Genomic DNA, 60,948 nt, shown 5'->3' on the forward strand with positions numbered 1-60,948 from the left:
GCTATTACCAGCAGGACAGTGGGGTGGGAAGAGGTATTGTTTCATATTCTCTGTGTATATATAAAGTCTGCTGCAGTTTCCACGGTATGCATCCGATGAAGTGAGCTGTAGCTCACGAAAGCTCATGCTCAAATAAATTGGTTAGTCTCTAAGGTGCCACAAGTACTCCTTTTCTTTTTGCAGACACCACTTAGTTCTCCCGGAAAATGCTGATTGGAGTAATCGAAGTAAATTATCTAGCGAGACAAGACAGATGAGATCATATCTTTTGTTGAACCAACTTCTGTTGGTGAAAGAGGAAAGCTTTCTAATATCTTGGGTCCAACAGGGCTACACTGATGCTGCAAACAGCAATGGAAGTTAATTATCTAATCCGGTGAGGGAGCCACCTAACTGGCTACAGAGTCAATTAGCGCACCAGCTCAAAAGGGATAAGAAGGGAACTGGAAGGAAGTGAGGGAGGAGAGAAACAGGGCTAGCTGAGCCCAGTCTCCCAGAAGGGAGACCTCGGGACCCGGAGAGGGGCCAAAAGCAAAGGCGACACTGTAAACAGCATTGCTGCACAGGACTGTAAAGATATTGCTAGAGAGAGCATAAATAAAGGGTACAATGTGGATACCCAACCAGTGGAGTCAGAGCCGTTCCTGTGGTGGTAGAAGGCAGGAGTGGAACTCGCCCTGTTCCACATGGCAATAACGCCATAGAAAATTTTTTTAAATGTGTATACCGTTTTTCTTTTGATTTCAATTTTACACTGAAAATTTAAACAGTTAAGTAAAACATACTTCCTGTCTGCCCTCTTTCTTTGTGCAGAGGCTTGTAAAAGGAAAATCCCTTGCTTTGACTGTATCTTAGGGGGTATTAAATGCCCTGAGCAGGAAACAGAAAAAGGCACTTTTAGTTGCTGGATCTTGGGCTGCTAAAGTCCAATCCTATTTCTTGTTTAAACAAAAACAAAACAAAACACAGACCAATTGGGAGGAGGAAAGAACAGAAAAATAAGAAAATGCATCTTCTGTCTCACTGATACTAGCAATTTAGTTGTGGGAAAATATAGCGTATATGCTCAGCCAATCTGTTCTCAATCTCAGTGGCTTGGCTGACCCATTTTTCCTGCAAGAGGCTAGTCTGCGGGAGTTAAAAAAAACCTGCCAAACACAAGCTGTGTAAAACTGGGACATCCCCAGTCATTGGAGACAAATAGTAACCCCATGTCTGAATTAAACAAGGGTGAAGTGGTTTCAGGGTCACAAGATTTCTTCACCCTCATCAGAAGCTAAGTATCAGAGGGGGAGCCGTGTTAGTCTGTAGCCACAGAAACAATGAGGAGTACAGTGGCACCATAAGAATAACAGATTTATTTGACCATAAGCTTTCATGATAAAAAACCCACTTCTTCAGATGCATGGAGTGAAAAGTACAGATACAGGCATAAATATTCCAGCATATGAAGAGAAGGGAGTTACCTTGCAAGTGGAGAACCAGTGATCACAAGGGGCCAATTCAGTCAGGGTGGATGTGGTCCACTCCCAATAATTGATGAGGAGGTGTCAGTACTAAGAGAAGTTAAATGTTCTTGCTGATCCTCTAGCTGCTCAAGTTCAAGTGACTTTGTTCTTGAAGGAAGCAGCTTAGCATTTACCTCCATTATATATACCACCATACCAGCCCTCCTAGATACCCATGGTTTGGACCCTATTTGGACCATGGTTTGCACATTATAAATGGGATGAAGTCATGATCACTTGTACATAAGCTACCCTTAATTTTTAATTCTGTGATTAAAGACCTAAGACCTAAGATTAGGTCTAATGTAGCATTCCCCCAGGTTGGATGCAACACTTTTTGAGTTAGGAAACTGTCATCTATTATATTATAATAAGTTCCGATAACTGAACTTTATTTGATCTATCCACTGGTTAAAAATTATTATAATTTATCACATTCTTCTTCAGGGTCCTCTGCATGTGGACACCTCTCATAGTATGCTGGTGTCCCTGCACAGGACTTCAGAATTTTTTTTTCTCTAGCTGTATCCTCGGGAGGCCATGCATGCCTTTCTCAAGCTCCCCCTCCCAAGAGCATAAGAAGTGGAGAGATCCCAGTCACCAACCAGTTCCTTTACTCTGTATTTAACAGGCAAAGCATCTAGGAATGGAACTGGACAAGGCCTGCTTACCCAGCAGACACAGCCACTGGGTCACTTTTTCTGACAATGTAGTGACACACTCTTTCATAGCCTCCTGGAAAATAAATGGTTTTGATGGTGCTGTATTAATGGAATTCAGGAACTTTGAGATGTCATGATTTTCCAGAGGCACCCAGCACTGGTGTGCTATGGTACGAAAGGACTGTTCTACGCAGCAGGCAGGGGTGATTTTCCATTCATCGTGAGCCTCAAGATGCTAATCTCAGTGCAGATACCCAGGTCCTCCAACACTTTTGACTGTTCACAATGAGTGAGACCAAATTGCCCCATTTTACAAAGGCGGAATAGAATTTACTACTTTGTTCTATGCTGTGCAGAGAGCGCCATATCTAGGGAAATGGAGTTGATTATTCACAGCTGTGTAGGATTGCTATGGATGACTGTAGCTGCTTTATAATTTATAGCTTTAAAATGTGACGGTTCATGTCAGTCTCACAACTTAGCTGGGATAAAGCTGTATTTGGAAATATGGCCCTTTTACACTCAGGTTTCAGGCCAGGATATTGCTCAAAAACAGCTTTCAGGATTAGAAGGATGAACTGTTTATGGTCTTTGGGAGAGGCCAAATCTCCATGCCTTTTAGTGTTTAATGATAGCACTCCTTATGCAGTCAATATCCTTTGATATGGCCAACGATGAAAGGCTGCTGACCTACATAAAGAACCCAGCAGCACCAGGTAGACAGAACTCTGCTGGCTCCCACCAAACAGACCATGCAGTCATGATAAACATGGGAAAATGCCACGGTATTCTGATCACACTCTGTCCTGCTTCCTTCTCCACCAAAGCAGCCTTTGTCATTGCCAAGATGTCTCAGAGCCTAGAGGAAATAACGAAATGGATGAACAGCCATTGGCTCAGTCTTAATCCAGGGAAGACAGAATTGATGCTCTTAGAAAGAGAGGGAGAATCTGAGAAATTTGCCAAAACACTGACTTCATCCTTAGCTGAGGCCAGGCAAACACCAATCATCATGGTAGCCTCTAGGTTATGATGGTTTCCTCACTACTCCCGAACATGCAGCTTGCATCAGGGGAGAGCACTTTTTACCAGCTTCTACTGCCCAGGATACTACTACTCTGCCTCTCGGATAGGGACTTTGCTCCTTTGATCTATGCATTCATTGTCTTCATGTTAGACTACAACTAGCCTTGGAAGGATGTTTATCAGGAAATGTTGGTGACCGTTGATTTCACCGTACACACCATTTGATGCAAGGATGTTTGCTTAGGAGACTTTTATGTGCAATGTTGACATATTTTAACAGTTATAAAGTTAAATATTTTAACAGTTATAAAGCTTTAACTTTTGGAATCTACTGTCATTAAATAATTGTCTGACCCTCCCATGATTTCCTGCAACTGTGAAAATTTAAATGGATAAAGCTTTAAAAAATTGCTTACAAATAAACATTGACCTTTTGCATCAACTTTATTTTAAAAAAATTGAATTCTGCTGAGCCGAATTACCCCTCCTTCGGTCTGGATACAAAGATAAACATCACCAGCAAGCTGCAAATTGCTTAAAACACAGTAGTCTGCTCATTGAGCAACCGAGGCCTGCAGGAATGTTACACCAGCACCCCCACAGGCTCTGCTGGCTACCTGTTTATTTCCAAATTGCATTTAAATCTTTCATCAGAATGCACCAGACCCTTAACCCCAACAGATCCTGACTATCTCAGAAACTGTCTATCCAAATATGACCCTACAAGATAACTCCGCTGCAGAGCAGTATCACACCAAGACAGGCCCAGGAGCCAGAACTCTCTGAGCAGCAGAACCCTAGCGATGGGATACCAGAGGGGATCATATCGATGTGGAGCCTAACGTTATTCAGGTCAATTCTTCTCTGAGGTCTTTTCTTACTAGTGATTTCTTTCCCCTTAACTCCTTAGTCCCCATGACCAGTCCACAGTAATGAAGTTGAGTTGGGGAAAAACAGAAGAAAGGACAAAAGCACCATCATCCAGGAAAGAAGAGAAGGGGCAAGGCGGTGTTAACAATAGGGCTCGGGAGAATGAGATAACCTAGCCTCTTTGGGAATACTCAATATCCGTGTGGCCAGCTCTTAAGATTTTATCGCGTGTCTCATGATATCTGGCATTTTCCTTAAAGCCCCAGCCCCTGGGTGAGTATCTCAGCTTGCATTAAAAAAAGTAAGTTTCTAGGTCTCATGGCTATGGAGAAAAGCTTGAGAGCACAAACCAAGAGCACCCTGATGACTCAGACTGCAAATAAAACATGTAATTTTTTAAATGTATGGTTTTTAAGCCAAATCTCGGGATTGTGGGGGCCGGACTCATGATTTTGAATGGTTGGAGTTAGCAGCACTGAAGTACTCCCTTAAATTACTGCCCAGCACTTCAGTACCACGGTGAAAGGTATTTGCGGAATACCTGAGAGAAAGAGAGGAAATGAATTGGATTACAGTGGCTGCTAGTGACTGATGGGCAATCCAGGGCAGTGGGAGAGAGAAGCTGACATTTTACTGCAAGACTGTGTTCATACTATGAGCTAGGTGTATGATCCCCCTGCTCACATACTTGTGGGAGCTCGTTGGGAGACAATGCAAGTATAAATAGCAGTGTAGCCAGGATAGCATGGGCAGGAGCAGTGGTGACATGGCTGACCCAGGCTGAGGATATACTCACTGCTTCAAAATTATATGTAGGACCAGTCTATGGACAACTTCCCCTCACTGCACTTGCCTGCCCTGGAAACATACTTGTTTTTACGTTTCCCTTGAAAATAAGCTGTCCCTCTGCAGGAGTTTTAGGCTTCTTGATAACTTAAGAACTTCCATCTAACTTCGGATATAATGCTGTTTATACATTCCGAATGATGGGCCCAATTTTCCTGACTGAGAATGTCTAAAACCCCATGTGCCTGAAACCTATCTGGCTGCATGTATTGCGGAGCAGGCATTCAAGTTGAAGTGAAGCAGTTTTGCCCCAAGGGGAGAGGAGGATGCCAGACTTGGTATTTACTCTGTGAATACCTCTGGCCAATCAACAGAACACAATTAACATCAGACCAGCATTACTAAATGTCTGGGAGCTGATTACAATTAGTACACGCAATTACAAATAAGCAACATGGCTACAGAAGACAAGTATGCCTCGTTTGGGGAAGTGAAGCATGGCAGCAAAAGCATGAGGCTTAGGAAGTAAGATGTAATTGTCTCATTACAGAGAGAGAAACTGGCCTGGAGACGTTTGCACAATGTTGGCTTTGGGATCTTTCCATGCAATCCTAAACCCTTGCAGCTTTTCCTGTTTCTCTTCTGTGCCACTTCCCATTAGCTGCTGCTCCTTCTTGCCAGGGGAAGTTCGTCCACACAAATCCAGTTTCTTAGACTCTGGGACAGGCTCACACAGCCACAAAGACACTGGAAAATATCCCAGAGAAGCTCTGGTCCCAGTTATTCACAAGTTCTAGCCACAGAATTCTTATTAAAAGAGAGGTCTGGCTCTTTACACTGACACACACCATTCAGAACTTATTTTTTCCCAGCTGTCTCCCTATATCTTGGAAGCAAGTGGCAACAGCCCCACTGAAGCACACCCAGAATGCTCTGGGTACCCCGGAAACTGTCCTCTTGTGAGGCCTGGCAGCAAGGTAGCTGTGCCCTTAGAACAGAGAATGAGGAGGAGGGCCGTGACAGCAGCAGTGGGGAGCACACAGCTGTCAGGAAGGCAAGCATCCAGTAACAGCTGTGAAGAGCGGCCTGGCCCAACACTGGGGTAAGGAGAACGGAGCAGCTGTGGTGAAGAGAGACATGGAAAGAAATCTTGAGAAAGGGAATTCAGCTGACTAATCTGGGGAAATTTGATTTGATTGACAGGGGATTTGATTGACTCGGGGGTTGTTCTTATTGATTTTAGGGGGGAATTTGGTTTGGTAAGATTTTGTTTTACCTTTCATAAAAGAACTTCTTAGAGTCTTGGTTTCCTGATGGCTCGCACCAAGATTCATCATTTCTGCTGAGACAGAGTTCATCACTTTGGCAGGCTGTTTGCTAGAATGGCTACTTTGTTATGTTTCTATAACAATAGTTTTTCTGAGGATAAGTTTAGAGAAGTTTCCTTATTCTCTGCCCAGTTTTCTACTTCTATAGCTGAACAAAAAAAAATTCCAAATCTTGCCATGAGGGAGCCTGCAGGCCTTTTTTTCTTAAAAGCTGGACTGAGACCACTGATTCCTTTCATATTGTCCTCAGACTGCACGAATTCTGCATATAAGGCTTTTTTGTGTTTCCTGTTGTGATTCCCTTTATAGTAGTTTTATATCTGGTTGATTGGGTGAATGACTCCATTACCATGGCAAAAAGAAGAGGTGATAAAGGGCATCCTTGGCGTGGATCTCTGAAAAGGGTGAATTTTTCTGATGGAGATCCATTTACTCTAATAATAGCATATGGATTGGAATATAAAATGGAAATCCAATGGTGAAATTTAGGGCCTAAACCAAATTTAATTTTAAGAACTGCCACTTTCCTCTGTCAAAAGCTTTTTCTGCATCTGTTGATAAAACTAGATTGGGCTCACTGGCAGAGAAGAAGATCAGGTCTAAAACTCCGTGAACGCTAAATGAACTGCGTATTTAATACAAACCCATCTGGTCTTTGAAAAAAGTACCTAGATATATTAACAATCTATTTGTTAGGACTGAAGCATAAATTTTTGCGTCTTGATGTAATAAGGAGATGAGCCTGTAAAACACACTGTTGGATGAGTCCTTTACCGGATTTTGGGATGACTACAGCTGTGCTTCTTGCCAAGTATCTGAGATCTTTCTCTTATTTCACGGATGAGATATGTTAATTGTTATGTTAGCTGTGCCCTAAAAAAGTCAGAATTCTGGAGGAAGTCTGTCAGGGCCAGTGGATTTACCATTTTTAAGGGACTTAATAACTTCTAGGGCTTTTCCTTAATATCTTCCTCCCGGGCTTCTAGCTCTGGGTGTTCTAGTTTGAGTATGTTAGCTTTTAGCTAAAAATTCCTTTATCAATTTATGGTCCACTGACTTGAGGGAGTAAAGTCTCTTACAGCAGTATGCAAAAGCCTCCTGTCTACCTTTTGAGCCCCTTGCCATGTTCTTTGGGCTTTCCAGGCTGGAGGAATAATTGTACTTTCTTATTATTTTTTAGTCTATTAGTTAGTAATCTGTCATTTTTGTTACCCTTTTCATAATGGCCTTGTCTTGTGTCTCTGACTGCCTGATCAGCTTTTTCTGTTTGTAACAAATCTAACTTGCTTCTGGCCTCTATTTCTGATATATTTTCTGTGACTTTTTTTTCTGATGTAGTGGTTTTAAGTTTTGTAATCTTACTAAGTAATGTTTGCATTTCTACTAACATGAGTCCTCTCTCTCTCTCTCTCTCTCTCTCTCGTTTTAATCTAGTCACCATTGTTTTCCTTAAACTGTTGCTTCATTTCTTCTCTAATATCTTGAACTCTTTTCACAGAGAAGTGGGGTGTTTAATCTCCACCTTATTTTAAGTGTATCTTCCCAGTTACTAATAAGAACCCAGACTGATATATGATCTGATCAGGAGATGTAGCCTTGCTATGCTGACGTTGCTGTGTTAAGCAAAAATCTAGAGATTAGCATTATATCAATTCTTAAGTACATTCTGGGGGGCATTGAAAAAGAGTAGTCTCTTTCCTTTGGATTAAGACCCCTCCTGGAGTCAATCAAATCATGTTTATTCATTAGTGAGATTAGTTATTATACTGCTTTCTGACCTATCCAACATGGGGTTTTAAATACAATTATAATAAGCTCCAATAATAACTCCACCAAAACCACAAGATTTGAAAGAATGTTCTGAAAAAAAATGCATCTGACCTTGTTTAGAGGCATAAATACTTACTAACTTTAACATTTTACCACCAACTGTATCTCTAACAAGTAGATCTCTGCCTTTATCCTTTAATTGGAAAGGTATAATATATTTGGCAGTAATGATTGCTACTCCTCTCTTATTTGGGATTGGTCCTGCTCTGAGCAGGGGGTTGGACTAGATGACCTCCTGAGGTCCCTTCCAACCCTGATAGTCTAGGATTCTATGACGTTCCTGGAGAAAGGTAAGGAATGTAGGACCTTTGTATTTATTATTTTCCTCCTTTAGGTGTGTTTCTTGACAAAACATATCTCTGGGCTCTCAGCTTTAATAGCTTGAAAAGTTGTTTGTTTTTTGTTTTCTTTTTAAAATACTGTTAAGACTATTGTTCCACAGGGGAAAAACCATTTCATGTTGATGGGCCTTGATTGTTCTGTGCCAGGTTCCCAGACAAAGCCTCTATCCTACATGTGAAGTTCCAGTTACAGAATGAATGCTCAAAGGCCTCCTAAAGATCACATTCAAAACAGATGTTGAAAATACAACAGGCATTCACAACACAAAAAATGGAATTGATAAACTGATAGACAGACACATTCCCCAAACTATTGCACCTTCCTCATGCGAGTAGTAACATTGATGAGAATAGTGCCACTGAGTAGTGTGATGATCCAATGGCTCATGGAGGAATGGGAGTAGTGAGTTATAATCCAGACTTTGCCATTGACTCACTGTGTAGGTGTTGACAAGTCACTTAAGGTCCACATCTACAACTGAAGCCTGGTCTGCACCTAACACGTAGGTAGACTTTCCTACATCGCTCAGAGCTGTGTAAAATGTCATGTCCTGAGCCCCATAGTTAGGTTGACCTAACCCCAGGTATAGATACAACCAGAAGGATTTTTCTGTCATCCTAGCTACAGCTTCTGAGAAGTGGACTACCTACATTGATGGAAGCACCCCTTTCTCTTCTAACCTTTCTCTTCTATCGGTGTTGAAAGAATCTAGACTACAGCATCAGCTCTGTAGCTGTACCATTGTAGAAGCTGTACAACAAGACTATTGAATTTGGGTTTCATCATTTTTTTCAGTGCCTATCTTAAGATACCAAGAGTCTGATATTCCAAGGTACTGAGTGCCTGTAGCTCCTAGTGACTTCAATTGAATTTGGGTATTCAGCACCCCTAGAAATCAAGCCCTAGGTATAAGGTTTGGCACCCAAAAATTGGTGGAGACTTCTGAAATTGTAGACCTTAACCTCTACTCCAGTTTTCCCACTTGTGAAGTGGTATTAAGGATACCTTCACTTTTCTGTGAACTGTTTTGAGATCCTCGGATAAATGCACCATATGAATAGTATCATTCTTTTGCCAAATAGTTGCAGAACTGAGCATTCACTTTTCTGTGCTCAGCACCTACACTGCGTTCCTTCACAGGCCCCTGAAACAGCAAGTTTCTCAAACAAAGAAAAATAATACGTTGAATAATAAGGTAAAAATCACACTTTTTCTTTCTTTCATAGACATGTACGGGCTTTTAGACTTATTAGAACACTAGGTCAGGTTGGCATGTTGTACCACTCTGTATGGGAGTTCTAGGAAGTAAATCCAAGAGCAGAATTTGACTCTCTTATTATTTTTATACTAATTACTATAGGGGATTTGTTCCAAGCAGGCAGCCCCCTGCACCCATCTGGAACATGTAATATTTGTGCCTCTATTTTTTGGCACACTTGACCCATTTAAATTGCTCTCTGGCATATTAAGTAGTATCTAAACTCTAGTAATCAATTTCAGATCAGTTCAGTTGTTACTCTAGATTTACACTGGTGTAATTTCAAGCAGATTGTGGCCCATCATCCATTCTGTCATTCAGTTTGCTTCCGTGATAAGTGCCATTTAGTTGGACACTAGTAAGACAAGAATCCCCATGTGGTTTCACAGACACTAGGTAAAAGGTCAGAAAGAAAGAAAGAAAGAAAGAAAGAAAGAAAGAAAGAAAGAAAGAAAGAAAGAAAGAAAGAAAGAAAGAAAGAAAGAAAGAAAGAAAGAAAGAAACATGCCAACAATGCTTAAAAATGTAAGCCAAAGATTTTTCTTCAAAACTCCTGGGATCAGTTCATTGCTTTAGGCAGCATGCTGCTAAAACATATCACCCAGCAAGGAATTATGAAAGAGCCTCTTTCAATTTGAGCAAGTTGCTGCTAGCTGGTCAATCATGTGGGAAAGTTTGGACCTGTGGGGTGTTTTGTTGCAATTGCTGATCTTTCTCTCCCCTGACAAACCAGCTCATTGATTGGCATTTATGCCTGATTATATAGGGAGAATTGCGAAAGACCATAGTTATGCATAGTAGGGTAAATAAACACCACAGAGGTTAATTTCAGGAGGGCAGCGCCCGCTGTAAATCAACTACTAGCTACAGCTAATCTAGCTTCTAGCTGACCAGTGAGTTTGCCCCACGTCGCATTCAGCTGCAAAGTCCACCTTCATGTCTTCCAGCATGCAAATAATCAATGCTGTAGCTGTTCAGTAAGAGAGACAGAATGGCTGCACGCCAGCAAGTTGCAAGAGCAAATCCGCTCTATTCTACCAAGCTTAAAAATCGCAATGTGTCTTGTTCTGAAGAGTTTCAGAAGCTCCCCTTTCCTAACAGCCCCCTGACTCCTAACTAGAGCTGGTCCAGAATTTTCTGGCAAAACCGTTTTTTTGCTGGAAATACTGATTCATCAAAACCAAAATGTTACCCAGACATGCCCTGAGGTGGGGACTCCAGAGTCCATAGCTCCGGGGCAGCCAAATCGTGTGGACTTCCTGGGGCTGAGGTCCCCAGGGCTTCCAGACTTCCTGCCATGGAACCAAGAGCCTGGAAGCCCTAGAAGCTGGGGCTTTCAGGGCTTTTAGGCTCCCCACTCCAGGGAAGCCGGACAGCATGAAGAGTCCCCAGGAGTTGGGGCAATTGGAAGATCTATTTCAAAACAAAACAAATAAAACCAAACAAATTCAGTTTTTCCAAAATCAGGGGTTGTTGTTTTGTTTTGTTTTTTTCCAAAAATTCCTTTTCTTTTTTTCCTTTTCCTTTTTTTTCAGAACTTCCTTTCCTTGGGAAATTTCAAAATTTCTAGTTTTCATTCCAGTTTGCAACATAACTGTGTTCAAATTGTTGGAATTTTCTGAAGAACAAATTCTGGGTTACTATCAACTCTCACCCGTAACTCCTATTTCCCAAGGATTTTTTTCCTCTGTCTACTAATTGGATCCTTAGCTCCAAGCTATTCTTGTTGATTGACCGTAATCGGCAGGCCTTCCACTGATAATATTCCCATGATCAGGGGGTTCAAATTTGGTGGTTCTCCCTTCTGGGATCAGATCCACTGCTCTGTTTTAATTTTTTGAAAGCTACCAGGCCTCCATGAGACCCTCCTCTGAGAAAGGCCTGGAGCTTTCAGGATCTGAAGGCTTCAACTAGCGTACCAGAGACCTGCTGGGACACGAAAGATGGATATCAACTAGTCAGGGAAGCGTCCGGGGGATCAGAGACTTACTCGGATTTCTTTTAAGCTTGAAAAGATGTCTTATCTTCAAGTTTGAGATTAGGGTTTATAGCTGAACCAGTTTACCTATACCCAGAGCCAGTTTATGGGACCCACAAAACTAACTGACCACCCAGAGCCCCAGTTCTGAGGAGCAGAGGAGGAGCTATTTGGAAGACAGTTCTAAATGGAGCATGAGACTATTCAGTCTGCTGGGTGCTTTGATCAGCACTCTAGTACAGCGTTTTTCAAAGTTCGGGTCGTGACCCAGTAGTGGGTCGTGGCATGTCAGGCACTGGGTTGCTCTGGTCAGGACTGCCAACGGGATGTTAAAAGTCCCATGGGCGGTGCTGCCCAGCTAAGGCAGGCTAGTGTCTACCTGTTTCAACACCACGCTGCGCCCTGGAAACGCCCAGCAGCGGGTCCGGCTTCTAGGCAGGAGGGCCACAGGGCTCCGTGCGCTGCCCCCACCCTGAGCATTGGCTCCGCATTCCCATTGGCCGGTTCACGGCCAATGGGAGCTGGGAGGGGGGGCGGTGCCTGCGGGCGAAAGCTGCTTGCGTGCCTCCACCTAGGAGACAGACCTGCTGCTGGCTACTTCAGGCGCAGCATGGTCCACAGTGCCAGGACAGGCGGGAAGCCTGCCTCTGCACCCCGGCTGCGCCGCTGACCGGGAGCCACCGGAGGTAAGTCCACGCCCCAACCCCGCACCCCAATGCCCTGCCCCAGCCCTGAGCCCCCACCAAACCCAGAGCCCCTCCTGCACCCCAAATCCCTCATCCCCAGCCCCATCCCAGAGCCTGCACCCCCAGCCCAGAGCCATGACCCCCTCCTGCACCCCAACTCCCCCTGCCCCAGCCCAGAGCCCCCTCCCATGCCCTGAACCCCTCATTCCCGGCCCCACCCCGCAGCCCTCACCCCCACCCTCTGCCCCAGCCCTGAGCCCCTCCCACCCCTGAAACCCCTCATCCCCAGCTCCATTAGGTCGTGGGCATCAACAATTTTCTTCAACTGGGTCCCCAGAAAAAAAGTTTTAAAACCACCGCTTTATAGGATCTTGGATTGGGAGGTGTGTAGAGAGGAGGGAAAAATTAGCTCACTGCTAGCTCCGAACCACAATCAAACCAAGAACACTTGCATGTTATGAACGCTCTGAAAGAAGCACATTGTTAGAAAGGGTTTAGGAAAGGGATTTTTGTCTGGCTTTTTTTTTTTTCTTAGATTAATCTGCAAACTTCTGGTGCCAAATGATCATTAAAGGAATTAGCCTATGTATGTTCCATTTGTCAAATCCATATTACGGTGTTTAATAGGATTTATTTTCAGGGTCACAGAACAAAGCAAACTATTGCTTTCTGAAATTTTGAGGGCCTTTCCAAAAGAAGAAAGTATTGGCTTCCTCTTCCTGCCCTAATACTGTCTGGTGTTTCTTAAAGGGATGGTGTCAGGAATTAGGCATTCAATCAAATACAGGATTAGATTCCAATCTGGGTTTTACTGGTGCAAATCTGGAGTAAGTCCATTAAAATCAAAATAATTCAGGGTTACACCAGTGTAAAAGAGACCAGAATGTGGCTGCCATCTTTGTTTGGTTCCTGAGTACTTGAATGTGTATCTCACTGTCCTTCTGCTTTGCCTGCCCGCTCACTATCATGCAGCAAGCCAACAGAAAAGAGGGATAGCACTGTGACACATACTGACATAGGTTTGCTTAGTATTGTTGATCTCTTATAGGGTCTTACTAATCAGTCCCAGGCATGAGAGGTTTGCTAATTGCGTGTATTAAGGTCTTTGCATATTGAACCTTGTTCTTGCTTTTGCTGTCTGTAAACGGACACAGATTTGTCAGGTTCATCACAGCAAATGGAACTCTCCAAGAAGACCTGTACGTGAGAATTCTATTCTCATCATTTAGGATGAAATAAAAGATGATGATATTCTCCAAATGGCTGCAACCTGTACACCACATGGTAGTTTGCTTATAGAATCCATTTTTCAAAACGTGGCTTCCATTTACATGCATTCAGCATGCTTTTTCCACTACATGACAGGGTGATTGTCAATCATTCGAATCACACATATAGGTGAAAGAACTTTAGAGGTCTGATCCAAAGCTCAGTAAAGGCAATGGGAGTCTTTCCACTGACTTCAATACGCTTTGGATCCAGCCCTTACTGTGCAAAACCTATCATCCCCATGCAGTTAATAGTACACAAAATGCATCTGTGAAATTACCCAAGGTATAATCTGGACTGATGAACAACTGTGTTTCTCAGTTCTCCAACCTGGGGTGCGTTTTGCACTGATTTGCTGTGAGAGCAACCACTCCTGGTCTTCTCACACACAGCCTCCAGCATGTAAATTACTCCCAGAGACACAGTTTGAGTGCTATGGCCAGCCACTCATGTCTTACATGAGCAAACTCCCAATCCCAGACTTTCTCCGAGAAATACACGTTTTTTGGACTGCCCAGGCCTCTCCTAGCTTCTGCTAGAGCTAGAGAATTAAAGGCCCAGTCTTGCTCCTAATTGAAGTCAACAGGAGTTTTGCCACTGAGTTACATGAAAATGGAATCAGGCCCTTGATAATTATACAGAAGGACACTGTGAGATCATAGTGTCACTGAGACATGTTTCAAAGGGAAAATGTGAACTCAAGAGGAAACGAAATCAAGAAACACAAAAAGGTCATTTTAATCAGTTCTTGATTTATCCAGTTGTGACAGCAGTACTTCATGGAGAACACCTCAACTTGGCAAGAGCTTTTTTTTTTCCCTAAAGAGGTTTAATTTTAATCAGTGACCTGGATTGCCCATAGCAGGGCACCCTGCATGATGTAAAAAGCGAGTGCTACTTGTCATAAGAATTTTCCAATTTGTAACAGCTCTGGTCTGTGTCCAAAGGGTTTTTTCAGATCTGCTGACCACATATTATTTGATAATGTATAGTTGTTTCAAAATAATGCTTCTAAAGCAAAGCTCTCAAAAGAAGCAAACTGAAAAGGCAGAAAAGCTCACCCTCTTCTGATCATGCTTCTCCGTTTTCCCCTCCTTTTCTTCGAGAAAGTTTGTGACATTTTGCTACTGTGCGTGCAAGGGCAGACCACTATGCCTGTTGTGGGACCCATTAAAAACAAAAGGGCTGTACACATGTGCACGGTTCCACCCACATATATGTCACTACAGGATCAGGACTTTGCTGCGCATTTTGAACATACTTCCTGAGCCTATTTATAGTGCAGGTGTACAATGCAAAATGGCACCCTGTTACTCAAGTGGCTTGTATCCAGAGGCACATCGACTCTAGTGATGAACAAGTTTAACTTCTTTTTATTTCTAAAAGCTTGCACAACTGAGAAGGAGCTGGATTCTGTGACTGTTTTCACTGCAGTTATACTCCCATGAAGTCCTCTCGAGTCAGACTAACTTGAGTGAGAGCAGTCACGCTGCAAAATAATGCTGCAGAGTTATATTAGCAGCTGATGAGCTGCACTAACTTGAGTAGTAGCCTATGCCCCCCGACAGTGAGTTGAAGCATCACCACACTTAAGGGTTTTTGTGTGTGGACAGGACTCCAGTTATAACTAGTGTTTTGCCCCTAACTCATGTTAACTCAACTGTAAAGACAAGCCCTAAGTGTCAACCACAGAACTGTGTACTATGTTTCAATCATTCACACCTGTGTAAACTTGCTGAAAGCAATTTGGATGAACTGGTATAACTGAGGGGAGGATAATTTAGCCTGCAGAATGTTTATTGCTGATGATGATGTTCCAGAAAGAAACAGCTCAGCTTGACTGTTTGAACCCAGTTTGATTTTTGCAAGGGACTCAAAAATCTCTCGTAAAATAAGCAAATGTGATGTGCAGTCACTGAAAGACAATAACATGAAATTCCAGAATACCACTTTTCGTCATCTTTTGGTGTAGAATGGTATTTTAAAAGATGCTGTTAGGATAAGAATATATTTAAAATTTTCTATAACACCCGAGATTTTTAAAGTGGAAAGAATTTTACAATCTAATATGCCTTGCCTCATTTCTTTATTGTTTTACTTTTTGCACTGCATTCATTCTGGGGAAAACAGACTAGTTACTTAATTTTTATTGTCAATCTGCCTGCCTCACGTTCTGCACTTGCACAAAGCACTTGTGTTTGTGTTGCAAATGCTGCAGGGGAAGCTTAAACCCATACAAAACATAATCCAAATTTTCACTGACATTGAAAACGAAATTATGAAAACACTTCTGTTTAAATATCTAAACCTGTTTGCTGGCTTTGGGGGTTTTTTGGTTGGTTGGTTGGTTTATTTTACTCCAAATCCAAATTTTGGGCTTAATTTTAACAGGGTAAAAAAGCAAATCATAAAATAATACTTGACTATTCTTCCCAGTATTCCCTAGCATACTCAAACTGTAGACACATATGTGAGATAAATATCCACTGACTAGAGTAGTTCCATTGACATCAAAGGCAGGGCATGTACTGTAAATCACAGCTGAATTTAGCCTTTTGACTCAAATGCATGAATAATGTCAGCCAATGTTTTCATTTTTTTTTTACTTTTTTAAACACACACTTTTGTATCTATATCAATATACAGAGAGATTTATATATAAATATAATAAATTACATAAAAACTCCTCCTCCTTTGAATAAACTGTCATTTATTTTCCCTTAGTTTTTAGCACCGCCCCTGATTTCCGCACCAGGAGGTGGCTACATTTGTTACCAACCCAGAGACTGAGTCCTCCTTGTTCAAACCAGACACTAGGCCCTCTGTGTAATTTCTTTTTCCCCTCCCGAATTGTCAGATGGAGACGAAAATTGCAATACCAGGTGGCCTCCGACCACTCACTTTCTAAAAATATCGCTGTAATAACACAGAGGTGCTAAATGCTGCCAAGTGGCAAAAGAAGCTCTCTGAACTGCGTCTTGTTTCATATGCTTTTAGGTTAGGGCTGCCATCTCATTTTTAAAATCTAGACTGTACTTTCCCTCAGTTAGAAAGTTTAGATTTTCATCTCTCCCAAATAACCTCCCCGAAGCGTATTGTGTCGTATGATGGCCTACTTCATGTGAGGTAATCTGGCATTTAAGGATGAGGATTGTGAAGGTTTCTCTTTAAATTCTACATTCTTTCTGAGGGCACTTGTGGTCTAATGGACCAAGATGGGGGCGGAGATTCAGGACTGCTGCTTTCCGTTCCTGATAGCCCAGGCTTTATGATCTTGAGCAAGTCACACAGCCAACGTTTTCAGATGTGGGAGCCTCAAATTAGATATTAAATCCGCATGTAAGCACTTAAATACGGGTGGTCTTATTTTCAGAGGTGGTGAGCACTACGTTCCCATTGGCATCAGTCCACTTTTATGTGAAGGTAACATTGTCAAAAGCACAAAAGGGTATGTCTACACAGCCAACTGGAGCAAGCTTCCCAATCCAGATTGACAGACCGGGGCCTAGCAAGGCTAGGGCTAGTGCTCTAAAAATAGCTGTGTAGGCCTGCTTTGAAGTTGGAGTTGGAGCTGGAGCTTGGGCTTTGAAGCCCATCTCCTCCCTAGAGGGCATCGACCCTGGCTGGTTCACTCCACCATGCTGTGTAGACCTGCCCAGGGTGACTCAGGAGGCTAAATAAACCCCAATGGTTTTTCAGTGAGTTTGAGAGGGGGAGGGATAGCTCAGTGAGGGTTGTGAGTTCAATCCTTGAGGGGGCCATTTAGGGATCTGGGGCAAAAATTGGGGACTGGTCCTGCTTCGAGCAGGGGGTGGAACTAGATGACCTCCTGAGGTCCCTTCCAACCCGGATCTTCTATGATTCAAATCCTTTCAGTGCATTTGAAAAATCTAACCTAAGTACTTAAGTACAGATTTTTTTCAAACCAGCCCACTTCAAAAGTAATTCAAATTGACAGTGTTTGTTCCCTTAATAAATGTAAATCTGAAAGTGTCCCCTAACAGTTCAAAAATTCACTGCTCCAGATCAGTCATTTCCATTTTCTTTTTGACCACTAGATGGCTTCCCAGTATAACAGATAAAGAAAGATGAACTTCACATGAATTAGTTTGTGGACTTAGTGTGGTAAAGCCTTTACTTTTACCTTTTTCATCACTGGTTTACACAAAATTTGCAATCATACAAATGTCATTTTAAAAAGCAGCTTTTTCCAAAGTCGTTGAATCAAAGACACCATTGATAAAAATAGCAGGGTGGGAAATGTCATTCTTTGTTTTTAGCTCCGCATGAATGAGATGGCAAGTATCAGGGGGTAGCCGTGTTAGTCTGTATTATCCACAAAAACGAGAAGTCCGGTGGCACCTTAAAGACGAAAAGTTTTACTGGGCCATAAAAAACCCCACTAAGGGTTTTTTACCCACAAAAGCTTATGCCCAAATAAATCTGTTCGTCTTTAAGGTGCCACTGGACTGCTCGTTGTTCATGAATGAGATGAGCATTCCTAACTGTAACCACAATTATTTGCTGTGTATATTTAGCGAATGTGCAAACAGACCCTCCTCAAGAGCATTTACACCATGGAACTGAATATAAAACAACCAAACACTTGCTTGACCAATGCAAAACAACCAAGTCAAGAGACCTGATTACAACACATTTGCCCCTTCACCCAGTTACAACATGGCTTTATCTTATTGACCTGACCTAAATGTGTTGTAACCGTGCCCTGTAACTGGGCTAAAGCCTAGGACAAGCGAAGGGGAAATGAATGGGCAGAGTTTCAAAGGAGCTCCACTCCCCTTTAAGCACCTAAATGAAGTGGCCAAAAGCGACTCCCTTTGAGGGAAGCAGTCTCCCTGGCTCTTTCAATGCTTGGCTTCTCCCAGTTCTCATTGACTCCTGTGATGTGAACATGGTCCACTAGGAACTGGATTAAATCTTCCACATTAATTCCACACAGGCCATGCAGCAACCACCAAATGGTAACAGATTTCAGTCCCTAACGAGCGTGTGCTGCCTGGATTCAGACCAGGAGCCAAAGTGTGAAAGTGTCTATCCCCTTACCAACTTCCTAGCTTTGCCAGGGGATCCTCTACTCTTTGAGCCCACATTAAGCTGAAACTCTTAGGAACAGATGAGCCCCCTGGATTGACCCTTAACCCCAATTTCTCTTGCTTTTGTTGGACTCCAGTAAGATCCCTGCGCGTTATCCGAAATTTATTAACGTGGAGGAGGCGGTTAGCTGGCTCTCTCTGTTACAATGCTCTTCAATTACAGCGGCAAGCCCGACGTGGCATGCAGCAAGTCTTGGCTTGCAGGCTTGCAACCCAGAGAGTGTCTGTTTCAGTGTGTGTGAGAGTTTATGTGCAGTGGCTCAGAGATAGCTCTGGGGGGAGGGGAGAGCAAAGCCAGCCACTCAGAAACAGTAGTAAAATCTCCCCAACACTTTAACTGTCAATCAGGCTCAATGGGGTATAAACCCTCCCCGGCGCTGCAGCTGTGATAGGCAGAGAGCGCAATGGGGAGAAATGAATAAGACCCAGAGCTGAAACAGTGCACAGCCTAATTCCCTGTCTGTGATCACAGATCCTCCACGTGAAAGAAACAGGAGCGAGGCAGTTAATCAGCTCTGCCTTTTGCAACAGGCTCAGAAGAGACTGCCTATAGATATTTATGTAGATATTTAAGAAACCGACAGCCACCTTACACTGACTAGACCCTTTCTTAAAAAGAAAGTCCTGGCAAGCCTTAAGCAATTTCCTGAGTCTAAGAATAGTAATGGGCTGCCTGGAAGGCGCTGCAAGCTGAAATTTGGAGACTTGGGTTGCTTCATTATTATTACTTTTTTTAAATAAAACCCTGCAATTTGGAAACTGGATTTTAATTTTGCACTTTGAAAGTGTAGGGGTTGGTGGGTTTTATTTTTTTTTCTTCCACCCCCCCCCCCCTTCTCCCTCTCTCGCTCTTTTTAACTTAAACAAACTCTCTGTCCTCCAGTAGAAAAACATTTTACCTGCATGTGACAATCCCAAAGGGAGCTGAGCAGCGAGAGAGGGGAAGCAACTGTCTTCTGCACAATTTTACTCCGACCCCCCCCCTTTTTTTTTCTGGTGGGGGGGAAGAAGGATTTTTCCCTTCCAAGGTTTTCTCTCCCCAGGGTTTTTGGAAGGGGGTTGAAGCCTGTTCCCCCGATTGGGGGGGGGAAGGAAGAGGGCGTGCTGCCCTTAGACTCTCTTGCTTTGGTTTTGTGAAGGGCTGGAACAGTTTTTTTTGGGGGGTGGGGGGGTCGGGGGTCTTCCTACCCTGCCCTGCCTGCATCAAGAGGATGGTTTGGAAATGGCTGGGCGCGTTGCTGCTTTTCCCGGTGCAGATGGTCTATTTGGTGGTAAAAGCGGCCGTGTGCATCCTGCTGCCGGCCAGGCTCCGGGACTTGTCCGGGGAGAGCGTGCTGATCACCGGAGGGGGCAGAGGCATCGGTCGCCACCTGGCCAGGGAGTTTGCTAAACGAGGAGCCAGAAAGGTGAGGACTGAGCTGGGGGGCAGCCCCTTCCCCCGGCCGCCACCTGCTGCTACCAGGTCTCCCTGCGGGGTGGCTGGGAGAAATGGACCCGCAAAGGCCCCCCTCCCGCCGGGGGGTGGGTGGGTGTGGGGCTCAGCAGCAGGGGGGCGGGCGGCTGCTTTGCAAACCCCCCGTCATCCCAGCCTGCTGCCTTGGCTTGTGTGTCCTCAGCGCCTGCCCCGGCTGCAGAGGGGTCTGGCTGGACCCGGGTGCGGGATTTGCGCGGGGCAGGGACTGGAGCTGCGTTTTCTGTTTACACGGTTGTCGCCTCCGCTGGGGCTCCGAGCGCACGCGGAAGGGGTGGGCGTGGGGCCCGGTTCAGGGCTGGGCACGGGGGCACCCGCTGCCTGAGAGGCAGGGAATCAATGGGGCTGATCCCCCTCCCCTTGCAGCCGTTTAGACGGGATCCTGGTCCGATTCGTAAGCGCCTGGAAAGAGGGCAGAGCCCGGCTTTTGGGGGGCGGGGGGGGCAGCCCTAGGTGGCCAGGGTCAGTTCACCGTGGTGGCTTTCCACTGAAAGTCAGTCCTTAAACCCCCTTGTGCTGTTTGTTCCCCAGAATCATTGGAGCTGGGGGAAGTTAAGGGGGGGGAGGAAGAGGGTAAGAATCTAACCTATGATGAAGGGGTGTTGAGAGCCATTGAACCAAACTGTAAACCCTGCATCTGATGGAAACCAGTTCAAGCCAGGCGGTGCGGTAGCACCCCTAATTCCAGCACCTATGGTGGGATATGAAGCTGATTGTCTTTCTCCCCTTGAAAAGAGCTGGGGGTAAATCACATAGGAACCTCCGTTTTGGCCTTGGTGGGACTTGGGAAAGAAAACGCCACAACATGGCTTAGATAAAAAGAACAGAGGGACTTGTGGCACCTTACAGACTAACAAATTTATTTGAGCATAAGCTGTCATGAGCTACAGCTCACTTAGAATCATAGAATACCAGGGCTGGAAGGGACCTCAGGAGGTCATCTAGTCCCACCCCCTGCTCAAAGAAGGACCAATCCCCAATTTTTGCCCCAGATCCCTAAATGGCCTTCTCAAGGATTGAACTTGCCACCCTGGGTTTAGCAGACCACTGCTCAAACCACTGAGCTATCTCTCACTTGGATGCATACTGTAGGTCATGAAAGCTTATGCTCAAATAAATTTGTTGGTCACTAAGGTGCCACAAGTATGCCTTTTCTTTTTGCGGATACAGACTAACACGGCTGCTACTCTGAAACATGGCTTAGATAGGTTTACACTTCAGCTGCTGTGAAGGGGCTGGCGGGAATCCCCCACTGTCAGCTCCTAGGAGACAATTGCATAGTGCATGGAGCTGGAGTAAATACCTGTTCAAAGTAAATCCTATATGCAACTTGCAGGGTGTATGTGAAACCGTTTGCCAAGATTCACCTGTCTACAGATTAGACATCGTGTGTGCCATTGAGATTTACCTGCATCTAGCTTTGGAGGGGTATGTGGCTTGAGCTATGCCTGGCGTACAGCTTTGGGTTTTGTATGTGTTTGAGTTTAAACCCTGCATTGAGATTTACAATTCCTTGGAGGCTGAACACACAAGTCATTGAACTTTGGACCTAGACAATCTGCTGACAGTGTACTTTCATCATCTATTAAAATACCATGATTCCTGACTTATTTATTTTGTCAGACTGGGGCTGCGCTATGAAAGTATCACCATTTCTGTAACTAGTTTTATTAGCTATTTAGCTGCAGCCCTGTTAGAACAATGGTAATAAGCCCCAATAAAATAAGTGACATGGTGTGGAGGGAGAGGGAGCTGTTTTCACCAGGGGTGTAAAGCTGAAAACAAAATAATTGTCATCTGTTTCACAATACAGTTCATTTGTATATTATGTCATATAGAGAATCATAAAATGTCTCAGAGAGAGGGGTAAACCTAACTAGAAGGTGATAAAGTATTGGAGAGTTTAGTACTTTCTGTGAAAATATGCCCATGTTATCATTTATGTGGTGGTACATGGACAGAGAGTATGTTCTGTCTTTGCTCTCCATGTCTTCTGTCATCTTTTCTGGCTATCATCTGTCTCAGGAACTGTCTTCACTGAGAACCTTGGGCAAATGTCACCATTTCTATCCCATTAAGTCTGATGGAGTTGCACTGAGCACGATTTGGCCCCTTTGTGTAACAGATGGTGGTCTGTATATAAAGCAGGAATTCTTGGAGTGGAACTTGACTTATAAAACCCAACGGTATTCCTCCTCAGTATTTGTTTAGGGAAAGTTTTCATAACTTCCACTGTCTTGCCCTGAGATTTAACTGGTCTCCCTTTTACTTCAAAAGCTGACTTCCTCTGTGTGATGCAGTGTCTTCCTAAAGGAATCAACCCATCTCTAATGTAGCAGTCTCCTTAATTTTGTGTTTCAGTTGTAAACAACTGGAAAGAATTGCAAAAAAAAATTTAAAAAAAATTTAAATTCCATATTCTAGTATGTTGCCAAGAGACACACAGGAGTTAAATATTCTGTTGTCCTGCTGTTCCTCTCCCATTCGAGTTAATTACTTCAGATAATTATGTCTACTCTGGAACTACCTATTATAGTTGGTTTTCCACTGTTGATCCTGCTTGTCTGATAGCAAGTTTTACAAACTCAGGCTCTTATCCCTGGTGTGAAATTCTGAGGTCACAAACATTGCTGGGTGATGGGGAGAGGAAGCTGAGATTAAAAATTCGGTTCTATCGGTGGATGCACAGTACGCCTTGATAGCACGATGACAGCAGCCATCTCTGAGCCTGCGCACCCAGGCATAGTGGTGGAGTTTTGGAGGTAGGCGGCGATATACAACCGTGTATTTGAGATTAGAATCTTCCTACAGAGGGGTTAGTTGTTATTGCTAGTGTATGAAGTCACTCCTGATAATTAAATGGGGGTTGGCTTTCACCTGAGATCCTATCCCTCTTACCATGGCCTGCTGGTGGGTTTTTTTAAGCATATGCAAAATATGGCTAAACAGATTCTGTGAGACAGCAAGAGACTATCCCAAGTGCTGTATCTCACTGAGAATCAGTTTTAAAATATCTGAGATTTTGAAGATTCTTTAAACTCTAAAATACGGTGTAATTTTCAGTTAAGATTGCAAAGGTGTCAGCAAATAAGGGTGTGTGTGTGTGTGTGTGTGTATGTGTCTGTCAGTGAATGCTGTGCTTGCGAAAAGAGCTGGATTGACAGCCCTGGAGACTGAAGTCCTCTATTGACAGGACAGAAGCATCATGGCCAGCGGTAGCATGCAAGTTCCTTTCCCCACGCTGTCCTGCCAACATACTTCAAATCTGATCTGGATGTACCACCTCAAGGAGAGAGCGTTTCCTCTTCGAGGGGTACTTTGTTTTCCATCTTCATTCATTCATTCATTGGCCTTTTTGTTGAAATGGCCAACGGGGGGACAAGTTAAGTGCCAGTTGCAACATTGGTTTTAGTTGCGTGTTGGGAATACTTGTTAGCTAGGGTTTGGGACTGAGACCACCAGCAACCGTCAGAAAGTAAGAGATTTGGGTTATTACTAGACCCAGGATGAATTCGTGCCAGGGATATAACATAGAGATGAAAGGCTCTTTATCCCATTACTTGTGTCCTGAGACCTTTCAACTTCTCTGGAGAAAAGGTTTTCAAAACTTACATTTCAATAAGTAGCTGGGCAGGTGTAAAGGGATGTAGAATTGAAAGATGTTTAGCAGCACTTCTGGCAGAAGTGTACAAATCTAGTATATATAAAGAGAGTTATTTGCAGAAGAAACTGGATGTGTTCTTGTCTTATCTCGGGTGAACAGCAACCCACTGCATTTGAACATACTCTTGTGAATTTTCTCCGGAAGGATTCAAATGCTCTGGTTCAAAATAAACCACTATCCCCCTCAGTGATGTGTCCAGTTTCAGAACTGCTGATTGCGAAGGTCAGCTCAGTCATATTTGCGGTTTATATTACTACCGTTCAACTACTGAAAAAGGAGAGGGGGACCTTTTTTTCTTTACTTTTGGCTGATTATTGGTTGATTGAGTGATTAGAAAATCCCAAAGGCTTGGCATGATGTTGTCTGTAACTGTTACAACTTTTTACTCCAGGTTTATGTTAATTTGAGCATTAGCTCACAATGTGGCTTGTGGTCTTGTGCCATAATCTCACACATAGGTTGTGTAGTGGGACACACAGCTTGTCATCATGGGCCTTTAGCCAAAAGGAACAGCACAGATCTGCATTATTTAAAAACAAAAAAAAACCTTTATAAGTGATTTCAGTGTTGGGTCTGTGATGGTGTGTCTTTATGGGGCCGTACTATGAAAATAAGTTGCGATTGACCAGCACTCCTTTTCATAACTCTGTTTGTAAGAGACGTGTTATTGACTTAACGTTGGAAATTCTGGACCCTGGGCATCAGGAGTCCTGACCAAGAAAGTAGATTGAGTGAAATCAGTGAATGTATAAGGGGCTGAATGACTGAGTATGATTCATTCATTGATGGTTACATTTGGAGGGTACTGCTTGGATCGTCTAGTCTAACTCATTGCATCCTGCAGGATTTTCTGTTACACTAGTGTGGTCAAAAATCTGTCAAACCCCCCCCCTTTTTTTTAATATAATCCCCAATGATGGAGTCTTGGTTACCACATCAAGCCATCTGTTCCGTTGTCAAATCACCCTTTTAAGGCAGTTTTCTTGACATCTCACTTCTCCGTTACTAATTTTTATTTACTTTATTGATAGTTTTGTTTATTTAGACTGAGCCATGACTAAACGAAGAGTTGTTCTGACCGGACACATCCTGTAATGTTTGTCGTTGCCAGAATGTAATAAAGCTAACAAAAAAGCCTGTATAATTGCTGCATAGAGATCACCCTTTGCTCCGACCTCTGGACTGAATTTTGGGTTCCAAACATATCAATCTGAATTTTGCAGTGCATCTTGGGCTATCCTCTACTGGAAGCTGGACAAAATTGATTTTCATTGGGCACTGCATTGACGTGCATGAAATTTGGGCTCAGAAATGATCCAGGGGCATTCCCCCAAAGCATTCCTACAGGTGACCTTAATTATAGCAATGTTCTCCTGTTGCCTTTTTTTGTTCGTCCCATCGTTTTTTTTCTGAGTGAATCTGTTTTTAGTAGTATTCATAGTTTCTCTGGAAATCTTTGCAGGTCGGTTCTTATCTGTACTAGGTGTGCCCAGTTGGCAACAGTAGCTGATGTAGATTGGACCGGTGGTGGCTTCTAAGCTGTCAGTGTTGTTCTTGGTGCAAGAGAGCTGCACAAACTATCAGATAGTAACTCAGAGTGGCCTTGAGCTTGTGTTAATGCAAGCCTGATGCCTCAAGGTGCTGCACACCTCCCCAAAGATGTTGAACACCCTCAACTCCCATTAACTTAAGAACGGCCACACTGGGTCAGACCAAAGGTCCATCTAGCCCAGTATCCTGTCTTCCGACAGTGGCCAATGCCAGGTGCCACAGAGGGAATGAACAGAACAGGTAATCGTCAAGTGATCCATCCCCTGTTGCCCATTTCCAGCTTCTGGCAAACAGAGGCTCGGGACACCATCCCTGCCCATCCTGGCTAATCGCCATTGATGGACCTATTCTCCATAAACCTAACTAGTTCTTTTTTGAACCTTTTAATGGGTGTTATGGGAACTCTCCACTTTTGTAAGTTAAGGCCTCAAGTGTGCATTGGAATGTCTCCCCCTTGGCCTGTTACACCTTCTGGATGGCCACTTCCCTGCACTAGCAGAGACAAGATGATTAAAGGGAATTACTTGCTTGTGGTATGAAAATAAGGCAGGCAGACTGGACAGAAAGGAGCCAGTGCTTGATGGCGAGAATCTCCTATTGCCAATAAAAACGACAAAGAGAGAATTCCCCTGTCAGGCTGAATGTGTTGTTTTATGGCCATGACCTCACTCTGTCAGCACTTGAATCTAGACAGTTATGTCACAAAGTCTGCAAAATACTATTAACCAGGATGACGACATGGTGGGCAGCTGTAAAAGGCCGCCCTGATAATAACACAGTAATTATTTTGGGATGGTGAACAAAATTCTCTGCAAGTATTACTTGAGAAGTTTTGCTTTGAAAACTGAACACGGCTTTTGGGTTGGCTCATATTTCCTCCACCTAAAGGCTTGCTGGGTTTTTTTCCCCCTCCCCCCAGCCTAAAACCAAAGAACAAAATCCCATGTGGCTTTATTCAAGCAAAATGTCCAGGGTCAAATCCTAAAGTCCTTCCTAATGTAGACAAACTCCCATTGGGTCAAATCCTGTTTGGTGATGAGTATATGCAACTTCCATCTACATCAGTGCTGCAAATCCTGAACTCCTTACTCTGTTCCAGCTAAGATCTTACTCAGTCCTTATTCAAACAAGGCCCTCCAGGGAAGTCAGTGAGAATAAGGATGGAGGAAGGACTCAGGTTTCGCCCCAAGTTGCAGACCTTGAGTACTTCTCATGATCCCTCCACAGTAATCATGTGGATTGTATCTATGGGCCCTTGAATGTTTGACTCTGGCCTTTGTTAATCATGTTTAGATGTTGTTTTCCCTTTTGTATATATGTGTGTAGATAGTTGCATACATTTTTGAGGTGTTTTTGCCCAGTTCTATATATTAAAAGATCAACTGCATTATGGCAACTGATGGACTTACAAATGAAACTGAGGCCTTGAAGTGCTGACATACTACCGAGTCTGAAATTCAAAGAAAGACTTATCCACTGCTCTGATGTGCCCTTTTTAGAAAGAGACTCAATAATCCATTTCGGAATGCACTGCTGAAGACTCTGAATACCCTGCTATTTTGTGTTTGAAAACTCTCTTCTGTGTAAAGCACCTGCCATCGGATACTTAATTTATAGGAATTTAAATCTGCCACATAAGTCCAAACAAGACACACCTCTAGGGCAGAAACATTCTTCAGAGGAAGACATTTCTAATACCCACAAGATGACAAAGGAGTGAAATCTGTGATATGGTGGATTTTGACTTTCATCCTGAATGGGTATGATCCTGTATTGGCAGGGCTGACCTAGCATACCCAAAGTAAATTCATTTTATTGCCTTTTGTTTCAAATTAGATTTTAAGATCTTCAGAATAGGGTTCATGTCTACCTATGTGTTTGTAAAGCCAGGGCAATTTGATCCTGGTCATCACTGGGGCCATCGAATACAATCACAATACAAATAACAAACCAGACTCTGACATGTAGTTTGATTATAAATGTACCGTGGCTTCTAGTCTACGTTGACTTCAAAACAATGAAAGTGCCAGACTTAACCTCCTCAAGAGCAGGTGAATTCCAGTGTAAGGATAAAAGGTGGTTTCCTATCCAAGGACCTTCAGAACAGAGGAGTTGATCTTACTTGCACCATAATTCACCACTGAATTTGTTTTAGGTCATGTGATCTGGCACGATGAAATCATAAATCCTTTCAGAACATGGTTTACAAAAGAAACTGACACTCCCAATCTCCTTTTTCCAGGGCCAGCTGTGGTAGGCAAGAAGTATTGTGCAAATAAGCATTCAGTTGGCTTTATGTACAATGTTTTGAACTCTCAGTATAAAACTAGCACGTTATAAGGTTTGGATTTTGGATCAAAATGTATGAATACATGCACTGAAGCTCCTTGGTACTGTGTAGAGACATCAAAATGACAGCAGGTCAGAGACTATCTACCCATAGGTCGTCATCTGAGGTTTCCGAAATGAGTGGTTTAGTTACCTAACAATACTGAAGCCAGACATACTGAAGCTACGATTTGACCTGTCGCAAAAAGGGAAGCAGATGTGCATGTTTGAGGGGACTTTTTGCACAGAAGGAAGTTATTTAACACGGTGTAGATATCTGGGTACATTGAGGACATTTGTCTCTGCTGGATAAATATCACTTTGTAGCTCGTGAAACTCCTGTTCTGTGAACGCTTAGAGCTTGCATACACTGTATTGGAGGCATGATATACCCACCCTAGCTTTAATTTAGCTAGTACGAATACCAGTAGCAGCGAAGTCGGGGATTGAGCGAGGGCTGTACAAGCCCACCAGAGATTTAGTTGGGTGGCTAGCCTGTGCTGAAGGCAGTGCTTCCCCAGGGCTTCGCTGCTGTTAGCACTTACAGAATCATAGAATATCAGGGTTGGAAGGGACCTCAGGAGGTCATCTAGTCCCACCCCCCGCTCAAAGCAGGACCAAGCCCCAATTTTTGCCCCAAATCCCTAAATGGCTCCCTCAAGGATTGAACTGACAGCCCTGGGTTTAACAGGCCAATGCTCAAACCACTGAGCTATCCCTCCCCCATTGTTAAAGTTAAAGCTAAAGCTAGCTCCAGGATGTCAGCACATGCTGCAGTCACACCTCCAGTCGCAGTGTAGACTTATCTTTAGATACTACAGCACTGGAACTGGATGGTTTCAGGGCTGTTTTAAGGGGTTATGTGTGACGGAATTGCACCCCTGTATTCACACCCTACAAACTATTATAATAATCTTTTGTACAAAATATGCCTTGCAAGGTATCATTTAAAAACTAATAACTCACCGGTCAATAATATCATGATGAAAGGCATGTAGCAACATCATGTTTAAAGTTATGAACATAAACTGAAATCATGACTGAAGTGTGTTTGCCAGGCAAGTCTAGGGTGTGGGTAAATCTGATTCTTAAAGACAAAGAACAAGCTGATGCCTCTTGCCAGGTGTCATCAAAGCCTGATGGGCAATCACCTATCAAGGGCTATTCTTTGACAAGGAAGGGGAGTAGAAACAAACAGATCTGCATCTTAGCAGACAACAGCAGGAACCTCTTTCACCCTCAGACTCTTTGTCTTCATCCTTGCAGTGGGAATGAACTTTATCTAGGGGTAACCCTCAGGAAAATGCAATTTCAAAGAGTGACTGAACTATAAAAAAGAGGGGCAAAAACGCCCCAATTGATCTCTCTCCCAGTCCATCTCTCTCTTTTCCACCTAAGACAAAAGAAACAGACTGTGGAATTTGGGAACAGAGCCTGACCTGAAATTTGGTCAGCCCTGTACCTTGGAAAATGTGGTAAGAATTTCACCTTGAACCAAGTCTAGTTTAAGTTTAGAAAGCGTTTTATCTTTATTTCTCTTGTAACTATTTCTGACTTTAATGCCTTATACTTGTACTCAAAATGTCTCTCTTTGTAGTTCAATAAACTTGTTTTATTCTTTAATAAAAATAATCCAATGCTGTCTTTAAACTGAATTGTGTGGGAAACTCCATTTATGGTAGCAAACTGTTGTATATAGATCCCCTTAGGGCCATAATGTATGTGGGCTGTCCAGGAGAGGGCTGGACAGTGCAGAACATATGTTTTTTTTGAGGGAAATCCAGGACTGGGGAAGTGTTGGGGTCACCCTGTAAGTCGTAACCAATGCTGCCGGAAGCCAGAGTGTAACTGGTGTTTGCTAACAGGCTGCTGGGGTCAGAGTTGCTGGACCAGGGCTGTGGCTATACACAGACACTCAGGATGTGACCTGCATGCTGTTTGGCTGTTTGTGAGGTGATCAGGTTGAGTGCTACAGCAGCAAAGACATTGTGAGGCCCCCCAGGTTGTACAACCCCTCACCAGTGTGGATTATGCCCTGAAATGTCATAGGGGGTTAAAGCCTTTGACCTTGTGAGTAGCTGTTAGGTCTAGGTTAATAGTGACCAGAAATCCATTACTCAGTGGCCTATGTGAGATGAGTTGGTAGGTCTCAGTCCAATTCTTAGTGGACATTTGTCCTCATTGTACAAAATACCCCATCAATTTGGAACTCTTGCTGAGAGCCTAACCTGTGAGAATGAGGTGTGATTGGGCCATGGTGTCTGATGTCCCTTGTCTGGGTCGATTGTCACAGTTAATGCACGTTCTCAGGGTAGTAGTGGGGAAGACTGCTTAGGCTGTACATATTCTAGGGCTAAGGACAGAACTTTGCTTCCCCCCGCTGTTGTTCGGGCATGTTTCAGTGGCAATAAATGAAGTCTCGTTCATAGCAGCCGTGGCAACCAAACTGGATTTGAAATGGTGATCGGAGAACACTGAAGAATTGGCAATAATCCGTATTCCTATGGGTTAAAGGAGAAGAGTAGCCAGCATTGGTTCTAGAGACGGATTTCTAGGAGTTGTCCAGACACGTGTTGTTTTACATTTCTTTCGTACCATTCTAAAGTGATGAATAAACTTAATTATCATCAGCCAACAAGGCATTTAATAAATAGACAATTACATTTATTTTTTGTCTCTCTCTTTCCATCCCCTTCTGTCCATTGTGCCTGCATTTTGTGTACCTGTTCCCATGATGACCGTGCAACCTATCTGCAAGCTGCAGGAGCTGAGGAGAGAGGGCTGGGGAAAACGTTCTGCATTTTGAATTTTCTACGAGCATTTTCATGAAAAAGATTTTTGACAGCAACAAAAGTGAAAAACATCATCAAAAATGTTCAGGATTTTTCCATGAGCTCGTGTCGGGGTGCTCAGCACCTTACAAGAGATACTGAGCGCACTGTAATAGCCAATCAAGAATTTCCTCTTTTGTGTTGTACATGGAGGTTTGAGTGATTATTTGCCCCCTCAATCACCTCTCAATGATTTCATCAAACAATTAACCTTCCTTGCTGGCTTTGTTGACCTACAGCTTCTCAGAGTGAATCTACCCCTTTATACAGACTCTTGAAAGGCGTCCTCTCTGTAAGGATTATGTAATCACAGCAATGTTATTTAACTGCTTCCTGCTGGCAGCTAACTTTCCTGTTGATTAAATATGGGCCAGAACCCTTGATCCAAATCCCAGGAATGGATGGTATTTATTCTTCTGACCTGGACTGAGGCCATGGCCAGCAGCTTGAATAAAATGCGAAAAGACACCATCTCTAGCTGGCAAGTACAGCCAGAAATGTCAGATAGCCGACCTTGGGGTATCTGCGAAGCAGCGTTATGGCTGCTGCCTTTTTCAGTTTGTCCTTAAGGACAGACCTGGCATTTGCAACCCCACATGATGATGTAAGGCGATAAATAGCGATGTCATGGTGGAGAAAATCACATCGCAACATGGCAGTGTCTTGCAACCATATCCTATCGTGGCGTCGTAAAGATGTCAAAGGTTAGTCCATTACAGCAGCGCTGTAGTGAGGGGAAATCACGAGTTTCAGAAGTTTCAGTGAGCTGCAGATCAGCGCTGTACAGTTTGGAGAGCTTCACGCTGCTATCGGAGACCTTAGGTAGGTTTCAGCACAGATGAGGAATCTCATCGGGGTCGCAGCGAGGAAGAGGTGCTACACAGCCATGCTTTTTTTCAAACAGGAGAGGAGCTGGGTTTGATTTCAGTATTGGTCCCTTTTTTTTTTTACTGGTTTCATCCATCCCTGTTTCACCTGTGTGGTGCCATCCTCTATAAAGACTTGGAAACTTGCCTCAGTCTGTGTACATGGCACTCACATCTCGAGTCTGGCGCAGGCTAGGGAAAAGTTGACTCAGATTGGCAGAACTCTTTACCCCTGAAGCACTAAAATCTATACATGGCTTTTACTGCACTATAAAATGGTTGAACATGCTGTTGAGCTAGTGCCTAATTAGTCTGGCACAGCAATTTGCTTTAGGAGAGAAATGCATTCAGGGTGTCCGGTCAAAGGATTGCAACTGAAAAGTCCAGAAGGGATAAAGAGTTCAATATCCTTTTTGGTGGTTGTTTTTGTTCTTTTCTATGTGGATGCTGGCGAGCAGAAGATACAAGGACTGTTTTGTGCTGTACCCAAATGGCCTTTGTAGTGCTGCAGGGAAGGAAGGGGGGATGGGGTGATTTGGAAACACTAATGTAATTGTGGAAGGCGGGATTGAGGAAAGAGCCTTTCGAAATTATGAATAAAGCCAAGTGCTCGCCTTCATGGCCCTTGGCAATTCTGTTCCACCCGACGTCTTTGGTCTTGTTTCTGATCATGTCACCCCCTGCTGGACTTGCAGTGATGTTGCCTCTGAGCACCCATTCATCTGCTTCTTCCACAATCACTTTTATATTTTCTTCCACATACCCCTCACACATGAACTACCTCCCTGAATTAACCCATAAAGCCTCTGTGCTCTCCTTAAAATCCTTCCTTGGGATGTGCGTCTGCTGTGATACCTTCAACAAAATCAGCTCACAATGGCTAAGTCAGATAAGCAAACAAAACAAAACAAACCACCTGTGAAATGATTGAGAGCCAACAAGTTGTGCACGTGGCTGGCCTGTGATATATCACAATTCTATTACTGTTCCCTGCGTAGGTGCTGGAACCAGGGGTGCTGGGGGTGGGGGCTGCAGCACCCCCTGGCTGGAAGCCGTTTCCATCATATACAGGGTTTATAGTTTGATTCAATGGCTCTCAGCAGCACCCCCACGATACAAATTGTCCCAGCACCCCTGGTTCCCCGCCTTCTCCATCCCTTCTTCCCTCACTTGTTGTGACTTGTCCAAAACTAGCTTGTCAGTACATCAGGGCCAGGCAATGGGGTGAACATTTTAAATAATAGGAGCCTAAAGTTGGGCTCTTGAATTGATATTTAGGGATGTAAATAAGCAGCCTGGATTTTCAAAATGGCTGCACACCCCTCCGCTCCTCTTGCTCTTTCTTCCTATATGTTTGTTCAGCACCTACCACAATGGGACTCCAATCCTGAGCAGAGCATTTGGAGGACCCCACGATACAGCTAATAATAATGAACAGTAGTAACCACAGGCCTTAGTGAAGTCTGTGGATAGACTCCGAACACAGTTCCTCAGAGGGTACCTAAAAAGAGAGCATATTCAAAGACAGCACATCAGAATTCAAAGGCAATTTGACATATTCATGACCAGAGAATTTAGCCTTTTACAATATCCCTGTGAGGCAGGAAAGTATTGTTATAGGATGAAGAAACTGAGGCACGGGGTCTGATGAAAGCCACAGAGGGACTCGTTTCCATTGCAGTGATTAAAGGAAGAACAAGAAATAGACAAGTGTTTATTACTAGCGCGCTCTCTCTTTGAATTTTGACACTTGAACGAAAAGTCTGCATCTTCTTAGGTCAACCCTTTGAAACTCTGGCTGTTGCTTCCTTTCAGAAGGTTGGTCGTGTTCTAGTTTTCTAAAATCTAGTGACTAGTATCAAGTTGTCTTTATTGTACATCTTTTACTTGTGTTTCTAGACCAAATTAAACATACAAGTCTAGTCATTTTGGCTTTCAGTTTGGATGAAATGTTTAGGCCGAGGATGCCAAACTGATAGGGGTAAGTCCTGAAAGCCAAAGAACAGTGACAGCTTCAGAGCTGACCCCCGGGAGAACAAATGTGGATTTGTACTCACGGGGTTTTATACCTTAGTGCTTGGCTGGAATATAAAGCAGAAGTTATTGGAGGGATGTTCTTAGTCTGGCTCGACCTCTCCTCTTCAAAGCATCGTGTCAGCACATTGAAGATTCGGACAAGTCAGACCCAGGCAGTGCCAGATCCATCGGCTGATAACGCTGACGCCAGCAGAGAAGGGTCAAATCCATGTAGTTTGACCTTTGTCCCAGCAGGGATTAAATTGATTCTAATTAATAGTCTTGAGAAGAGATGGCTTCCTTAGCAGAATTTGTAATGAATTTAAATTGCACCTTCTCATAGGTGAGCCGTGAATTGCACTTAATTAAGTAAGGGTCCTGCAGGCAACCACCCTAACGTTGCTACCTTCTTAATTATAATTTATTGATGGTATTGCAACAGTGTGCTAACCTGAGCGATTCACGCTTTTTAACTTTTCCTTGAGCAAATGCCTAAGAACTTCACTGATGGCAAGAAAAAGACATTTGAAAACCGAAATGCTCTCGGTTACACACACGAAGCGCTGCTAAGTCAGCTGAGTGGCACCTCTATAGCTAAAAGCAGAATTTGGTTTTCACTCTGTCACCCGTGGCCGTTGTACATTGAAGGAGGGGCTGTGTGTTGAGGGGGTGTTAATATTGTATTGTGCTTTGTGGTGGTATAAACCTACTGCTCAGAAATGGATCTGGACTGTGACAGCCCTGTCAGCGGAAGTGTAGGCAGGGCTTATGGCAAGCTTAATGTCGTACTGTTTCTGTTTCAACCTTGACCTGGATGAGACCACCTGTGTAGGGATGTGAAGGAGGTAGTTTAGGCTCCATGGCCCATTCAGTCCATGATATCTCCCTGGCCAACATGGGGGGCCAATTAGCACCATAGTATCAGTATCTAATTTTGTTATATGCACATTTTCCCATAAGGTACTGGACTGAAACCATTAATTTATTTTACACAGTCTACTGAATACCAGCATCAGATGGTAACAACTTTCAAATCCTAGCAAAATTGCATTTCAGAACTTATTGGGGTATCCTTCCTCAGCAGTAAAAAACAGTATTGCCAACCCCTGCTGTTCAGAAAACATGCATCAGTCCTCAAAACATCACGAGATTTAAAGTAAATTAATACAATTGGGCTCTTTTTATTAACCTTGTGGTTTCTGAACCTTTGGGGTAGAGTTGGGTCACATTTCATTGTTTTCTTCGCAGCTATGAGGGCTAGCAATGTACTTTTAATTTAAACAAAAGACAAGATTCTCAGGTAATCATTTGACTCCAGGAGCTGGGGCTTTAAGAAAAACACCAAATCATAGAAGTGCAGGGCAGGAAGAGACCTGGAGAAGTCATCAAGTCCAGCCCCCTGCACTTGGCCAGGACCAAACAAACCTAGATTATCCCTGAGAGGTGTTTGTCCAACGTGTTCTTAAAGAGCTTCAATAATGAGGATTCCACAATCTCCCTTGAAAACCTATTTCAGAGCTTAACTATCCTTACAGTGAGCAGATTTTTCTTAATATCTCATTTAAATTTCCCTTGCTGTAAGTTAAGCCCATGACTTCTTGTCCTACCTTCAGTGGACATAGAGAACAATTGATCACTGTCCTCTTTACAGCAGCCCTTCACATATTCCCTCTCGGTCTTCTTTTCTCAAGACTGAACATGCCCAGTTTTGCTTAACTGTTCCTCACAGGCCAGGTTTTCTAAACCTTTTATCATTTTTGTTGCTTTCCTCTGGCCTCTTTCTAATTTATCCAATCTTTCTTAAAGTGCGGAGCCCAGAATTGGACCCAATACCCTAGCTAGGGCCTCACCGTTGCTAACAGAGGGGGTCAATGACCTCCCATGTCTTACATAGACACTCCTGTTAATACAACCCAGAATGATATTAATCTCTTTCCCAACTGCATCACATTGTTGATTCATATTCAATTGGTGGTCCACTAGAATCCCCAGATCCTTTTCAGCAATATTATCATTTAGCCAGTTGTTCCCCATTTTACAGTTGTGCATTTGATGTTTTTTCCTTAATTGAAGTACTGTGAACTTGTCTCTACTGAATTTCAGCCTGTTGATTTCAGATCATTGCTCTAATTTGTTGAGGTCATTTTGAATTCTAATCCTGTCCTCTTAAGTGCTTGCAACCCCTCCCAGCTTGGTGTCATTTGCACATTTTATAAGCATACCCTCCACTCCATTATCAAAGTCTTTCATGAAAATATTGAATATTACCAGACCCAGGACTGACCCCTGCAGACTGCCACTATAAAGGACTTCCCAGTTTGACAGCAAACCATTGATAACTTTTCTGAGTCTTTCAACCAGCTGTGCACACATCTTGTAGTAATTTCATCTAGGCCACATTTCCGTAGCTTGCTTATGAGAATGTCATGAGAGACTGTGTCAGAAACCTTAGCAAAATCAAGATAAATCATGTCTACTGCTTCTCCTATATCCGTGAGGCCAGAATTCCCATCAAAGAAGGAAATTAGGTTGGTTTGGCATGATTTGTTTTTGACAAATCCATGCTTGCTGTTCCTTATAATCTAGTATCCTCTAAGTGCTTACAAACTGATTGTTTAATAATTTGTTCCAGTATCTTTCCGGGTATCAATGTTAGGCTGACTAGTCTATAAATTCCTGGGTCCTCTCTGTTCCTCTTTTTAAAGATAGGTACTATGTTTACCCTTCTCCAGACGTCTGGGACCTCACCTGTCCCCCATGAGTTCTCAAAGAGAATTGCTAACTGTTCTGAGATTACTTCATCTAGTTCTGTAAGTACCCTAGAATCAATTTCATCAGGCCCTGCTGATTTAAATACACCTAACTTAGTTAAATATTCGTTTAAAGTGTTCTTTCCTATTTTGGCTTGTGTTGCTTGTCATTAATATTAATTGTGTTGAGTGTCTGGTCACATTCACCTTTTTAATGAAGACTGACATGAAATAGGCATTACATACCTAAGCCTGAAGGCAGAGCACTCTCCGGTCGACCCCGGTACTCCAGATCTCCGAGAAGAGTAAGGGAAGTCGACCTGAGAGCATCTCCTGTCGTCGCAGCGCAGTGAAGACACCGCAGTAAGTCGACCTAAGCTATGTCAACTCCAGCTACATGAATAACATAGCTGGAGTAGCGTAATGTAGATCAGTTTACCCCCCTAGTGAAGACAAGCCCTTAGACATCCTGATTTTTGTCCCTACATGCTTGTACTAGTCTTTTGTGTTCTTCCTTAGCAATTTGTCTATATTTCCACTTTTTGTAGATTTTCTTCTTCATTTTCAGGTCCTTAAACAGCTCCTGATGGAGCTATCTTGGCCTCTTACCTATTCATGTTATCTTTCTTTTTCATCAGGATAGTTTGCAGTTGTGCCTTTAGTACTGACTCCAGGAGAAACTGTCAGCTCTCCTGAACTCTGTTTTCCCTTAGATTTTCTTCCAGTGAGACCTTACCTACCCGTTCTCTGAGTCTGCTAACGTCTGCTTTTTTGAAGGTGCCACAAGTACTCCTGTTCTTCTTACCACACAAGGTAAAATCATGAGATTTGGCAACATTAAGCATGAAGAGGGTGCACTATTCACCTTTTCCTCCTCTTGTCAGGAACGGGCAGTTTTGTCACTAAAGCTCAATAACAAAAACCAGACGGTTCAACCTTTCCAGCTTGAAGATTAAATAAGTGTTTTTCTTGGATCTGTGATTTTTAACCTCCTTGCTACTAGTAAACAGACACACCAACCCCTGTGATTAGAATATTCACTGAGTGAGATTTGGCTCTCTTAAACTTTGGGGAGGGACCGGGAAATGCTCAGATCCAGTTTTAACAACTTGAAACTATGTTGAATACGAACTCACTAATTTCCCTGCTACCAACAAAAAAATCATTTAATGCAAAACTCCAGGTTGTTGCCCGAAATGAAGAATTCGTGCTTCCAAATGAAATGTTAAAAGGAGTCCCCTCCATTACAAGGCAAAGAAACATTCAATATTTCACTGCAGCTCACTTGGTATAAATATTTCTTTCCCTAGGCCGCAGGAGTATACGACTAGCTCCTGCCACACTGAAGCAAGAGCATTTCCAAGAACCTTGTGAAACTGGGGATGCCAGCATCTCTGAGTCAGGTTGCTCAATTTTAGGTTGCAGGATGTGATGACTGTGCAAAATTGCACAACCCTCTTCTCTTGCTCTCGTATTTTAGTCCAAACACATCAGAGATTATCCTGTGTTTGCTTGAATGTGTGGTTTATGGGGAGAGGAAGTTTGAAACTAAGGGGCTGAATATCAAAGAGGCTCTGCAGGGTTTCAGTTCCTTGGGTTATATATGTAACAGTTGCAGATTGGTGTTTGACACCTTTGGCTCTCTGTGTGTGGGGGGGAGGCCGAGGGCGAGTTGGCACCTTGCATCTCATTTACAGCCCAGGGTTCATCAGCGGGTCAGCCAGCTCTTAATGACATCATTACACTTGTTTACCACTCAAACAGAGGAAGTGCTGTACTGGTGATGGGCTTTGACCACCGTCAGCATCATTTTTTTTTTTTTCAACCCCAGCAATTTTTTGCAGAACGAGAAGCGTAGTAAGGAAGTAAGTGTCTTAACACTAAAGGGATTTAAGTCTCTGTTCCTGATCAGGAGTTCAGCGGAAAAACAAGAGTCAGAACATTCCTAGCATTCGGACTGTAATATTTCAAGAGCAGTACTTCATATTGCCATTAAAACCCCAGGTGTCAGATCCCCATGCCAGCTATGCAGTGTAAATCCACAGTAACTTCACTGAAGACAACCGATTTACTCTGGATTAGTCGCTAAGGTGCCACAAGTCCTCCTTTTCGTTTTGCGGATACAGACTAACACGGCTGCTACTCTGAAACCTGAGATCTTCGAGTGGTTAAAATCAGAGTAGGTGCAGTTAACAAAGTTTAAAATAAGATTTTGTGTTCTTAATTCACAGATTTAGGCCAATTTAGGCTGCTAAATCCATAGTTAGGCTCCTGATGGTCTGACTGTCAAAGGTGATGAGCATCCAGAATTTCCCACTGAAGTCAATGGGAACAGCTGCTGCTCAGGGCTTGTCTACACTACCCACCAGATCGGCGGGCAGCGATCGATCCAGTGGGGGTCGATTTATCACGTCTAGTATAGACGCGATAAATCAACTGCTGAGCGCTCTCCCGTCAACTCAACAGCAATTTAATACATGCCCACCTCGTGCGTGCGCACACCCTCAGTCGCGGACAGATAGCACCTCTGAAAATCTTTCTGCAAATGCCTCAACTGGTGAAGAGAAATGAATTGTTCTGATCTTGTTTCTCTCCAATGTAAATCCGAAGTAATGCTAACTTCATTCACTCTTAATTTAAATGGGTGTAACAGAGAGCAAACTCTGACCATGTCTGTGGACGTGACCTCTTCCAAGGGATGCTGATAGTTTTAGGTCCAACTTTTTTTTTTTTTTTCTTTAATCAGCCTAAGGCTGTCTGGCTTTCCACACTTCTGCAGGAAGGAACTACCCCCACATACTTTTAAGGTGGATCCTGACCGCCATCATGGCCAGTGGGAGATCCTGGCAGCGGGGCTTCTATGGAGCTGCTCTCTGACAGGGTGTTATGGGGGGAGGGCAAATCACACACACACACACCCCGCTTCCAATAAACAGATCACAACTTCATTTCACCGGGGGTTCCTTATGGACTATTCCTTCCCTCTTAATCCCCTCCTGTGGGCTTTGCTGTGGGAAAGAGCAGACCAGCCCCTCTGGCTTCTACCTCTTTCACCTATTATGTTAATTGCAATGGAATAAGTGAGCCCAGAGAATCAAAGGCATCAACATGATTTTGTCATGTACAAGACTAAACAGTTGAACATGGTTTGGGGTTTCAGATACCGAGAGATCAGCCTGCTTAGTCCCAAGGCCACAACTACCATTAAGAACCTTTTATTAAAGATACAGAAAAAGAGTTAAAGCATTTAAAAGATAAAGTATTAAAGCAGGTTTTTATTTTAACAATATCCCTTATTCCCTTTCACTTTAGCTGTTCAGAGATTTTTGCAAGGAAACCTGCCTCTTTGACAATCTTTATGGTGATGATAACTGCCCGTTTTGGGAAAAAGAGAAGTTAATTGTGTGGTCTGGAGCTGTGGCTAAAGTTTGATTCTGCTTCCTTGAAGACCGAACAAAACAAACTCACAAAAGGGGAGAGAAAGGAACAGCAGTGCTAGGAAATGCAGCTTTTGTCTTGGGTGTTGACTTTTACTGCAGCCTCACTGCTGGGGAAACAAGGGCAAAACACCTGGTCTTATCAGTTGCTCTGTGACTAGCAAATGTGTGCCGGAGTTAGGGCATTGCTGTTAGCTGCCTCGCAGCTGGTGGGTTCACAGCAGCATTGCAAAAGATGCAATCTTGGACAGCTAAGCCAGACTCTTCTTAAACTAAAGGGAATAGAATGAATAAGGTGGGTAAGGAAGAGGCTAGGTTAGGGAGGGAGTGGGAGCTGGAACCCCATTGGCACATTCCAGGTGCTATTCAGGATTTAGCCAAAGGTGATGGAAGTGGTGATGTCATCCATTCCCTCTCTCTGGCCTAGTCTGGTGAGGGCATTTCTCAAGATCAGAGCTATGGGGGCCTAGCAGTGTCATGGTAGATCCTGGGGTCCCAATAGATGGTGGGGGTGGCAGCCATGATAGTAAAACTCACTCCTCCTAGTCCGCCCATCCCCCAGTGTTCTGATCCCCTCCATTGGGGGGGGGATTAAGGACCCCAGAAAGGTGTGATAGGCAAAATAGGGCATCGCTCATTAGTTTTTCCACAAATTAGGCCTACTTTCCAACACATCCATTTTGGTCCATTAATTTCCACTTGCAATCTCTTGTTCTTTGCCAGTCATGATTTCAAAAGAGTCCTTGGATAGTACTGGTAGACCATTTTGTTTGAACTAATCCAGTCTTTCTATCACCATTTATTGCATATTGTTATGAATTTACACCCACTTTTCAATAATTGATCTCACAGTTGCGATAGGCCTGCTAGATCACAATTATTACAACACACCCCACTAAAGTCAATGGACTAAATTCTGGTCCCAACTATACTAGTGTGAAATCAGAGTGTCTCCCATTATATCTGGAGTAACACCAGCACAAATCTAGAGTAAGTGAGAGTTTGGTCCCATGTGGTTGCATAGGGTGTAAATCAGGGCATAATTTGGCCCTACTCTTTGATTACCTCCCCCCAAAAAGTCTACTTTAAAATAACTCAGTGTTCCCTCAATAGTCTCATGGGTAAATATTCTCTTTGAGAAAGGACTCTCTTCCTGTGCGTGTGGACAGTGCCTACACATTGTGGACCCTAGTGGAAGGCAAGTAAACAATAATGAATAACTGATCTTAGTGTTAGAAATGTGTTCCTCCTAAAATTTTCTTTGTTTTGTTTCAGGCCATTGCTCCTAGTTATACTTTCCTCTCCTTTGAGACCTGAAATGTTCTCCTTTTTTTCCTTGTCATTCCCTCTCATGTATTTATAGATGGTTATCATATCCCCCCTTGTCTTTCTTCTCAGCTGTATAACTTCCTTTCGGCTCTCCTCATAGGTCAGAGCCTCTTACCCGTTTATTGTTTTGTCACCATTCTTTGGGTTCTCCCATTGTGGCAGTGCAATAAAATGCAAAATCCCCTGGATTGCAATGAAGCCAGAAGGATGCATCATGGCAGGACCTGGCGACAATGCTGTGCAAATCCCAGCTCCAGGTCACAGAACAGCATTCACAAGACCGGCTGTCCAAGTTTTTAGACTCATCCTAGTATCCGAGGGTTAATTCATCTGCCTTTTTTACTATATCACCTGGCTGGTGTACAGTTCATATTATAAAACTCTTCCCTGATTTCTCCATATTGTCCACAAAAAAATAAATAGAACACTGTTAAAATGTCAATAACATTTTAATTTAAAATTAAGAAAATTCTAAATTAAACCGAACATCCTCTTTTGCTCTGTATATTGCAGTCAACATAAATTTTGGGTGGAAAGCATTACAGCTTGAATTAGAGAGATGTTCTGAGCATTTCCTGAGAAGGGCTAAGTGTCCTCAACTCATCCCTCAAGTGTAACTTCGGTAGATGTTGAGAGCACTTAGCTCCTCTGTAGGATCAAGCCCAAAATCAGTAACAGAGTTGGGTGAATACTAGGGAAAAATGTTACACAAATGTGCAAGCAAATTCCTAAACAAATCACTCCAGTTTGTTTGTGCCCCCCCGCCCTTTTTAAATTCTTTCCACAGACATTGTTTGTTTTCTCTGCACCAATTTTATACCTTGCATGTTCAAATGCTCATTCCTTTTCCATTAGCAGTCACACCGGAAACCTGATTTTAAGAGTTATGCTCATCCAGTCAGGTGACGGAAATAATATCATGTGACTTATGTGACCAGTCATGACTAACCTTTGAATTTCATATTTCCCTTCACCCTAACAGTTGGCGCCATTACAGACTAAATGGGCAACCTAAACGCTGCCTTTTCTTGCTTTATAAAAATAAATGGTTTAATCCTTAATGTCCGTGTAACTTGTTGTTGTTGTTGCAGTTAATGCATAAGCCTGTTGCACCCATGTTTTAACCTGTGATATGTTATGTTCTGTGGGATCCAATTATCCTGGGAGATATGAGCAGTGCACAATCATAATAATAATTAATGCTGAATTCAGAAAACAAGTGTGCAAAAGGGCACTGTTCAATATGTTGATGTTGGATCAAATCATTTTCCCGAACCAGACCCAATAACTTTTAACACTCTTTTTAGATTTTTGTTCATTGGCTTTTCCCTGGTCCCTGTCTGCTACAGTAATGCTTTCTGCACCTGCGTGTTTTATCTCCACATGATTTCCTGAGCTCTCTGTGGAAATTTTTATATGAATGTGGGTTATGTGGGCTAGTGGGGCCTGTCTTGCAGAGTGGATGGAGAGGGCTGCAGTGTAGTAGTTTGATTATTTTTTTTAAAACTATTTATGGTGGAAGTTTTAACAGGTTTACAGATCTTTGCCATGAAAACATCAGAGTCAATACAATAATCATTACAACAGTGAGCTTTTGTTGAAAGGAACATTAGAGAGTAATATAATCATCAGATATGTCTATTTACCAGGGTGTTACAAATGTACAGAGTGAACATCTTTACATGACCCTTGACATGCCACTTCAAGTGATTTTATTAAATTGAGTGAAATCTCTGATTACGCATATTAGACATGCCAGGTTTGTTAAGCAAATATTAACAGTTAAAAAAAAAATTGGACAATATTTTCCCGAGATGGCACATTGTGTTTCTGTCACTAGACGTTTTCAAAGCAGTACTTAAAATTAACACATTTTTAAAAAGAATCCACACAAACGTGCTCCTCCCCTTTGCTTTTGACTAGTTGCAGGCAGAGAATTTTCTGACTGGATGTTGCTTTGGGTGCTTTAATGTCCCAGAACCGAGGCAAGTTCTAGCACATCGTGTGGCAGAAACTGACTGTTAAAAAGCTGGTTTCAGAGTAACAGCCGTGTTAGTCTGTATTCGCAAAAAGAAAAGGAGGACTTGTGGCACCTTAGAGACTAACCAATTTATTTGAGCATGAGCTTTGTAGCTCACGAAAGCTCATGCTCAAATAAATTGGTTAGTCTCTAAGGTGCCACAAGTCCTCCTTTTCTTTTTGTTAAAAAGCTATCACTTCTTTCCCCCCACAAATGCCTCCATGAACCTTTGCAGCCCTGACAGCTTGTGGCCACTTGGTGCTTTTGCTGGCACGGTGCACTCCAGTTGACCCTGTCCCCGCGTTAATAGGATTGTAAAGGCTGACTCCTGCGTGACCTCTTCTCGCAAACAACCCACCCTTCCTCTTCCTCAACTGTTCTATACAACAGATCCCCATGCAATCTGCAGTTGCAGTTTATGTTACAGACAAAAGCGACTGGCAAAACCACTGAAGAGAAATCAGCATGGGGCCACCTGTCCTCACATACTCCTGATAGGTGAACAATGCCCTCTGTACTCACAAAGTGGAGGGAAATGATCTTAAATTCCTGTATGCAGACAGAAAATCAAAGTGTTCTTTCCACTATACCGAGGAAGGCCTCCATTGATCCAGCTTTACTGGGAGCAGGTGTCTGCATATTACTCCTGGTTTTCAGTTGCTTCTCTCCATCCCCTTTCCTTCCTTGTGGGGAAAAGAGGGGTCCATTTGAGACCGGGAATCTGGTTCGCATTTAAATGAATAGCATAACAATGCCCACCAGTGATTTTTAACACAATCCTTTGGGTTTTGGGAAGTCAACATTTACAATAGAAAAGCCAGAGATTCACTTGGAGGAACAAAACTGAGCAAACCTTGTTTATTTAATTTACATGACTGAGAATTACTGGGGCTGATTCTCCGGTTTGGCCAGGCTGCACTGAGCACAGGACCCGAGGATGCTTTAGGCTATTTTTGAGGCACTGCCCGCTGATAAGACAGAGCAGCCTCAAAGGTCTGGTTACCAACCCAAAATATGCTCTGGCCTTTTCTCCCTTGCCACACTGCCTGTTACCAGGGATTTTCTGCATCCTCTGTGCCAGTGGAGTAGCACAAGGGGTCCTATTACAATAGGATGTGGACCCCATTATTTGCTATCTGTTAAATGCTGACAGTGTGTTTTGCTGGTTTACAAGGCCAGACACTAAGGACAGTCCCTGCTATGCAGAGTTTGCTGTCTAAAAGAACCTTTGGGGTCAGGTCCATAGGTGGTGTAAATCACCAGCGCTCCCCTGAAGTCAATGGAGAAATGCCAGTTTATTCCAGCTGAGGATCTGACCCCTGGCCTCCAGATGTGAAAGACTGCTTCGGAGAGGAGGAAAATTTCAAATATGTTTGATGTTCATACGCCACCTGGAGGAGAGGAACATTTGTGATGGAGGAAGAAAGAAGATGACTTTGGGTGGGCTCAGTGATGGATTGCCACTGTGCTGCAGGAGTGCACCTGGCTGCATCCTTTGGAGATGGAGAGCGCAGGGAACAGAAGGTTTTTGTTTCATTTTCTTCTTTCCTGTCTGAAAGGAGAGGAAACTGGGAAAGGGCAAAAGCAAGGACTTCAGAGAGGAGGAGCCTTAGAGTAACAGTCAGAGTCCTGGAGCAACATTAATTCAGCATTTTCTGAAGATACCAAGGACTGCTCTCCTACTCAACTGTCCATGAGCTCAATAGCTAAAACTGAACACTAGATTCTGATCTGACTTAGGGCCCGGCTGTGCTCGAACTGACGTCAATGGCAAAACGACCATTAATCTCAGTGGGAGTGAGATCAGATCCTTTACTCCACTATAAATCCAGCATATCTGTGCTCACATCAGTAGTTACTCTGCATTTACTCCGTTGTAAATGAAAGCACCTCCTGGCCTTGCAAGTACAGAAGGCCTCTCATTTTATGGCAGTCAGATGGATGCCTTTCATAGGCTTAATTGACCTTTATTCTTCATAGCTCAGTAAATGTTCCCACCTGACATGGTAACAATGCCTTGCTCTGTAGCCATCAGGGAAATGGTGCATGGTGGACTAGCTTCAGCGCTTTTGTGTAAAACATTTGTGCTAATTCTCTTTGTTTGTCCCCATGCCCCTCAAACAATAAATCTGTATTTTAGCTTTGCAGGTATGGCTCAATTTACTCCTTGTATGTCATAAAGCATTAGGGGCTGGGATTCCAAAGGAACCTAAGCGCTAGGGCACCCACATTCTGTTGAAATTCAATAGGAGTTTAACACCTTAGTCTCCTTTGAAAGACCCAGCCGTAAGCATTGCACCCTTATATAACTCCAACCCGTGTTTCATTTCATATATATTCTCTTCCATAACTCTGTCTCTAACATTTGTTAGTCTTTAAGGTTCCCCTGGACTCCTCGTTGTTTCTGTTTCTCATGGTTGTTTTTCTTCCTCAATTTAGCCTTCAACTCAAGACTTTGGACCTGACTCTGCTCACTCTGACCAGTGTAAATCCAGAGTAACTCCACTGATGTCTGTTGCGTTAGCCCAGTGTCAAAATATGTGTATGTGAGAGAGGAGTCAGGCCCTTTAATGGCAGGACGTCCTCATTACCCTTCACAGAGGTGTTCCCAGTAGAATCTAGCAGACCTCTGTGATATTTAAATTCAGCAATACTTACGTTCCCCCAGGCTTTAACATGACCAACGTAGCATGTTCTAACATACCACTTCCCTTCATAGAATCATAGAATATCAGGGTTGGAAGGGACCTCAGGAGGTCATCTAGTCCAAGCCCCTGCTCAAAGCAGGACCAATCCCCAATTTTTGCCCTGGCTTGACTGAAGTGATTGTTAGGTTGAGCTAGTTAATGTGATCCAATATCAGACCTTTAAAGCCTAGTCTAGAAAAGCCTATGTGTGAAATGGCTAATTGAGGGCTACCCTCTTACCCCTCTCGGTCCCCCATACCCATATTTGTCCCTTTCCACCCCACCCTCTGCACTTTTGATTGCTTGCCAATATAGGAACTGGCAGAATTTTGCCATTGCCCTGCTTTGCGGGGGTGCTGAGAGCCATTAAACAAAACTGTAAACCCTGTAAATGATGGAAATCACTTCAAACCAGGGGTACTCCCGCACCCCCAGCACCCCTCGTTCCAACAGCTATGCTTACAGTTCATACAGATTTCACCAAGGGGCTGGGTTGAGTATTTTGATCTACTCCGGGCATCAAAAGGTTCTTTTTTTCTTTTTAAAGCAAAGGTTGACTTTTCACTCTGCACAGCCACCCCTCCCACTCTGCCTGTAATCGGGTCTTTAGCATGCCTCTCCTGTGAAGTACTCCTGAACTAACTTGTCCGCATTTACCCAGAGGGCAAGGGAGTGGAAGGAGTGGGGGAGAAAAATCCATACAACATCAAAACCAAAATACAATCATGTTTTTCAGGCTGTGGGGCCTACGGCACCCTGAGTCCAAAATGCCGAAAACTCTCCCAGGATATAGAATATACTGAAATGTGCCTCTTTGAGGTGTGAGTGCCAGGGCTCTGCAGATAGACTGGGATGAGGCTGAAATACTTCTCTGGATTATCTGTACTTTGTCCTTCCAGAAACCATTCAGCAACTTTCAGGATTGGCAGCACAAAGGCTCTCTGTTTAAACATGGGTAATAGCCTGGGCAATGGCAAATGCCTGCTCAAACAGAGCGACTTTTGTTTCTCTGTGATAGCGGAAGGAGGTTGAGAGGGGCCAAAAAGTGTTATCCTACTCACCCGGAATATCTCTAGCAATCTGTGGCTGGGAGATGCTGTGGTTTCTTTTGATTTGTGAGGATAGCAGGAATGAGATCAAGCTGGGAAGGGCTCTGATATGTTTATATAAACACCTTTATCCCAGAGTGTCTTCAAACTGATCTACAAACAAGATTGCTTCATCCATTCTGAAATGCTACCCACTTTCGGGATGGAACTCTGCGGCTGCTAACCAGTGCATAGAATTGAGTTGCTGTGATCCATTAAAACATGCCCTTACTAATATAGAGTGAGTAGCATGGAGTGGGAGACGTTCTCTCTCAAAACTATTCCAGCTATCGACTCTTTTCCAGCCCTTATTTAGTGAACTGGTAGCTTCTCTGATGGTTAGCACAATATGTCAGATTTGTGGAATATTAGGGCCAAATTCATCACCGATGACATAATAAAAGGGGGGCCGTTCACTGGTGTTGTCCCAGTTTATGCTAGCAATGCTTCTGGGCCGCAGATTAAATGGCTTTTCCAGTGCTCTCCTGCATCTGATGAAGTGAGCTGTAGCTCACGAAAGCTTATGCTCAAATAAATTGGTTAGTCTCTAAGGTGCCACAAGTCCTCCTTTTCTTTTTGTAAAAACCCCTGTAATCGATATCTAAAGGTCTGGGGTTATAGATCTCACCTGCAGAAATTTATCTTTCTTGTGCTGTCTCTCTACTACTTTTTTAAAATACACCTTTTTCAGGCCCTCTTCTTCACTCCTGTAAAATCTCGTGCTGTTCTTGCTCTGCTTTTGGCTATGTGACCTCTCCCTGGAGGACACCTGAAAGCTGTGAATAAGCCATAGGACACCTTTATGACATCACTGGCCAAAGGGTCCTCCCCACTCCTGATGGACCAAATATAGCTCACATTGTTCTGCAGTGTGTAACAGCAATCTCCAGCTGCCTTTCTCTTTGATACAGAGATGCAATCAAAACCTGCTTGGAGCAGGTCATGCTGGGGCCTCCGTGGGCCTCCTATCTGTGTTCAGAAAGGGGCAGCTGATATCTGCACCAGTTTATACAAATCCCTCATGCTATGGAAGCCAACAGTATAACTCCCATTGGCTTGTTTGATGGGGGAAAGTTAGGATTTAAGCCTATGGGGCGGGAGGGGGGCATTAAGCGCCTGGCAAATAGCCAGCAGAGCCCTCGATGGGACATTCTTGCCTTAGGATAACAGCAGCTAGAGCCTGCTTGCATCCCGGGGGCATGTCTCGTTAGCACCCTAAAGTTCAGAGTTAAAGATTCCTAAGAGTCCAACACTGTCGTCTGAGCCTGCGGCTCTGGCTCGAATGATTCTCCTAAGGCCAGCTAAGGAGCTCGGTGATTTGCCAGAGAGGGGAAGATAAAGTGATAGGGCTTGTTTTGCAAACCAAACGTGAGAATCCATCCTGGGGAAATCTGCAGCGATCCGAGAGGTCGCAGTCACTAGCTACTTTTAAAGTTCCTGTGCCATCATAAATCTCCCGATATTTCTTGTGTCCACTAGCAGGAAGAATCCCTCCACCACCATCAGCTGGTAGCCTAAGCGATTGCTTTCACGTTCCACCTGACTGCCAACCACTGGGGTCACCCAGAGGTAACCACAGGGCAGGAAGCCTCTGTGAGCAGCCCTGCCGCAGCGGGGATTAACCGCCTCACTGGGCCGCTGCCCTCAACAATTTTCTGGTCAGTAACTTTTTGAAAGGAGAGCGTGTCTTGTGCCGTAGGGAGCGGGGGGCAGGAGTGGGTGGGGGAGAGAAGACACGGTGGCTGGATTCTTTCCAGGGTGGGAAACAATCTGTCCAATAACTTCTTCATGACAGAGATTAAATTTTCCTTCCCTTCCCTCCAAACCCATGAATGGATGGCTATGCAACATCCTGACATGCCATGTAATAAGGAACAGTGTCTCTCTGTCTCCTTCACCACTGCATCTCTCTTTGTAAAGCAGAAATTCCTAGCACCGTGAGGATTCCTCTTTCTAGCATTTAGCTGCGAACTTTGTAAGAAGTTTGGGACGAAAGGCTTAAATTTTAATACTGGTGTCCAAACTGGAATCCCAGATCCAAAAAACCTCAGAACTTTGGAGCATTCATAGTCCAAATCCCCCCTCTGCCTTTTGCAAATGCCTCCTATCTTTAGAATGGGCCATTCCCTGAACTCCAGATCCAGACACGTTTCAAGATTAGGGTGTTAATAAGCTACATATGTGCTCTTTGCAATAAGATAAAGCTGACTGAGCTCTCTTAAGGCTAACTTTAAGCATAAGGTACGATGACAGTTGCTTAGAGTGCCACGTCTGAAGGAGTGACAGCAGTGCACAGAGCACCATGTTTGCTCATCTACAGACCAGCAAGAGCCAACATCTGCAAAACACAGGCAGGGGTTCTGACACTGACCGTGAGAGCCCTGGAAAGGGCTTATTTGGAAAATAGTTGGGGCACCAAAGACCACCGGTGACTCTGAATCCCTCTGTGGCTAGTCGTGGTATGATCTGATGCAACCTCACCAGGGTGGCCAACAGAAAATGTCAAGCTGCAAATGCGTTAAGGCGGCTTGAATTCAGAAGAGTCCGGCACCTATGAGCAGGGTGGTGCAAACACTAGTTGGGAAAGGACAATGGAGAAGCCGCCAGGAAAAAGTCAAAAACGGGACTGAAACTATTGCACCATAGGAGAGGAGGAAAAAGAAGTAATGACTACAGGCATCTACTGGCCAAAACCCACGGTGGTGATGGAGTTCCGGAGCAATGGATAGTACTATAGGGCTCAGATTGCAACAGTGATTGAAAGTCTACTGGTGCTTTGGCTCGGGAAAAGGTTTCTGTCCCTTCTCAGCCCCTGTCCAAAACCCTGTCAGGATTTGAGCTCTAAAGAGGCAGAGACGCAAGACAAATAGGGATGTGCCAACTCAGCCTTCTGGCCAAACGTCAGACAGAGACCGAAAGCCTCACACGGGAGCCTGGTCTTGTGAGAGTATTCAGCCTGGTTTCTAGACCAAAGACGTTTTGACTAGACATAGAAGTGAAGCATTTTGAGTTTTGCCCATCACTAAAACCAGCAAAAATGGCAGTAGGAAGGTTGGTCTTGTAGCCATTACTTTTCTCCTCCACAAAGGCTAACACACTCTGAGTCTGGGCAGTGCCATGGGCTGGGAAAACTAAAGGAAGAAGAGCTGGAGCTGTGGCCAGGGTACCGCACCCCACCCAAAACAGCCCACATTTTGATGGAGTCATTTTGCAAGGCTAGCCCACAGGTTAGTCAAGGTCCCAAAATAGCCATTATTGGCTTACAAAATGTTACCATGTCCCACGCTTGCACCATAATGCGATGGCACACTCGTCCCCTGCTCGTACAGTTCTTCACAATGTATTTCCTGACATCATTATGTGTAAGTTTGTCCCCGTTTGACTCATACAGATGGCAATGCTGACAAGCAGAGTGGAAATGGAGAGAGAAATCTGTTTCCTGTTATCTATCGGTCGTGTGATAGCCCAGACAGCTGGGGAGGATAGGTCATTTTCTTGCCTTGTCTGGTTCCCCCGTCTGGCTCACTCTCTCTCTCTCTCCGCCTCTTCAGCTTGTTGATTTACGTTTTCACCAGTTGCATTGATGGGCATGAACCTGGTAGTCCCCTTGCAAACAACAGGCTAAACTCCCCATGAATGTAAATGCATAATTCCATAGATTTTTGCCTGATGCCTTCATAAGCAGCCATCAGTGTTGTATTTTGTTTCCCTCTTTATACATAAGTGAGAGAGGCCCAGAGAATTTTATATTATCCCTTTTGTATTTCATAACTCCCTCTGTGGTCACACTGTTCCTCCTCCTCCACCCTTTTAAAAATACTTCTTCAACAGTAAATTAAAATCTTGTGAAATTTCACACATTCTGTCTTTCTCTTCGAGTCTACAGAGCAGAAATTGGAAGTGGCTCCCAACCAAGCTATGAAAACAAGATGACACTGAACACAGGCTAACTTCAGTTTTGCAAGCTTGGTGGGGGTGGTGGGGATCATTGGGACAGGGTGAAGCATAGAGACCTGCAAGCACTGGCTTGTCAAGGCTACCTTTTAAAAGGGTGGCTTTTAAGCAGGGGGGCTGTTGGGTTGGCTAGGAGAGCATTCTACATTCTGCCATTTATTTATTCAGACTTTTGGCCGTAGTGGATCTTTTCTTGAAGCATTTTAAAGTTGAAGACCTATTTCTCCTTGCCCGCAACCTCCTCTGTGAGCCAAGGTTTCCAGCAAAATGGCTCTGGCTCAATCTCGCCTGCTCTAAAAGCTCTCTGCATCCTATCCCCCATGCATAGTACTGAAGTTCTGCTTCTTTTCTTTCCTCCCGAGTGTTGTCCTCATACAACCCCAGTGAAATGTGAGTGTCTGCCCACTTAGCTTTATCATTGCATATCACAGCAAGACCGTATGTAGTATGTTTCTTACAGCAGCTTTGCAAAAGGGTTAACTAGAGAGATTTGAATTTTTGTATCTTCTGGTTACGCCTTTGGAACAAATGGGTGTGAAAAAGAGGGACAGGCAGATTCAGAGCTGGTTCAAAGGCAGTTCAGGCACCTTGTTTGATTGTGAAGCCAAATGGAACACAGTCAACAAACCTCCAAAGACACAGTGGTCCCTTCAGAAGCTCCTTACATCTCTATATCTGTATGTATTTCTGGGTGTGTGTCTAAATAAAGATACATAAAGATCACAGGGGTTTAAAGAACAGCATTCGTTTTAAATTTAACCCATTAAGGAAGTTGGCTGGAACCCAGGTACAGTCAATTTTTATCCATGTTCGGCTGTACTTCAAGTGTCCTTTGTACTGCAGGAGCAGTGTAAATGAGAATCAGGCCCTGTGCTGATAATGAAGTGGCTCATCTTGTCCAGCGAGGAAACTTTCTTCAAGTGCTTTATTGTGGGCAGGGAATGCTGAATGCTCTGTCGTCTTGTGCTGTCATCCAGTTGACTCTAGGGGTTGCGTTACGGGCAGTTATGTAATTCAGTCTCTGGACCTTTTTGTCTTTCAGCACTTGGTCACCCAAAAGTCAAAGAGAGCTAAAATCCTAAAGATGCAATGTATTACTTCTTTAACCCTTTTAAAAAAAACAACAATCAGTTAAAAAAAATACCAATCAGTTCACACTAATCATCAAAGGGAGTGCAGTGGCTGAAAGCTTGAGTCACAGAGTCACGTAAGATCTGTATTTCAGAAGATTTTCTACCAGCATTAGCAAATTGCTCAGAAATGACACCATCATTAAGGCTAAAAGCCTTTCCTGTTATGAGCCCAATTTTCTAATCTCTTATGCAGAATAACCCACTTAGGAGGAGCATTTGGCTCTGAGAATTTCTTCTCTCTTCTATGGTTTAATACTGGTTATGCCATGTTGCGTTAGCCGTGTTGATCCCTTAATCCTGAATAGTAATTTGCATTAAGAATGTTCTCTTCTGTGGGGATTTCTGTGTGGTGAAAACTGCCTTGTGAGCATAAGCAACCTACAGATTTTCTTTTCTTTTTCCTGCTTTGCCTACCAGCTCATGGGGAGGTCAGTGCCATTAAAGTCTGTAGGAATACACGCTGTCCTGTAATTTCACTTTTGTAAAATGACACGTTTCCGATGGCTCGCAGTGATATGGACAGAACCATCCCTTGGGTAGGGTGAATCAGGGCGACCGCTCTGGGCCCCGCACTTCAGGGGACCCCGCGGGCTGCTGCAATTGGTCCCGGAAGACATAGGCATGGGAACTAGAATGTTGCTGTCAGCTTGTTAAATAAATGCTGAATGAGAGCTTGCATGTATTAATTGCAAAATAAATAAAGGTAACAATTGAGGTTTCTGATTTAAAATGTCCTTGTCAATGTGTGTTTAGAGTTCTCACAGCCCCATTGCAGATGCTGACCCATTATATTGAGCATATGGCATAGGAGCTGCAATGTCCCCAGGACAGCAAGTCTGAGACAAAGTTGGTTTAGGAATCATAGGGCTTGAGTCTGTGGCCTTCCTTCGACAAAAAGCCTGTTGAACTCACTAAATGGTGAGTCTCCTTGCTCTTGTGGGTTTAACTGAAAACCACCACATTGTTTTATAATGAGCTTCTTGCTTAATTTCCTCCTCTTTGGTATAGTATTGGCTTCTCCTCCTCCTCCATTCTCTTGAATTGGGAATTCACCTAGAAGAGTGGTTTCCAAACTTTTTAGGCTGGGAACGTCTTTCCAAATGTTGTAGTCTCCTGCATACCCCCATCTGAGATAGCGTCATAATAGACCTATGACTAGGTTGCCAAGTCTGACAAAATAAAATGCTTTGTCCGCCATTACTGAATTTTTCTCGCGTAGCTCCTGATGAGAGCTTACGGACGTACCCCAGTCTGAAAACCATTGACGTGGAATAATAGCTTATAAATTGTCAGCATTCTAAACTGTTACTTTCCATGTGTCGGCTAGACTGTATTTTACCTTACCAGGGAGCAGAAGCGCTAACAAAATTTAGTTGTCAATGTATGACCAGCAATAATATGCAGTATGTATATATGGGGCAATGTTTTTAGGGTTAAACCTAACCCACTTCCCTGAGTTCCACCCCATGTCTGCATGACAACATTAGGATTATATCAGAGAAACTGTGTGTGTGTTGATGGCTTGTTTGTTTTAATTGCCCATGTGCCTGGCATATTTAATGATCACCTTATGCCACTGGCCAATCATTTGGCCCAGAGCTCCGATTTTCTGCGCCGACTGTTACACAGCTTGCAAATAAAAAGCCTTCACCTGGACATTGTGCGTCAGTCACCATCACGATGGAGTCACTTAACGCTGGCCACCAGCATGACCACCACCACCGTAGTTCCCTAGACCCATGTGTTACATAAATATTTTTGTTTAAAAATCAGTGGAGCCCTAAATGAAACAATGTGACAGGACTGGCACTGCAAATGCAATTAAATGAGCCGTGTCGAATTGTTCAAGTTAGAAACAGATTTTAATTACAGTAGATTCAAAACAGGAACAATTTTTACTTGAGCAAATGTTTCTCGCTGCAGATCATCCTGTGGGGTCGAACCGAGAAGTGCCTTAAGGAAACCACAGAGGAGATTAGAAGGATGGGAACAGAGTGCCATTACTTCATTTGCGATGTGGGAAACCGAGAGGAAGTCTATCGGCAAGCCAAAGCTGTCCGGGAAAAGGTTGGTCTGTGTGGTGGATCCAGTGATGGGCAGAGCTTAGAAAATCCCCTAACCAATGGCAAGTGGGAAATGTTCTCTGGCGGCTTAGGAAGAAGGGCAGCTATACATTCTGCATCTGGCAAAGGCCTGGCCCTGTCCGTTTCTTGCTTTGATAGTAGGGAATAAAGGGCCTGATTCTCCAATGCCTTCTGACCTTGCTTTGACATTTATATCTGGGCAAAGAAGTTACGAAGTGCTACCAAATCAGAATTCTCTATCCACTCACACCAGGTGTCCATTTGACACCAATTTTGTACAGAGGAAATACTTGCACAAAGTGTAAAGACAGCAGGGAATAAGTCCTGGTAGGTCTTACGCTGGATCCTGACACTGTATCAAGAAGCTGAGTGTGGAAGGAGCTGTGAAAGAGCAAATATCCCACCACGGAGCCAGCCTCTCTTCTCTTGAAATATCTAGGTCAGTGGTTCTCAAACTTTAGTGTTGGTGACCCCTTTCACATAGCAAGCCTCTGAGTGTGACCCCCCCTTATAAATTAAAAAAAACCTTTTTTTACATTTAACACTATTATAAATGCTGGAAGCGAAGAGGGGTTTGGATTGGAGGCTGACAGCTCGTGACCCCCCTATGTAATAACGTCGCAAGCCCCTGAGGGGGTCACAGCCCCCAGTTTGAGAACCCCTGATCTAGGAGATATTATAGGACTGAAACTGAATTATAAAATGCAAGTTATAATAATATATAAGAGAATCCTAATAATAGCCCAACAAAGGCAACTGGCTGTTGATTTGGGGGGAACTTCTTTTAACTATAGATCTATCGCTAGTCCTTCTCATGCTCCTGGCCGTCTTTCCAGCTGCCTTTCTCCTTTTGAGTGTCTCTTTGTAGGGACAAATGTTTTACACCACTTTGTCTTTGTTTCAAAACGGTGTAGAAGTTCATTAGTAGCCAAACAACATGCTACGAAACTGCCTGGAAAAAAGAACCATGGAGAAGTCATTTGTGCAAATGTTAAGTACCTGTGCTTCAGCTACTTTAAGCTACCTGGGGTACGTTGTAGTCACCAGAAAGATTACAAAGCCCCGTGTGGCAGGAACTCAGAAGAGGCCATGGATTCACACTTCAGTAAAAGGACCAAAGTGACTGCTGTATTTGTGAAAAGAGATGTCCACTGTAACCAATCAGCTGCCCCCTTTTTCTTTTTGCAGGTGGGTGATATCACCATCCTAGTGAACAATGCTGCTGTCGTTCATGGTAAGAGCTTGATGGACAGCGATGACGACGCTCTACTCAAATCACAACACATAAATACCCTGGGACAGTTCTGGGTAAGATAAGCTCCTGTATCCAGCGTATTCAGACTTGGAAATGAGAGTGACAAATTACAGCCAGTAAACACTTGGCTGCTGCTATACTTTTCCAAACGATGCTTGGTAAGATCAGCCTGACATGAAAACGAGCCAGGAAAAACAATGTGAAAGGCAAAGGCCAGAGGAGAGAAGTCTGAGGAAAAAATTGAGTTTGACAGATTCCCTCAAATTGATTTCAGTTACTTCTGCTAAAATACCATATTAAAGGCTTCCAGTAATTATAATGCCTCTGATGCTCTTTTAAACTCACCCTGTGACTTACAAGAAAAACTCTGATTTCCTTTGAGAAATCCCAGGCGCACAAAAGAGAGTTTCTCTGTTTGATGCACATCTGGAACATGAGCAAAACATGACCAGATGCATGGCTGCGTTGTTCAAGGAAGAGAGCTTGCATTAAACTCATTCAGTTTCTAATTAGATCCGTTAAAAACTAATGTACTTGTGTTGTTCCTCTCCATGTTGAAGTCTTTACCCTAAATAATGTGCATCTGAGCAGAACAGGGCATGATCTTTATTGCCTTTTATTTTGTGCACGGCTTAGGGTTGTGATAGCACAGGTTTGGTTTTGTTCATGGGAATCAGGTTAACTGAGGCTTTTTGGAACCACTCACAGAGCAGCGAGGCTCCCTTCAGTATGAAGCGGGGCCTGAAGCATGGAGTTTGAATGTAATTACTCCGCATACCCCTGAACAACGGAAAGCACAATTGGGCCCTGCATCACTAGGCTTGTTTTCTTAGTGGCTATAATTCCTGTTGTGTCTCTCCTTTGTGAAGTTCTTTTTTTAGTTTCTCTCTCCGTTCCTTTACAGACCACCAAGGCCTTCCTGCCACGCATGCTGGAGCTGCAGAATGGGCACATTGTTTGCTTGAACTCTGTCTTGGCCTTGTCAGCCATCCCTGGTGCCATTGACTACTGCACCTCCAAAGCCTCTTCCTTTGCCTTTATGGAAAGCCTGACCTTGGGATTGCTGGACTGTCCTGGAGTGAATGCTACAACAGTCCTGCCATTCCACACCAGCACAGAGATGTTTCAGGGCATGAGAATAAGGTCAGTCCAGGGGAGATGGTGTAAATCATCTCACTGAAATTAATCAGCTGAACATGTTCGTTAATGCTTGGGGTTTTTTAAAGAGAATTTGATATCTGATCTGGCTGCCTGTGAGCAGAGGGGTCAGTCTAGGCCTCCTGAAGCCATCAGGCTGGTTCTTCTGATTTGCTGGTACACTCCTAACGTGTGCAGTTCAATTTGCCCTTCCTATGGGAGGGTGTCTTCCAGGCAATTGTTTCTAGAGAGAAAATTAGAAGTGACTTTTGCACTGGGAGCCAGCTGTGGACATCAGAGCAGAGGAATCAAACTGATGTCTGAGGTTGTTCAAAGGGGCGAACAGTCCTACAAGTTGGGAATCCACACGACAAGTTCCTAGTTCCTTCTTTATTCCTGTTGAGGGGCTCAATCCTCCCCCACTGGAATGAATGGCGAAAAGTTTCACTGACAGCGGTGAGAAGGGCACTGGACCCTAGCCTGCTCCTACGAAAGTTAACGGTTTTCAAGGGGCTAATGACTAGCCAAAATTAACCCTTTACCAGTGGTGGACCCGTATCTCTTGATATGAATTGCTAACACAGTTCGTGCACCCTCCGCCGTGGTGAATGGTGCAATGTGACGTCGCCGTTGGGAGCTGGAAATCCATGTTCCTGGTATTAAGAGGCATGGGAGCATCTGGTTTTTGTCTTTCGCCTGCCAGTAATTTAATCCAAGAAAAAGGCAGGAGAGAGGAAGAGGAGGGAGCGGCCCCTGTTATGCCCTCTTATAAGATGCAGCATATGCTCCCCTCGGCCTTGGTGCCAGCCCAGCTTTACTGGTTTGGGTAGTGAGTGATAGGACCAGGGTCTCATCCTCTCTCTGCTCCTCCCTGACAGTTTTGTGGGGTGGTTGAATGCTGGCAGCAGCTCAGAGAGCCCAAGGACTGGGATTGTACTGCACCCTAATTAGGTAATGAGTTTACTTCTTAATTTCTTCACTCAGGTTCCCCAATCTTTTCCCCCCACTGAAGCCAGAGACTGTGGCCAGGAGAACAGTAAAAGCTGTTCAGCTGAACCAAGCCTTCCTCCTCCTTCCGTGGACAATGCATGTACTTGTCATCTTGAAAAGGTAAATATTTCACTTCTCTGTGGCTGCCTGACCCACTCATTTTACCCTTTGGGCAGAGATGGGAGGCAACCCCGATTTCTGTCTGCTAAGCCAAATCTCATTTGACAGTTGCACGATACAGTAATTACCTAGGACCAGATTGTCCCCTCCCACAGAAGCCAGAGGGCATCAAGGATGGGGAGAAAACTTTGCACGGTTCCATTTGTAGAGTTGTCTTAAGTTTGTTACATCTGCGTATGTGCCCCCACCCCCCCAATGAGGAAGCAGATCCAGCCCTCAAAACTCACAGATCCCTGAGATCTGTACTGACAATCTGTTTCCAGGAAATTTCTTACTTATTAACCCATTTATCTATTTGATTTTTTTATTTAGTAACCCCCTCTCCAGATTCCAGCAACTGTACAAAATGTATAAAATATACACCTTCTCATTTCTATTTGGAGACCACTCTTTCTGTAAAGCTATGAGAACATAAAAATGTAAACCAAAATTAATTATTTTTATGTGATCAATTTTTTAAGGGAACTTGAAACTGTGTGCAGAAAATGAACCCTAGTCTCGCTCACTGAAATAATTGAGGACAGCACATTTTAAATTTATTTTCTGTGAGCATTGAGACCAGAAACCATCTAAAAATAGAGCTCATCCAATCACAGAACTGAAACATTGCCATGTGACTTATGTCACCAATCGCAACTAAATGACACATCCCAGATTTCAGATAGGAAACCAAAAGTGAACAAAATTCTCAACATATGTTAAATACCTTTGAATACCAAATAAATCTGAGAAAACCTTGCTCCATTCGTGGACACTTTACAACCAGAAGAAGAATGGGCACCTGTCAAATATATTATTTGTTATGAATTATTCATTTAGCTTGTCAGCACAAAAGACAACAGGAAAAAAGCACTTCAATTCTCAACATAAATTCTCAAGATTTATAACATTGAACAGAATCTTGCAATTTAAGAGATGTAGATAAGAACGGCCGTACTGGGTCAGACCAGGGTCCATCTAACCCAGTGTCCTGTTTTCTGACAGTGGCCAATGCCAGGTGCCCCAGAGGGAATGAACAGAACAGGTCATCATCAAGTGATCCATCCCCTGTTGCCCATTCCCAGCTTCTGGGAAACAGAGGCTGGGAATGATGCCTTCTTACAGGTTACGTTGTTCTACCAGGGCCTGTTTAGTAAGCTCTCTCTTAGTAGGAAGAGACTCTATAGCACTTTCTCCCTTAGGGCCAGTCATTCCAGGTTCAGATCAACTTCAGATCCCACCGAAGTTGTTGGAAACACGCAGCTTGCAAGACTGGACCCTTGGTATTTCTGATGGAAAGATGACTGCCTCATGCCACATTATGTGTGTGTGTGTGTGTGTGCGTCTTCTCATTTGAACAGATTAAAAAGTGTGTTTATTTTCTTTCTCTGCAGCATTCTCCCTCGGTCAGCACTTGAAGAAATCCACAAGTTTTCTGGAAGCTACACCTGTATGAACACGTTTAAAGGGCGAACATAGACCTGGTCATACTTAGAGGTCATGGTTCATTCTAAAATGAAGCCAACACAAGCAGCAAAATCCTGACAAGATTGTGAATCAACGGTCTTGGCTTTTAGCCTGCCTTGCTCGTGTGACTTGTGCTGCTGTCAGGCAACAAATTTCTTGCAGGGCATATCCATAGCAACACGACCTTTGCACAGGACCGCATGGCTAGACTGGACTTTTGGGAAGAACAACAAAAACGTTGAGATGTTTGTACAATGTTTAGTTCTTTAGAGTCTGATTCTTACATCCGCTCATAGTTTTATGATTTAATTGTCGTTTTAATTGTACCCTTAGGCTGCTCCAACCAGGGTGCAGCACATCCCTCCCCACTCTGCTCACAGAAACAGGAAGAGCAACTAGTGTTGATATCAGATCAGCTTTTTGAATGAGAATTTTAAAAATGGCTTTGCAGGGTTACTAGCTAAGGTTGTTTATTGGGACCCCACTTTTTTTCCCCGCTCACTGCATTGGGTGGCTGTACTTTACAGCCATTGAAGCAGATTGTTCCGCTCATTCCTTCTGCATCTCTGGACAGGAGCAAATAGCTGGTCCGCTCAGGGGCCACTCAAGAAGCCTGAGTGTGGAAGGACAGCGCTAGCCATAGCAAGTCTTTATTGTTGCCTGTCCAAAGGCTGAAGTGGCAAGCTCAGAAAGAGGAGTGACTAGACATATTTCATGAGATGGACAATCTGAATAGTGGAAGGTCCCGCCTACTGCTGAAATCATATACAGAAAGTAATTGTCCTTCTGAATATTTTTGTTCATTTGTGGTGAAATATAATTTCCTTTTAGCAATAATCCCTAGATTTCCACTCATTTAGTCAGTGTTGGCTTGGGAACAAATTAACCTTAGGGCCTTCCTCGGCACACCCTTATTCATGCAAGCAGTCCTTACACCGAGAAATCCCATTGATCAACCCGCACAGAGAAGGAAATGGAATATGTTCCAAAAAGTAGAAGGATGTGATGCATGGACATGAAATGTGAAGGTGGGAAGCGCAATGAGCAAAGGCCCGATGTAACCCCCATTGAAATCAATGGGGATCTTTCCAATGACTTATGTGAGAGTTGGATCAAGCCCTAAATGAGCCAAAAAGGGGAGGAAGCAGTGAGGTAGAATTCCCAACGAGACATTCATTTTTATTGTTCTTGTTATTTTTTTGTACAATACAGTTTCTTTAACAACCCAGTAAAGTACAGCTACACATCCCCATGACCGATCCATCGTGCAGCACTGGGCATACTACCATGTCCTAAACATAAGAGAACACAACCGAGAGAGGTATTAATCATAACTGCAGCATAGCTTGGCCGCAGGTGTGATCGGCGAGCACCTCAAGAAAAGTGCTTTAAGGACAGTCTTGTGGCTAAAGCACTGGAGCGTGAGGTAGGATTCCTGCCTTCTGTTTGCAGCTCTGCCTCAGACTGCGTGTGTGACCCCCGGGACAAGTCACTTCTCTCATTGTGCTTCAGCAAAGATTGTTGTGAGACTCGGTTCCTTAATGTTTGTCAAGTGCTTTGCAGTCCTCAAATGGTGGGAGCAAAATGTTGTTTGCTTACAGTTGGAGAGGTTACTTGCAAAAAATGTAAAGACGAGAGGAAGAATCCACATAATAAAACATCTGTTTCTAGAGGAGATCTGTGTTTCGTTGGAAAAGCTGGAAGTGGATCTGTGCATTTGGATACTCTCTTTGTTCTATTGTGTAGAATGGAGAGCAAAGAGCTAGATTTGGTGATGCTTTTAAAATCTGACAGTCTGATCCCTGGCTGGTGTATATCCATATAGATTCATCAATGAATGGATTTTGCGAGCTCCACAACCTAAGGCAGTGGTGGGCAGCCCATGGGCCTCATGCGGGCCATGAGACATTTTGCTGATGTTCCCGGCCATTCGGAGCTGCGGGAAGCCCCACGGACATAAGGCCTTGTCTACATTTGAAATGTTAGTGGCACAGCTTGCACCACTGTAGCGCTTCTGTGTAGACACTGCCTACGCTGACAGGAAGGGTTCTCCTGTTGGTATAGCTAATCCACC

At 43.7% G+C, this 60,948-nt stretch overlaps 1 protein-coding gene across 2 annotated transcripts; it reads left to right on the forward strand.

Annotated features, from left to right (window-relative positions):
- Positions 1–12,202: 12,202 nt before the first annotated feature.
- DHRS3 (dehydrogenase/reductase 3) lies at positions 12,203–60,549 on the forward strand. Of its 2 annotated transcripts, none has more exons than XM_084651576.1 (6): positions 12,203–12,274; positions 53,706–53,849; positions 55,055–55,174; positions 56,026–56,264; positions 57,243–57,368; positions 58,802–60,549. In XM_084651576.1, exons 2-6 carry the CDS (start codon positions 53,766–53,768, stop codon positions 58,884–58,886), a joined length of 654 nt encoding a protein of 217 aa, XP_084507702.1. In that variant the 5' UTR covers positions 12,203–12,274; positions 53,706–53,765; the 3' UTR covers positions 58,887–60,549. The 2 variants fall into 2 exon arrangements, with proteins under 2 accessions (XP_084507702.1, XP_084507701.1); XM_084651575.1 differs by lacking the exon at positions 12,203–12,274 and adding an exon at positions 19,816–20,063.
- The last annotated feature ends 399 nt before the right edge of the window (positions 60,550–60,948 follow it).

Source organism: Lepidochelys olivacea (assembly GCF_965140295.1).
Source record: "Lepidochelys olivacea isolate rLepOli2 genome assembly, chromosome: 18".
NCBI classification, from domain to species: Eukaryota; Metazoa; Chordata; order Testudines; family Cheloniidae; genus Lepidochelys; species Lepidochelys olivacea.

Excerpts from the sequence above, each read along its gene's own strand:
- DHRS3 (XM_084651575.1), top strand. The coding sequence starts at position 19,869 with ATGGTTTGGAAATGGCTGGGCGCGTTGCTGCTTTTCCCGGTGCAGATG. Across the intron at positions 53,850-55,054 it reads CCAAAGCTGTCCGGGAAAAG|GTGGGTGATATCACCATCCT; the intron begins GTTGGTCTGTGT and ends TTCTTTTTGCAG. Across the intron at positions 56,265-57,242 it reads TTTCAGGGCATGAGAATAAG|GTTCCCCAATCTTTTCCCCC; the intron begins GTCAGTCCAGGG and ends TTCTTCACTCAG.